The 72,089-nt window shown below is 41.0% G+C and overlaps 1 pseudogene; it reads left to right on the top strand.

Annotated features, from left to right (window-relative positions):
- The first annotated feature begins 27,007 nt into the window (after positions 1-27,007).
- Positions 27,008-27,803, top strand: LOC119505992 (annotated as a pseudogene).
- The last annotated feature ends 44,286 nt before the right edge of the window (positions 27,804-72,089 follow it).

Below are 72,089 nucleotides of genomic sequence, written 5' to 3' on the forward strand. Positions count from 1 at the left end.
AATATTCCTCATATTATCACAACAAACAAAGTTCCTGCCAGAAGCAAGTCATAAATGTCATCAAGAATGATGATCTGAAATCAGTTTCCACACGAATAATTTCTTCATTTTTCATCTTTGACCAAACAGTACTAAATTTGCCATTAAGTAAAAATGATGTGAAGTGCACCTTTACCTGCTTCCTTCCTGTCTCCTAAAATTGTTGTAAGAACAAATCAGATAGTAGCTTCATGGCATTTTAAAATAATAAAATATTAATCAAATTGCCCCCTTCTGACTCAGCAGGGTCATTGATACATGGAATTTTCACTACATGACAGCAATGGGTGATGTGCAGTTCAGCCCTGAACAACCAGTCAATTTAGAAAAGGAAAACAGAATTTCAAAGCCTGTATTTGAGTGGAACCATTGTTTGAGTGAGTTAAATGGTCAATTGGTAGCATGATGTAGATAGAGCCATTGATAATTTTGACATGACCATTCCTATGTGTTCAGTTTAACAATATTAACTATTGAATAGAACTCAGAAGGTGATGGGCCCACCTTAAAATCTGTCTAGGAAGTTCAATGGCTTCATTAACAAAAGGTGGCACAAGGAGAGTCTCCTTGGCATGAAGGGCTGCAAGAGGTGGCTGGCTAGCTACCTCTAACTGATGACAGAGTAGGGCCATAAATAAAGGAAGAGAAGCAGAGGGAGTGCACAAGTCTGGGGACTGGCATTCAGCATTGTAGTTGACTGAATCCAGAAACCAAAATTCTGGAAGTCACTCTTGGATTGTCCTCTCGATCCCAGCAGAGTGCCTAATTATTCTCATGCTCCTAGTTTAGAAGTGGTGAATGGTCATACTCAGGAAAAATCCAAGAATGACCCAAAGTTTACACTACATGCCCTGTGGAATACAGCACTCGTTTCTGATCACATTTCACCATCTGTGGAGTGAGTTGCTCTATGGAACTGTGTTGTGGGAAGACTGGCTACTTTTCCAGGTACAGTAGAAACTTTGAGCACTCAATTATGTTGGATTTTTTCTGTTACACAGGACAAATGTTGCAAAAAATAGATCGAGGTGATGAATGATCAACTATATTGTGGTCCTGTGTTCCATGGAGTATCCATACTGTTCAGGTCAGGTTCATTGTATGGTGGTGCTCTGCATCACTCACTTCACATAAGAGAAATTATGTAGGACATATTTGTGTTGCCAAGAATGGGAAGTTTAAGATTCGTTTCTGAAGTATATCTGAGCCATAGGTGTTTATATAAGCACCAAGTTGGCCCAAAAAGTTAGCCACTGAAAATGGTTTTCAAAAATGTTCTTTCTCCAGTCTTCCCCCATATGCATTGTGTGAGTGTGAACTCGTTCCCTTGTTTCTGGGTTTCAGGTCTCTCTATCTGCTTTGACTTTTGTGACACCCCCATCCCCACCTGGGCTGCAGGATGGCGACCCCTTCGGACACCTAGGCGGCAGCTGGGTAGGTGAGGGCTGTGCCATGTCTTGCTATGCTGACCGTCTATGGCTTCTGGATGGGCTGTTCACCTTTCAGCCTCTGGACCAGGCCATTACCTCTCAGACAGCTCCTGAGTCCGGCCATTTCCACCTCACACGCAACCCGCAGCAACTTGTCCACCGGTTGCTGTCACCAGTAACTGGGCTCCCAATGGGCCTCAAACGTTGGTAGTACAAGTTTAGGATGCTCCAGAGCTTTGCTTCATCTTTGGTGGGCACGTTCTGCCTGTGCATACCTTTCCCTGTCCAACTGTGTTTTTTGTGGTCCCAGGGGTTTCCTGAAGTCATGGTTGCATCCTTACTCCCTTTGCCCCCTGGTAGATAGCTGAAGAGGCCCAACCTGAAATCTGTTGATACACTTTGCAGCCAGTGGGTTTGCTGTTGGATATTAGTCCCCTCCTGGGCCACCTTCCCTACTAGGTTTTAAGCCCCGTGATAGCAGAGAGGTCGTTGGCTCTGCTCACCCCTGGATTCCTCCTCATTGCCCGGACTAGGACTTGACGTCTAAGGCAATTGTCAGAGTCAATTTTGGCTAGCGTGACTGAATGAATGATCTGCCTGATGGCCATGCAGTAAAAGCTCATACTGTGAACTGAGCAACCTCAGCCAAGGTGCTCAACAGATTGGGATTCATTTGTTCATTGGTGCTTACTTCCAGCCAGGGCAATAATCTTCTTGCTGATAGAAGTGCTTCTAGGAAATTTATTTTACCACCCAAAATGATTGTCTGAAGTCTCTTTTTTCTTGAGATTATAAATTGTACTGCTGCTTCAGGGATCATTTGCCATTTTTATTACATTGGGTGTTGTTGACCAAAAGAGTTCCTTGTGTCAGTGACTTGTCCAGGGGAGTGGTGATGTTGTGCATGTTTGTGAATCATATATTTCTTGTCATGTGGCTTTAAAAATGGAAGGACATTCTTTAGATTTTAGTTCATGCCTGAGAGTCATGTGGAATGAGCTCCTTGTAATGTGTCAGATGCCAGGCTTGGAACCAAGGGGCAAATGGTAAGGCAGAGTCAGATGGCATATCCAGCTGTTGGTCATTTTCTATGCCAGAATTTTCCACTGTGATGTTTGAGCAACATAGTCCAAAAGCTGGACCTTTGAAGGTGTTAAATTCTTCCAGAGTCATATAGCCTCTGGGTCACATGTGCCGACAACTAGACTGGGAGAGCAGTAACTATTCCGTCATGCTAGGAGGGAACCACGTAAAAGGCTTTGGGAGATCTTCTTCTCAGCCTATTTGCAGTAACTTATCTTTTCCCTCTATGGCCATTCTGTTACTGCTCCTTGCCCTGAGCTACTGTGTTGACCCCTTTTCCATAGAAAATGCTCTTGAGTGCCTTGCTCATATTTTCCAGCCCAGTGTCATTCCTAGAGTCCTGATTAATGGGTCGTTATGAGGACTCCTTGAGTTTCTCTGGTATTCAATACGGGGAAGAGTTAGTAAGGGGTGCAGGGGTCTTCCAGGTGACCAGTGGGATGGTGTCACCCGTTAATCTGCAGTATTCATGTTTAGCCATAACCTTGCAGTTCGGGTTTTTAGTATACTTGGTCATCCCCTTATAGTGTTTTATACACTACTATGCTCAGTTTCATCAAAAGTGGCACTCATCTTTTCCTGGTGGCCTAACCTCCCACCATCCTAGGGTTTGTGGTGGAGGTTTTTATTATTTCAGCACACAAGGGTAGGCAAAGTGTGATGGTTTCCTGGGTCTTGCTTGAAAGCGTCCCAAGTGTTGTATAAGAGCTTGAAAAGTCCACTGCTTCCAGGGCCATACTCCTCATAGATGATAGTTTTTTGGGTTGTCATGCTAGAATGCCTGGTTTTTTTCCCTCTCCTTGTCCCCTGTTTGGGCTAGTCCAAGTCAATATCTGAAGGTTGTGTTTCCCTTCTGGGAAGCTGCTGAGTTCAGCAATTTCAGAGGGCTGAGGTAAAGAACAAATAGCTCCATTCAGTAAGAACAGAGTTGTCAGGCTAGTGTAGACATGGAGGGGAGCGTCCTTCAGGGGATCAGGGATTAAGAGGTTCCCACAATGTCAGAGTGCCTGATGGATAGTGGGTGCCATAGAGGTCATAGTGACCTTTTTACTCCGTGAATCTGGTCTTGTCAGCTTGAGTATGATTTTTTGCAGTTTTATTGTCAAGTCCTTGCTCATAGATGTCATGTGGGAACATGTACGGATAGCAAATTCACTTTTCCATTTTACCCCTTTTATACCTGTGTCAATTCAGTGGTATTAATTGGATAGTCAAGGCCATAGGTTGTACTACGATCACCACCCATCTGGCATTACCAAGGCTTTTTACACACCTTGGGACAGTGGGAAACTGTAGCTAACAATGTAGTCCACTTGCCCATTGAGCGGCCCCCTCCAGTCCGTGATTCCCTCTGGGAATCTACTTTCTCCTTTTGTGTCTGGCTTATTTCACTCAGCGTACTGTCTTTTAGTTTGGCATCTCTCATGTTGGTAGCATATGTCAGAATTTGATGCCTTTTTACAGTTGAATAATATTCTCATTGTATTCCTATGCCACATGATTTGGTTGTCCATTCATCTGTGGCCTAGAATTTCCAAGTGAAGACTGTGTTTCGGTAGGTGAGAGAAGTCAGCGGTATCAAATGACTAAGGTCAAGTTCAGGGAAGTATTGAGACAGGATCACTGGACTTGGCACCAAGGGTAATTTCATTGTCCTTAACCTCTTGGTAGGAGTCATCTTTGGTGACCTCTCATCCCAGGAGGTAATCTCCTGCCTGAGTTGGATGTGTAAAGCAGCTGGGTGCGAACTTTTTGAGCTGGAGGTCATTCACAATGCTGTTCATCGTGATACGGGCCTTTGCTATGCACAGGTCAAGAGAGAAATAGGACAAAAGCTAGACGGTGCCTTTCCACACTGGGGCCAAGAGAATGTTTTTTCCTAATTTCCTTTCCCCTCAGTGTGGAGCCTTTGGAGCATTCTTCAGTCGTGCTGCTGGTTCTGAGCCAGTAGATTAGAGCAAATTTCTGCTTCATTAGTGAAGGCTTTAAATTGGCACTGGAGCAATGTCCATGAGCCACACCAGTGAATGGGGCCTTCTCCCAGCCCTCAGCCAGTTGGTCTCACCTTCTTTTCTAAGGTGTATAATCTATGATTTCATGGGCTCTGTTTGAGGTAGTTTGTAAGGTGTGGTGGATGTTAGGTCTTATGGAAGCTCTCGTCTGATTAGCCCTTCAACCTTTTCAGGGAAGTAGGACTCAAGGTCATCAGCTGAGATGTTGGATATGTGAGAAGAAAGTAGAAAGGATGAAACTGCTCTGTGGGAGGGCCCCCTCCTCCTGGAGTGGGTAGAAGCATCTCGCTGGAAATGTAGCACGACATTGCTTCTCATCTCCGACATAGAATGAGGCCTACTTGTTGAGCTGCCATTTACTGAGCCTGACTTTGGCAGTAATTGGGGTCCCATGAATTTAGAGTGAGCCAAATGATGGTTTTTTTTTCCCACTATGTTCTGGACGCTATGTGGTGTTTTAGTTACCCAGAGATGGTCAAGGGATTTGAAGATATAGGCAAGGGAGTGATTTCTGATGAGTGGTCGTTCTGACACGAAGGAAGTGAGTTTCTGTCAAATGCTCGTAAGACCTTTGAGTGTTGCCAGTGATGCACCATGTTGGAACACATTGTGTGTCAGGGTACTTGAGTCTGAGTGTTCCGGTAGTAAGGTAGGAGGTGTGAGAGCTGCAGAGCTTTTGGCACTCTGAATTCCAAGGTGGCAGAGACAGGTTGAGGTGGGGACGGATATGATCTTTCTGAGTCTAGGGAAAGTCAAGTGGCTGACTGCCCAATGGGTGTTGAGATGGCTTCTGACTTAAGCTTGGAGTCCATCAGTGAAGCAAGAGTGGGCCAGCGTCTAAAGGGAAAGGGGTGATGGTTGAGATGGGCAAGAGTCCCTGAGATTACTGACCAAAATGGACAATGGTTGGGTAGAGTTCCGCTGCTAGCCTCTGCAATACGAGTTAGGGTCCTGATAGGGGTCTGGAGTCAGGCGCAGTGACAGGATTCAGCTACACAGTGGGCTTGTTGTCTCTGGGTATGAAGTTGGCCTCTTGGGTAGAACCAACGTAGAATGCATCAGAGCTTTATTTTTATACTTCTTTGCAGCATAAGCATTACTGCATTGAGAGCAGGCTGACTCCTGTAACATTTTGGCTGCAAAATCTACACTGTGAGGTTGCTTCTATTTAGTTCACAAACACGTAGAGAGATCCATGGAGCTAGCATGGACAACTGGCTCATTCGCTACGGATGGGGTAGCGAGACACCGTGTTTCGGCACAGGCATCACAGTGATGCTTTTCGCATCCGGATCTTTACATGCTTGACAATGATTGGAGGGAGGTGTTATTTGAATTATTTTCATGTGATTCATTTTTTAAAACCTCATGCATTTGTTAGTCACTTAGCCTTTTTGTTTTTTCTAGACCTCTCTTTCAGTGTAAGCCTTGCCTGGATATGCTCGTTCCAGGATTCGTATCTAGTTTGCTTCTCTCTGCAGATATGGAAAATACCCGAGATGGATTGGCTTTTATCCTAACACAGCGGGGTTTCCCAATTTGAATGGTACACTGTTACCAGCATTCTATTCAAGGCCATGAAGTGTCCAATTTAATTCCACATGACCTCAGATAATCGGGTATTTTACACTGGAGGCATTTTAAGAGGTAATGAGTAGTCCGGACATACTTCTGTATAGAATCATCCATTATGCTCTCTTCAAGGTCTTTGAATATGTTTTTGCTTCTGCGTGGAGCATCATCCCTTCAGAGACCTGCTTGGTTCTTTCCTTGCTTCATCCTGGATCTCTGCTCAAATTCTGTGTCATTAGAGAGGCCTTTCCAATTACTAAAATGGCATTCTTCGCACAATGCCTCTTCCACTTAAATCATTTCATTACCAATATTTTATTTTTTCCATGATCCCTTCTCATTACAATTATAGGCATGTGTCTCCTTTGATCACTAATGCATACCTTTTCCTTTAGCTTTGGATCTGTGGACTTAGCAGGCACTCAGTTATTGAATGAACATTCCAATGTATGAATGAGGGACATTCATAGGATAAGACATTCACATTGCCATGGGGAAGAACGTTTTTGGAAATCAGGTTTAAGAGTTCTAATACGGTTCCTAAAACCTGCAAAGGGTTAAACTCCATTAGCTTTCTAAGTTTGAGGGTGATTAACAGAACGACGTTTCGGTATCGGTTGGTGGTGATGATAGCACAATATTGTGAGTGTAACCTTAATACCACTGAATAGTGCACTTTGTGGCAGTGCTTTCCTCTGGGAAACACTGTGAGTGAGTTGTCCATATATGTACCACAACAAAACATTTTTTGGAGACTACACTTTTTGCAAGCTTCACCCTCCTCAAAATATCGTAGTGTAGCTCAAGAGACTGTAACAAGAAGTTCTGTTGGAAAGGGAAGTCTCTTAAAGAAAAAGCGAGGAAGACATGCTCAACCCCTTCAGAATAGTTTTATTTGGCAGGTAGGTTCTCAAAACCCAATTCTTATCCTGGGAATGTTCTCATCACGCTCTTTGTGTGCTCGGGTGGCAAAGTACTCTTCCTTAGTATCGAGGTGGAATGCCCACCCTTGACCTACTGGTTGCAAACTCACCCTTTCTATGCATGTCGTGCTGCTCTACTCTCTTAGCCCGATACCTGCTGACTCCAGAATATCCTCAGACCTCCTTGGCTCTGTCTAGTTTGGAGAGATTTTTCCTTTAATTTTGACTTCCTTGTCTGTCTCCTCACATTGGTCTTTATGGGCAATTGCTGTGTTTTTACATGAGGTATTCTTTGCTAAAGGATCAATTTACTGTTCTGGCTTAAGGTGCATGAATCGTCTGACATAATTTGGTCCTTATAGCCATTCAGGCAATATGAGATGGCATTTTCAGAAATTCTTGTCTGGATAATTCCAATCTAGTATTCACAAAGTCATTGGTTTGGTTAGTGGAATAAGGAAGGCAGCTGGGTTGGGTGTTGGGATGGTGTACACAGAGTCCAAATCAAACGTGTTGGGTTATTGCTTCTGCTTGTTGTGTAGCCCCTGGAAGCTCATAATTTTCCAAGCTATCAGCTTCTGGTTTCAGAATTTGCATTACCTCCAAGAGTTCTGTTCTAAGTTTATTTCTCTCCATTCGCATTTTACTATAGAGACTCTGCTAGGCTTAGCCTGGTTATCATTCTGTATATGTAGTCTGGTGATCTCCTCTGCTAAGTATTCCAGGTTGTCACTTTTAAATTCTTCCTTCCATCTGACACCAGGACTCAATTTTGTCTAATTCTCTGCCACTTTATTCCAGAAGATTGCCTTAGTCTTCCAGTTATGCAGAGATCTACACATTCATCATTTCTGCTCAATTCTTTTCTCTAGTTTGGGTATCTTTAGATGTCCATATTTCCATAAACAGTCTGTTTAAAGACAGTTTTGTGCCATTTCTATCCTAATCTCTTGCCAAGCCAGTTACCTTCCAGTTAATCCATTTGCTCTTCTCTATTTCTGAAAAGGCTTTTCCAACTTGTTTTCAAGGTTTTAATCCATTTGCTGACTCAGAGACATGAGGCAAACCCCAAAGCTAATCCCAGTTCTCTGGAGGGGTTTCATACATAATTTTAATCTGTTAGAACTTGAAGTTCGCATTTTGGTGTCAGAATGCAAAGTCCTCAATTTTCTGAGTCTATGGACTGGCTTAGATTATAAAGAAGGTGACTAGGGTTTCCAGCATTTGGATCATCTAGTACATTTATCTAGTCTTAAGGCCTTAAAGTGTCCAAGTTAACTTACATTCATTAATCGGTTACCTTCACTGGAGGATGGCCATTGGCATTCGGACCACTTCTGTTTGAAGGCTTTTTGAAGAATAAGGCTTTTTCTGGGGGACATAATATATTCAAACTGGCACAAGGATGTAGAGGCTTAATAGAACCACTTTCAAGCTACACTCTATAATAATACCAGTGCCATATTAAGTTCTTACAGTCCCAGACAGAGAAAGGTCTATGTAAAGTTCAGCTTAACTCTCTTTCTTGGAAGTAGGCTAATAGTCTTCTCACCTCAACATTGTCTAATTCCATTTTTGTTTCTGGCTGTCTAGGATCTTCATAAATGCATTTCCACCCCCAACATGCTTTTACCCAACCCCGCTGATAGTCTTTCTCTTGTCTTGACTTTCCAGGAAGGGGGATTTCCGCCTTAGTTGACAGGTGGCCAGTGGGAGTGAGCAGAAAGGGTGACCTATTGTCTTTTAAGAAAGGAGCAGGCATTGTCACTTTCACTGAAGCTAACGCAGGGTAAGCCATTGGCTCATTAATGTAGCTAGGTGTGGGAGCATTCCACCACCACAGAGCCCAAAAGACGCCAGATGAGAAAAAGAAACAGTATGAATATAAGAAACAGCAGCAAGAAACAAACTCCTTTTAGGCAGGAGTCATAGGTGCCACTTGATGCTCCGCCTTGCGGAACAGTCACCACGACATGTACTGAAGGCCCAAGGACTGTGCCACTAGGCCGACTGCCGGGTGCTGAATTGGCTGCCCGCAGAAGAGTCCTCATCTGGCATTGCAACAGGATCATTATTGAGAGGGTCCTCCACCACCTGCTCATGCAAGTGTGCCACTCCCTAGGGGCCTGGGTTAACATGATCCTGAATGTACCACTTCCATTTGATGATGTTCTGTTGCAGGGCACTGCCTGGATAAGTGTTTGATAACCTAGTATCCAGGAGATGATGGGGATTTCTGGCTTCTGGAGGATCTGAGAGCCCTCGATAATCCTTTCCAAGGCCCAATAGCACACAAGAAATTGATGGGGGAATAGTGCTGGACTGCATCTGGGAACTTCTTGGTCCAAAAACCCAGGGGCTTGTGAACTCCTGCTGCTCCCTCCCTCTGCCAGAGAGACCAGTTGGCATGGGTCCAGGTGGCAGAACCTGTCTCTTGAGTGGAGATGCAGATTCTAAGGGCCCTAAAGGCATGGTGGCTGAAATGGCCAATCTGACCTCCTGCAGTGCTGGCTTCTCCTCTGTTCCCCAGTGGACAGTACCCACTTTCCATGGCATCCAATATATGGGGTGCCAGGAGGATATAAGATGAGGAATATGCTGGCACCAATATACAAAATCATGATGTCTGGGACCGCAGGCACCAGAGCGGCACTTCTGCATTCAAGCCCTAATAGTCTGTAGTTGGATACCACGCTCCACCACCTTTTCCACTGGCCACACTGGGCTATTATAGGCAAAGAAAGTGGAGCAGGGGACACTCACAATAGGATGTCTTTATGAGCTCAGTAATGTCCTTTTCCCCACCAGGGGAGGCGTATTGCCTCTGTTAGACAATGCAGCAAGGAGATGGGAGCACTGGGGGTGCATGATCCATCATTAGCCCAAACTTCACTAAAATTCACTGGGGGGTGTAGCATACCTCACAGGCCCTGCTGGGAGGTACAGTGGGGCAGGATATCAATTCCTATAATGTGTCCCCCAGAAGGAAACACGGCCACAGGACCAGCCAGAGGGCCATAGAGACCAAAAACGGGGTAGCAGAAATCTCTCATACCCATGTGAAAGGCCCCAAATCTCCCAATGATATTTGCCACCCCCCCCTTCTATGTCTCCCCAAATGATAGTGACTTGGGTGCTTGTATCTTAAAGCTCCATAAAGGTTTCTCAACTGCTCTCAAATTGTATCTGCACTGGGGCACATAGCCTTCAATCCCCCGGGGGTAGTCAGGCCTCGTAGCCATTTTAATTTAGTGAAGTAATGTACGGAGATCCCTCCTAGGGGCCAGACTCCAAAAGGAGAGGCAGGAGATCTTCAGGATATTCCTCCTCCTCTACTGCCCATATTGGGGATTGTGGGGAGGGACTAGGCAGGGGCAGACAGTACCTGCTGAGCCCATGGTCTTCCTTCTAGTTTATATTTTTCCCAGTGTTCTCTGTTGGAGATCCCTTCTACAGTGTCCTTTGGGACCCCTTGCTCCAGTGCCACAAGAACGTGGCTTGGCGAGTGGGGTCCCTGAGAGGAAGGGATGGCTGCTGACCCACCTCATGGGTCTTAGGACCCATAGGATTAAGCATCAGATGAGTACTGCCCACCGGCCTGGCTTCTTTGTCAGTACTGGAGCCCTTGCCCCAAGCAGGGAGGGTACAATAAATCTACTCAATCGCATCTGCCAGGGAATCCCTGGGATAAGGAACAGAACTAGCTTGTCACCCCACCCAGGGGTACCCTTTCAAATAAACTCATCATGTGCTGCCTCCAAATGGGAATCTGGTGAGGGGCTAAATCCTCCAGTGGAGGAGAATATCCACGTGCCAGCACCCAGATGTCACAGTGTGACATGAGTCTCATGATAAAAGTTATCCCTCCTTGTTACTTAAAGGCTTAGTTAATTCAGGGGGGGTCACCTAGAGTAGGATAGCTCACCTGACTCCCTGAAAGATCCAGTCCAGCAGAGGAGTGACCATGGGGTGCCTGCTGCTATACCATCAGCTGCTCCCTTCACAGCCCCTGCCTCCTCCCCAGCCCCTGCTGCCCCCTCCCTTAACTCCAGCTAACCAAGAGTTTGCTGGAGGGTGGATGTGTGGCAGCCAAGCTCCTCCAATCAGCCTAGTTGATGGGGTGGTAGCGGCACCCTCATAGTAAAGTCAGGACAGCTGTGAAAGGAGGTTCTCTCCAGGCTTCTGATCATACCTGTCTTTCATATCCTTTATCTCTTTCTCTGTAAAAGCTCATACTTTCATTTTCACTTCTGGGTTCCCATCTTCAGTTCTAATGGTCTCCTGAATGATGACTGGCCTCATGCTAACCTTGAGATCAGTCTGGGTGGCCTGAGTGCAGGTATGCCTGGTTCCAGAATGAGAACAGATATAAGAAGCCATGAGCCAGGGAGTGTATGCCAGGTGGTAGAAGCCCCAGTCTCATCAGTGTCAGCATGGAACCACTATCCAACTCTGTGGCATTTCTGAGGGGATCTTCAAAGCCCCATTTATCTCCACTCTTGCCCCAGAGGACAGGGACTGCACACCCTAGTTCCCCCAGTCAAGGGTCAGAACCTTTACCCAGGCTTATAGGGTGGGGGGTGACCCTCCATTCAGCCCACAAAGCCATGAGTCTGTGTTGCCCAAGACACACCTTTACAAAAGGAAATTTAGAGCAATGAAAAGAATGGCCGGAGAATCAACCCACTCCACACTTCCTTGATGGGACAAAATCTGGGGGGAGCAAGTTGCTGTATGGTGTGTCATGGGAACACAGGCTAAGGCACAACAGAAACTTTCAGCAAATGACCTCTTTACTTACACAGTGTGAAGTGTCCAAGAGAGCAGGGGAAGAAATCCCATCATGGTTGATTTACTGGGGCGGCCAACTGCTCAGATCCGAGCCAGTGGATGGCAGCTCCACAAGCCCCACTTTGCATGGAAGAGGGGAGACAACTCTGTGCTGCCAAGGATGGGGTATTTAAATGACCCAGGGGGAGGGAGCCCTGCTACTATTTCCTGCCCTGATAAGCAGCTGGGGCTGTTTGTTCATGGTTTCCGGGTTTTAGGCCTTTTCATTAGACCTAACATCTCTCCTGGGCTGTGGAATGGCACACAACAGAAAAGGAGCTAGAAGGGGTTAGGTGACGGCTGGGGCACAGTTGCTAAGTGTGTCTGTGACTTCCCCAGTGCTGTCCCCTATCTGGATTACGTCAACCGTCTAGTAACTGGTCACCTTGAATCTAGTTTTGTTTCCTTTCATTCTGTTATTCATATTATTTTAAGAAGAATCTTAGAGTAAAAGAAAATATACTTAAAACCTCTCAGTGACTTCCAATCGGCCTTCAAATATAGCATAGACTCCTTACGATGGCTTGCAAAACTTCTTCGAATGGAGCATCATTTCATAATTCTTTCCCCATCTTGCAATCTCTGCTTCAGCATTACCAAGTTTAGTCCATTATGTCAAATGTACCATTCTCTCCCTCAATTCCAAAACCTACCCTTGCTCTTTCCTCTGATGATGTAGACTCTCTCCCCAGTCCCTCCAGGTCAACTAATTCCTACCCACCCTTTAGATACCATCTTAAACATCGAGGAGCCTTCCTTGATCCCAGGTCTTGGTTTCAACCCCCATTTCTTAGCATCTCTCTTTTTTTAAATGCAATTTTATCAAGATACATTCACACACAAACAATCCATCCAAAGTACACCATCAATGGCTCCCAGTATCATCACATAGTTGTGCAATCATCATCACAATCAATTTTAGAACATATTCATTACTATAATAATAATAATAAAAGATAAAATAAAAATATAAAAGAAAGCCCAAAGTATCCCATACCCTTTATTCCCCCCTATTGTTGACCCCTAGTATAGATGTGGTATATTTGTTACTATTGATGAGAGAATATTAAGACATTACTGTTAATTATAGTCCATAGTTTGCAGTAGTACATTTTCTCCCAAATACCCCTCTATTATGAACTCTTTGTAATATGTCATACATCTGTTCTAGTTCATAGGAGAACTTTTTTATATTTGTACTATTAATCACAGTCATTGCCTACCAGAAAATTCACTGTGTTATACATTCCCATTTTCCCCTCTAGCTTTCCTTCTGTGACATACGTGACTCTAAAGTATCCCTTTCAACCACATTTACCCACAATTCAGCACTATGAATTATACTCACAATAATGTGCTACCATCACCTCTACCCATTTCCAAACATTTAAGTTCAACCTAGTTAAATATTCTACACATATTAAGCAACCATTCCCCATTCTCTAGCCTCCTTCTATCCCCTGGTAACCTGTAGTCTAGATTTTATGTCTATTAGTTTACATATTATAATTAGTTCATATTGGTGACATCATATAATATTTGTCCTTTTAATGTCCTCAAGTTTCATCCATGTTGTCACATGCTTCAGAACTTCATTCCTTCTTACTGTTGAACAATATTCCATTGTATGTATGTACCACATTTTTTTAATCCATTCATCTGTTGATAGGCACTTCGGTTGTTTCCATCTCTTGGGAATTGTGAATAATGCCACTATGAACATTGGTGTGCAAGTGTCTGTTCGCATCCCTGCTTTCAGATCTTCTGGGTATATACCAAGTAGTACAATTGTCGGATCTCCCCTTAGCACCTCTTTCCCCTTGTTACTCCTGTGATGGATAGTAATCATACTAACTACAGCAATCATTCTAAATTTTGTCTTTCCTGTTAAACTCCAAGTTCAGAGAGGCAAGAAGAGTCACTATCTCGTCCATCTGTGTCCCTATGGAGAACAAAAGCTCCATGAGTTTAGGAATTTCTTGTATTTCACTACAGTGTCCCCAGCACCTGCAGCAGTTCTGATAATTGCAGACACTAAATAAAATCTTGTTGAATAAATAAATGAACAGGAGGCAATGAACAACTATTTGTTAAAAAGAATCCATGAAGGAATCTCAAGTCCACACAGAGCTTTTAAAAAATGAAAATCTCAAAATAATCACTCATAGGAAACAGATTCAAAAATCAGAACAGTGATGATTTAGTATTTTATATCAGGAGAATGATCCACATTTGTCCTTTGCTCAGGAAAGGCTGCTCAGAGATCAAGAGGTTATTTGATCAATGATAGAATGAAATTAAACAGGATTTTAGATGTTCTAAAGTGATACCTTGACCAAACCAGAGTCAATGGATGCCTTGAACTCTTCCTTTCTACAGATATTTCTAACTGATGGAAGTCATGGGGATGTGGTGGCAGGAGATTGATTCAATCCAGACACATCCAAAGATGTAAATGTTGTTGTTCAATGTGAGTCTGAAAGAAGTTTGAGGAAGGGTATTGATTTATGGAGTATGGGCAATGCATAAGTTTTAGTTTCCTCTTCTGCAAAGCAAGAGGGTTGAGAGATTGGCTCTCCAAGATCTCTTTTAGCTTTAACATCCTTTCAAAAGTTAATAGAAAATAAAACTCAAAAATCACGTGCTTTGCCATTAAAGAATCCTTTGATGTATTTCTGTACATAACCAGAACTAAAAGCCCTATAACTTGGAATCTCATGATAAAACTTCTTTCAGTGCTTTCCTGATTCTACTCCGGGAAGGTCAAAGTAAGTACTTTATCCCTAATTACAAGTCAGAGAGTCAATCCCAGGAGGCAAAATATGTAACTCTTACTTCTAGGTTTGAGCATCGATTGTAACATACAATTTTTCTAGAAAATTAAAAAAAAAAAAACTTGCCCCGACATGCTTAAAATGACAGTCTTTTCCTTCCCTCTGAATGCCCAAAGCTGACATATGACCCAGTATACAAAAAGAAATGGCCTCACTTGCTTTGGGAAAGTGAAAAGCAATTTTTTACTTTAAAATAAATCAGGTAGCTAGAATGATAAAGCAAAATGCTCCCCTTTACTATGTTGGGAGATAAATTTTGTAATAAATGGTGTTTTCTACTGCGCCAAACTCCTATAATATATTTTTGACCTTTTTTCCTCCTCCTTCTGCCCTGTCAACACGAAGGATTATCTGGGAATGGGGCCAGACAAAGGAAACCCACATGAATACTGAATAGGAAGATACTAACTTAAATTGAAGCTAGGGAGATTTTAGCCAGAAATAAGAGAAAAACTCTTGATCTCTGCTATGATAAAATACTGAAATAAGCTAATCAGAGACTGAGAAGTTTCTATCCTTGGGGAATTTTCTGAGGTTAAAATATTTTTTTTTTCTGCCTAGGCTCCTTCATTTGTTCATTCATTCATTCCTTTAATAGACTCACCCAAATGACTAATTACCTAAATATATACAATGGATATTTTTCAGCTCAAAGGCAAGAATTACGACTGCATGGTCTCTTTAGGTTGGCAATATTTCTCAAATGTTCTGAAGCACTCATGAATCTGCATATGGAGATACTGGCTAAGAGAAAATCATCCAAAGGCCTTTTAAGCAGAGAGAGACTAATCCTGTTGCTGACCATCAGATATTCCTCTCTGTGATAAAGAACATTCCTGAGAAAGGGGTGTAGGTCATCCTGGTTATTTACTCCAAGGAGTAAAATGACCTCAAGGAGGAGTGAACTCCCCATTAGCAGTTATCCATACCCTGGATGACCATCTGGTACATAGGTAGGACTAGAAGAACATCCCAAATTTTGTTTGATAGACTACCTCTAAAGGGTGCCTGCTAAGAAAATAAAACAGTTGGCCTTATTGTTGAGTAGTAATGTTGACTGAAGACCTCCTAAAAGATAGAAAATAAGTCAGGGCCATTGATATGTACTCACACATACACACACACACACAATCAGGAGAGAATTAAACTGGATTCTAAGGTACTAATTTGATTTCTATAAAAAAGAAACTGTGGAAAGTCACTGCCAAAATCATATTTGAGCCTCTTAAAGGGAAAGAGATACAGAAGACCAAGCAGGGGTGGTATTCAAGACATTGAACAAACAATCGAACAGAATGGGTTGGAGCAGGGTCCCAGTTGGCCATGCAATGCTGCGTGTTGACCCTTATTTGCTGGGTTTGGGGACATCCAGGAATTCCTGAGAGGAGAGCCAAGCACACTGGGGCAGGGCAACTTAGAGGGAGCCTTTGGAGCAGTGGCTATTTATCAACTGGTTCCAAAATATTTTCATACTTTAACAATGAGTACCATCCTACTAGGGGCCTATAGGTTGGCTCTCAGCCCCAGGAACAACTACCACTGGGAATCCATACAAGCCACTCCCACCACACCAACCCTCTTCCTTAACAGTGGGCTCAAAGAAAAGAAAAGGAGAGAAGCAACCCATCTTGAGTTATCTACACCTTTCCTTGTCTTTGGTGTGAGATGGCCATTAATAAATGTGGGCACCATGGGCGGGCCCCTCAAATAGGTGAGAGAGATCTGGCTGGGGGTCACGTACAAAGAGTGGCTTCAATAACTCCAGCTCAGCTGGAAGAAAGTAGGAAACAATGCTCCTAGTTTGTTTTGAGACAGTGCTGTTCTCCCATTGTGGGAGTTTTATCCACTTTGTACACTAATGCCTACAATAATTGGCAGATTGATGGGGACTGGAAAAATAAAGGGTTCTGATGCTCACAAAGGATAAAGAAAGTATGAATTGGGAGCTGGGGAAGAACCAACTTTTTGAAAGGTAAATACAATTCTAAGTATCATGGGCCACTTGGAAAATGGCAAGATAGAATTTCTACACAACAGAGTGACTAGGTTGGGTGGGAACAAAAGTACACATGTGTGAGTTGGTGATAACAATGTTTAGGTAGCTGATCTATTAATGCCTGCCATACCCATCACTCCAGCTTCATCTTGTCATTCATCTATTTATAACATATTGAACTCCTACGATTTAAATCTTTAAATATACTCGTTGAGGAGCACTGTAAGCTGAAAAGCACTGCATTAATGCCTGCTTTATTACTATTACCCTTCGATTCTCCTTGAAAGCAGGAATTCCATCATCACTTTTTATAAAATTAATTTTAATTACACAAGCAACAATAAATCCATTCCTCTTGTAAAAAGGAAAATTAAAGAAAAAATCAGTTGACTGTATCATTTATTTTCCAAACTAGGACACTGTTGTGGGTGAATAGAAATTAATTACCCTGGGAAAGCAGGTGTAAACTGAGACCATCCAGACAAACTGGGACATTTGGTCACTAAACAGATAAGACCACAAAACCCCTTGAGAACACCAGGCCTTCCTTTCGCAAAGGTAATCACCCTTATTATTTGGGGAGGGTGACAAAAGGAAAGCATTTAAAATGCCTAGAATGTTTGATAGAAAGTCACAGAATGTCTTGTAGAGTCAAGGAAGGTAATGCTAGAGAAAGGAAACAGAAGCAAAAGCCTCTCCTAGAAGTGACAGAGCTTCAGAAGTTTTACCTGCGTATTACTTCTCTAACATCCACTTCACGCTTCTCTCATTGAAGTATTCCCCTGCAGAAAATTTTAGCTCTACTTAAAAATGTCTTAGCTCTCATCAATTGGCCTGAAGAGATTTTGGCAAAAGAGGGCAACCTCACTATTGGCGTCCCCTCAGAAACCTCTGATTAATTCTTTTCAGTATGCACCCAATTCTCCAGAAGGGAAAATTATTGGGGAAACTGCCCGCCCCCTTCACTCATTGCTCCCCTGAGGAGGAAAGACCTATCTGATGGGGGAGGTCTGGAGACAGCTGAGCAATGGCAGGTTCAGGTGCTTCTGGGAGATGACAGCCTTCTGCAGATCAGCCTTGGAGATCAGTGAAGGAAAGGGGTGCCCCTGTGGCTATAAAGCCAGGCCAGGGATAGTTGGGGGTAAGTTTTTGGGATTCAGGGGAGTATTACTAAAGCCTACTTAGCCTGCATTGAAATCCCTAATTTCCCATCAGCTTAATCAATAATAAAATTACTTTCTTTCTTTCCCTGCCTCATCTCTCTACTGGCTCCAAACTCTGCAGAGAAAGGGTAAGTGTCGTTTGTGCAAAATCCCATAAACGGGTCTGATGGATAAGGTTTCATAACAACTACTCTTTATTGGTGACCACCACGGAGAGTTGAGGTGTCTGCCATTGCCCCTCATTCTTCCACGACTAATAGCACACTTTTGCCCACAGTTCCCCAAAGTCAGATGTGAGGTCTACAGTTACCAGATAGAAGTTCTTCCATTTAAAGCTAATAGCTGTGGAGACAGCAAGCTTGTAATCCTGATTTTATTAGCACCATCCGTTCGTTACCCCAGCGGATCTTAACCTTTTTAGGATCATAGACAATTTGAAATTATTAAGTAAATATGAATCTTATTCCAGAAAAATGTACCTGTGCATATATTAAAAAATTGAAATCCAGTTTTATCAGCCTCCTGAAGTCCTTGAAATAAATGGTTACAGATCCTGCAGCCTGTTCAGACAAATGCATCACCCACACCTCTCTCCTCCAGCTGCTGGCAGAGAAGACCAGACTCCTAGAATCTGAGGTAGAAAGGGATCTTAAATCTCATCAGAGCCAACATCCTCATTTGAGATGTGAGGAAACAGATCTAGAACAGCGGTTAAGGTTGTGACGTGCAAAACTCTTTAAGTCCCTTGGGGTTGTTAATATTCCCAATTGTCCCATATGCAGAATCCCTGAAAGCCCTGGTTGTCCCAAAGCTGTGTCCCCTCAGTGCTACTTCACTCTATATATGGAAAAGCAAGGAACTCGAAAGAAGTTCTTTCTGCTTCTGGAACAATTAACTGGTCTTCAAGAGGCTAGCTGATGGTAGGTAGCAGTTTTGAAACAAAAGAAACCAAATGTGAATAGCTTAAAAAAATATATTGAACACAGATCCCAGGCTTATTGGGTGCTCAATAAATGATAATTAACTGGCAATAGAAGAGATACATTGAAAAAAAATCCACCTACTGGTTGTATGTATTTACTAGAACTACATGTTTTACGTAAACATACCATTATATGCAAATCAGTTAAAACCCTGAGGCTACGGACAAGTAGCCAAAGTGATTCTAAGCCATTGAGTCCATTTGTATCTGGGATGTAACTACATCCTCTTGACAAGATCATTCAATCATCTTGTCAAGCCATTGCCTCTCCTTGCTGGTTTCTTTTCCTTCTTATTAAAACAGTTTAATCAGCAGAATTTAAGTTCTTTCTAATTTCCTATTAGTTCACCTACAACCATAAAATTGGCCCTTTCTCCCAGGGCTTGTCAACCTTGTCACTCTTGACATCTTCAGTTGGATAATTCATTACTGTGGGGGCGTGTCCTGTGCATTGCAGATCATTCTGCCCACAGGTGCCAGTAGCACCCATCCCCAGTGGTGAAAAACAAAAAACTGTATTCTGAATTTGCCAGATGTCCCCTGGAGGCAAAATCACCAGGCCCTGGTTTGAGAACCATTGCTTTTGAAGGAACCTGCCTGAAATCAAGAAGCCACATTAAATTTAAATTCAAGAAAGCACCTGAGATGGAGAAGTCAAAACCACCTAGAATTGATGGCTGCTTGTTTTCTTCCTGGATTTCCTTGCCCCTGGAGGCCTCTCCAAATGCAATTCCCTGGAAGTTCCTCTTTATGAGCCTCCAACCTCTGCTGCTTTACTTCAAGACCATTTCTTTTTGTGCTGTAGCGTGCCATCCCCTATGGTTTTCATCTGTTTTGTGATAGAAGCACTCACTGTTCGTGGGAGAACACCAAATTTCTTTCATTCATACAAATAATCAATCAATGGCTATGTTTCTTTAAATGGGGAAGTAGCTTAGGCAAAATGTGCCTGGTCAATGCAAACATATTGGAATAGCATAGTTGTTGGCCCAGTGATTTGACAAAGTTCTTTGTGGAGTCAGGTAACTTGAGATAGCCCTCAAGATGCCAACTGCTCATCCAGGGAAACAAAATGTAGCCAAATGGAATATGGGAAAGAGGCTTCCAGCATGCCTGCTGGAATGAGAGCAACTTCATTCAAATTTCCTCCAACTAATTTATGGCAGCGCTCCATCCAACCCCAGCGCCAAGATGCAATAATGCAGCTCATTAAGAGCCACTAGGGAGTGTTTAGGAAACATACCAAAAGGAACACTTCCTTTATTTTCTTTTGCTAGAGTCTTATTTCTACTCTAAGGATTTCTCCATTTCTTCTAGTTTGAACAACTAAAAATTGGCTTGAAAAATATCTTGCCAATATAATTCCATTTCCGAGCTAGCTTTTTTTTTTTTTAACTTGTATGTTCCCTATAATGCATAAAGCTTCAGGTCTAATTCAGAAATCCAAATGAGCAAAATGAACTCATATTTTTCATCTCCAATTAAATAATTCATTTCTCTAACTCTAAAGCACCCGATTCAAATAATGAAGTTGACAAGAACTCATCCACTGTATTCATTAAGAATTTGTCTTTTTCTCTTCCACGTCCTGTATGATGTTGCCCTCCACAATTTCGGTAGTTGTTTCAGAGCATGCTGAACAACCACAATCAATACCTCATTAAGCTACTTCAAATTGGTGAACTACAGCAGTTTCAGAGCTGGAGCATGAAATATGGTTTCATCAATAGAAACCCAGGCACTGTTGACACAAAGACAAAACAATTGGGTAATTCAGTCAACTCTGTTAAAAAAAAAAAAAAAATCAAATAGGGTGTTTGGTATTGGGTTGGCCAATCAGTAATTTGCCTGAATCTTAAAAATCATTTATTTTTGTCATGTACACAGGCTTGTAGACCTGATAGAGAGTGCCATAGTTTTCCTTGACTCTAAGAATGAGAATGTCTATTTTATCCTTAAATGCTGCCAAGAAACTTCCCTATGAATTGCCCATGAGAATGCTTTTTCCTTTTCTGACCTAAGCATTAGAGTAACCAGCAATTAATTAGTCAGCATTTACTATGAGTAAGGCCCAAGGTTAGAGAAATGTTAAAACATTATAAAACCTGGATCCTGCCTTCATATAGCTGGATGGGGAGTCAAGACTAGCACACATTTAAAAAAAAAAATTATTTTAAACTGTCATCAACTCAAGGCAAAAAATAAGTCACTGGTAAACAGTGTGGACTAGAGGCTAATGTGGAGGAATTCCAAAGAGAGGCAAATTATCGAGACCTGACAACATTTGAAAAAATTACATTAGCTTGTAAGTCTTTATCTAAATTCCAAATTGGTTACATGTGCTGTATCTAAATCAGTATTCTTCTGTAATAGTAAAAAAAAGTGCTGAGTTTGTTAGCAAATTAAGTCTAAGTATTACAGATAAAATTTGTGCACTTAAGACAGTGTGCTTTCTTGAGATAGAAATGAACCCATAACTATGCAATCATCCAAAGACCTAGAATAGATCACTGCTCTATATCTGACAGAATAGCTCCAAATGGTGAATTCTAATTTTTTTAGAGCAAATTAAGTTAGTTTTTACCCTAAACAATGGCAAGAGACAGCCAAAATCCAGATAGAAGATTCTGGAAGCATTTAATCTACAAAAGGCCTCCGAAAGCACCAAGTGGTACAGCAGAGCCTGCACACAGCATTGCTTCAGATAGCAGGCAGCACTACCTTTCTGTACTGTTTCTCTTACACTCTTCTATTTTCTGTTCCTTTTCAATGCTAATAGACCTTCTTACCTTATTTTTCTTCTCTTTCAAATAATCTCTTTATTCAATAAAGGAAACACACATTCAGAAATAGTGTATAGATCTCAACATGGAATTCAATTAATTTTCATGCATGCAACATGTAATCAAAACCCCGATCAAGAAAGAGAACTTTGCCAGCATCACAGGGAGCCCCTTTTGTTCCCCCTTCTGTTCACTAACCTGAATTCTAAGAACAGAAATTACTTTTGCTTCTTTTTAAACTTTATTTCAATAGAATTATACAGTTTATCTGGCTTTCTTTGCCCAAAATTAGGTTTGTGAAATTTATCCATATTGCTGTGTGTAGTTGTAATTTGTACATACACATTGCTGTTTAGTATCCCATTGTAAGAATATATCACAATGTGTGTATCCATTCCACTGCTCATGAACAACTGAGCTGTTTCCAATTTGGGGTTATTACAAATAGTGCAGCTGTAAATATTCCTGGTAGACACATGTCCACATTTCTGTTGGGTGATACCCAAGAGTGGAATTGCTTGTTCAACAGGCATGCATAAGTCCAGTTTTAGGAGACGCTGTCAAAGAGTTTTCCAGAGTGACTGCACTTATTTACCCTTCCAACAGCAGACTATGAGAGTTCTAGTACCTCCACATCTTCACCTTGGCCTCTTCTATCTTTTTAATCGTACCCATTCTGGTGGGTATATACAGTGGTTATACATCATTGTGGTTTTAATTTGCATATTTCTGAAGAACAGTGATGTTGAGCACTTTTTCATATATTTATAGGCAGTTTGCATATCTTATTTTGCACAATGCCTACTCAAGTTTTGTACCTACTTTTTGTCACTTTTTTCTTATTGATTTTTAAGAGTTCTCTGTATTCTTTCATTGGAAATATCTTGTCTCATATTGTGCCCTACCTTTTTACTTCCTTAATAGTGTCATGCTCAAGAGAAATTAATGTTAATGTCATCCCATTTATCCATTTTTTCCTTTATGACTATTGTTTTTTGTGTCCTGTTTAGTAAATCTTTGCCTACACCAAAGTCATGAAGATATTCTGTTTTTCTTCTAAAACTTCATAATTTTATCTTTTCTGTTTATATCTACACTTCATCTGGAATTGATTTTCAAATATGGCATGAGGTAGGGGTCAAGATTCAATTTTCTCTATGTGGCTGCCCAATTGCCCCAGCACCATTTATTTCAATAGTTTCTAAAGTTTTATTTAATTGTGAACAAATCTTTTTAAAACCATGTTTTAGTAATTAAACCCACAGCCAGAGTCACTATGCCTGCTATTACTCTCTGTTGAAAATGATACTGCTTCTCCTATTCAGGCTTAAGAATACATAATAATCCATGCATAAAAGTTGTTCCTAATATTAATGCCCATTTCTTTCACCAATGAATATTTCAACTTTGAAAAAGGAAAGAAGTTGTTAGAAGTGAATAACTACTCATTACATCAGTGGTGGCAAAAAAAAGGATTCTGTTCCTGAATTATGGTTTGGGATTCCAAAATAATAGCCAGCTTACAAGGTGGATTTACAAGGAATTGGAAGTATACTTTTGACAGGAACCTAACTAACCTGACCATATCTAATAGTATGTTTTGAGATGCAAGTAAAGATTTCTGTAAAAAATGGGGACTTATTCTTAGTATTCCTGTTAATACAGTCCTAATATTCTGGCTACTATTAATCCTGTTAAATAACAGGGGCTTATTTTCTCAAATAAGAATTCAAGAGAAAACAGTTCCAGGGTTGGCTGACTCAGGAGCTTACCTATGCCAGCTGCTCTGTAGGTCCCTGACTTTTCCTCTGTGGTTTCAAGATGGCTGCCACAGTGTCAAGCAACTCATCCTATCACAACAATACTGAAAAGCAGGAAAGAAGAAGACATTTCTTACATGTCTGTTTCTTTGTATCAGGGAAGAATACTTTTCCTTCCACTCCCCCCAAAATAGGCTGCTCATGTCACATGGCCAGATGTGGGTCACATGCCTACCCCTAACCAATTGCCCGCAAGGAGGAACTGAGTTGCTGAGATTGGCTTAGAGCAATCATGATTTGTCCCCTGGGGCTGAGGAAGGAGCCAATAAATCATCAGTGTCAGATTTCTAGACAAAATTGATATTCTGTTAACAAGGAAGATGAAAGAAGGGAAAGGACCATTGGCTAGGCAACCAACCTGGTCTGTCACAATCACCAAGTGAAATTTGAGAGTGAAAAGAAATCAAAATAGACATTTAACACTGAAAATTGTGGTTTAAAAAAGCTTAATCTGATATTGAAAACATAATACGATATACAAGGTATTTATTTATACTTAAATAAAAATAAGGATTTTGGTCTAGAAATAAACCTATAGACCAAGATATCTCTGATTCAGTATACAGGGTGTGGATTTAAAATGATCTTGGATATATTAATACAAAGAAGCAAATAATAACCATAGAGGTAGTGGCAGGTATGATTTCATGGTAGATATGGAATGAACTACCTGACTATTTGTAAATTATTAGATTATAAATTATTGGGATTTAATAATTATGCCTGCACTAATAATATTACGTACAATTATGAACTTGACTGTTCACACAGAGGCTCACCTATATTATCTCATTTTAACCTCTGAATAACTCTGTTGGGTCGACAAGGCAAATTCTATTATCTCCATATTTATAGATGGAGAAATTAAGAAAGAAGAATTAGTAGGGAGATTTTAATTAATTAACATTAATTAAGAAATTGAGAGTGTATTCTTTATTCACACAATTGACTAGACCTCAATTCTCCTGCTTCCTAGATCATTTATCTATCCACCACATCCATTTATCTACTGATTCATCCATTGACATATGTAATAACTAAAGCTTCTTAATGACGAGCAAATTGGTGAAATGTACTTCTGTTACTATTTCCCAGCTAAAGATTTTCTTATTTTACTAATGGATACTTTCCCTGGGGGAGAAGAGAGAGAGAACTTTTACTTGTTCATTTACTTGATTGTTTACTTAATCTGGCATCCTAAAAAAGGCATCACCACCTGAACCCTCGGACATAGTATTTTTGGTCAGTTCATAGTATTTTCTTTCTAGCAAACAGTTTTTGAGGGACACGAATGGTTATGATGCATTGGATAAGTGCTTTAGCAGAGATGAGACCTCATCCATTCATTCACAGAGGAGGAACTGGTGGCCATTGCCTTGGAGAGTCAGGGGGGCATTTCTTGGCTGCATAATCACTGAGATGAATCTTCTATGGCGGGGAGGTGGGGAGGAGATAGATAAAGTGAGCTCTGGATATTAGTAAGTGGGAAAGAAGAACTGAAAGATCACAGAAGATTAAGTTGTCAGTAGACAATGAAACCTCTGTAACTCTTCTCCCCAACTGTTTTAAGGAGATCATTTGGATAAAAAAAATCACGGAATTTTTTAGGGGCTTCTTTTCTAAACCCTTTACAAGTCTCACTGTTATGTAACTTATGCAGTTGGGGGAAGGGGGGTTAAGCCCTTTCTGTAGACTGTATTCTTGTATAAGTCCTTTTAGAAACAGAGGAGCTGAAGCAAGGAGTGGAGGGTGCCCTTTTACTACTTTTTTTTTCCCTTTAACTAAACCTTCTTTCGGTGATCCGTGTCTACATCCTCCAAAAGCGCAGCTACAATTTCTACTTTGAAAAATGGGCTCAGGCCATTTTGTCAACACACGCTCTTCTCAGCTAGATGTTTAATTTGTTCTGGCCTTTCTGGAAGGCAATCAACAGCCTGGCTTCTGCCAGCAGCCTGAATGGAGAAATGCCCCTTTTGCTTGCCCTCGGGTTTGCCAACGGGCACAGCAGGCAGTGTGGAAATTGCAAGAACTCCTGGCTTTCAGACAATGAGCAGACCTGCTCCGGAGTTCTCCACCTTGTGCTTCTTCCCCAGGTCGAAGGCAGCACTGGGAAACTCATTTCTTCGCCAGCTGGGAACTGGGAGCAGCTGGTGGAAAAGAGAAGCTGGCCAGAAACAGAACGGAAAGCCTCTTCTGGCCATGAGATTTATAAGCCGGGATCTGAAACTGTATCAAGTGAGAATCTGCGAGATAATCGCGGTGATTCCTGTGGGAAGATCCAGGGCTCTGCTCTGTTCTCCATCCCGAGACCGTTGTTTGATGACATACACAGCAGGCTCCAGAATGGATTACTTTCTTTAATGGATTTTATCATATTTTGATTCATCCCCTGTTTTCTCTCCCCACTCTCACTGACCTCCACCCCATCATTTTCTGGGAAGACTGTGGCCAGCCCAGTCAGCCACTCCTCTGCACAGGTGGAAAGTAAATTCTATCACAAAAGACCTTAGACTTGTCTTTTGCCACAGGATTGATTTATTTTGAGAAATTGCTTCAGATTATTGTCGCCCCTTACCTGAAAAGTCAAGTAAATCTCTACCAAGTTGAAAGCCCTCCCACTGCTAGGCATAGCAAAATGGGATCAAACCTAATCTTTTTCTTTCCCTCTACATTCAGATCAAGGAGTCAAACATTTTTGTTTCTTGAATCTCTTTGGCATTCTGGTGATGTCAAAGGATTCAGAATAATGTGGCTTTTTTTTTTTTTTACTTATAATACGCAATAAATAGTTTATAAAAGAAGCCAATAATACTGAAATGGCTTTGTAAAAATAACTGAAAAATAATTTCATGATGTAATTGTGTATGTGTCTCTTTATTAACCTGTCAATGACAGGCGAAATAGCAACCAAAATTTCATGTAGAAATGAATGTGAATGAGTGGTATTTTAATATATTTGCAACAAATGTAGTATGTTATGAATTCATCCATGATCTCTATTGGTGATAAAATTATAGGTAACCCTAATATTACTGAGGTTTGTTGCCTACATTTATAGTCAAAAGAAATGTTACCTTTCAGTTAAAGGTTAATGAAAATAAAGATGTGATTTATTTACTTCTTTAGATGAATTCTTTCTTCATCTAAATTCATGGAGTCCCTCAATTGTCTCATGAACCTCTGGGGGAGGGGTGTTCTGTGGACCCTTCATTTAGACAGACCATTCAAAATGGGTTTTATTATAATTATATAACTGCAGGAGGTAGCTGCCCACTTGTGCCCCTTCACCTTCTTCCTCGGCACATTTTCCCTCACCCCCCCCATCCCTCCCCTGCCCTGTCACCCTTCCCACCCCCTAGACCCTTCTGGGGGGAGTTCCCAGGACTGATCCTCCCCCCCATCCCCATCCCCAAGGACCTTAGTGCCCCAGCCACAAGGGCTGTACCTCCAGGAGTCACAATGTGTGTCCTCTCGAGTCTGTGGGTCTCCTTGCCCTCACTGCCCTCCCTCTCCTCAGCTCAGCCCCTCACCTCCTTCAGAATGATGCTAGACATTGGGCCAGAAGATAAGCTGCCCCACTGGGCTGCAGCCAAGGAATTTTACCAGAAGTACGACATCATTGTCAGAGGAGTGAGCTCTGTGGTCTGCCGCTGCGTTCATCAAGTGACCAGAGATGAGTTTGTGATGAAGATCATGGAGGTGACCGCTGAGGGGGTGAGTTCTGAGCAGCTGGAGGAGGTGCAGGAAGCCAGGTGGCGAAATTCACACATCCTGCACCATGTCGCCGGCCACCCCCACATCATCACTCTCATTGATTCCTACGAGTCTTCTAGCTTCATGTTCCTGGCGTTTGACCTAGGGGTCTCCCTCTAGCAGCCTCTTCCAGGGTACTTTCTGTGGGCACTGGCTTATTCTTGGGCCCCACCATGGCATGCACCCACCTCCCATGCCCCTCCTGTGCCTTAGGATGCAGAAGGGAGAGCTCTTTGACTATCTCTCAGAGAAAGTGGCCCTCTCAGAAAAGGAAACCAGGTCCATCATGAGGTATCTGCTGGAACTGGGTGAACTTTCTCCATGCCAACAACATGCACCAAGATTTGAAGCCCAAGAATATTCTCCTAGACGAGGCAATATGCAAATCCAACTTTCTGATTTTGGGTTCTCCTGCCACTTGGAACCTGGTGAGAAGCTACGAGAGTTGTGTGGGACCCCAGGGTATCCAGCACCAGAGATCCTTAAATGCTCCATGGATGAAACCCATCCGGGCTACGGCAAAGAAGTTGCCCTCTGGGCCTGTGGGGTGATCTTGTTCACACTCCTGGCTGGCGAGCAGTAGAACCAGGCGGTGTTCTTCCAGCATTGGCCCCCTGGGCATTTTCCCATCATGGGCTCTGAAGAGGAGGGAGACCCTGCTGCTATCACTGAGGACAAGGCCATGCTGGTGGCGGGTTAGGTCCCCAGCCCTGGGGAGCCTCAGGACTCTCCAGGAGGAGGACTTTTCATCAGGCTAGTCCCTCTGGGCTAGCCTCAGGCCCACCACTGATCATGCTATTATCACAAAGACCAGCTCTGTACACACACACCCTGGCCAACTAGCTATGGCTGTGAGAGCAGAGCCGGGGTGGAAGGGAGCCACTTGTAATGTCATGCCTGGCCTGGTTGGTGCTGCTTGTGCTGCATATGAAATAAACTCTGTTCTGTGCCATGAAAAAAAACTGCAGGAGGTAGGAAGGGGACTCTGGAACCAGATCTGAGAACAAGCTGCAGTCATGGAATGCGACTGATAATCTCATTACCAACTAATCTCTATTGCTGAAGAAATATTGACTATTCATGTTGTCTTTGGCAAATTTTGGTTTCTCTGGCATCTCTTAAGTTTAGGTTATTAGATGACCTCTTCTCAGCAGTTCTTATTCTTTCTTCACTGTCAGCTCCTTCCTTGTCTCACCCCTTCATCCACTTGCAAGTTCAGCCCAACTCAGGCCCCAATTCAAAAGGAACCAGGCTTAGTGATATCCTATGCATTTTTCTCCCAATCTGCCTTGCTGGCCTTGTGCTCAGGCTCTTAGTTTCTAATCTCCGCTCCTATTTTCTACTGGTAATGGATTCTAGGTTCTAGCTTGAGCACCAATCCATTCAGCGAGGAAGTCCTAATCCTTCCCTCAGGGTCAGATTGGGCCTCTGGTAACCTTTGTGCTATCTCACATGGAGCCCCTCGTTTGACCCTATCTAGAAAACTTGCAGCCTTATCTTACTCACCCCCTTAGATCAGATACACTGGATACTGGTGCTGGCCCAAGTCAGACTAGAGACCCCTAACCTATCTTGGATCCAGGGATGTAATCTATTGACAGCCCCTTACTAGAGGGAGCCAGCCATCTCTGTGTCTGTCAGCTTGCACCCCAAGAGTGTTAGTAATTTAGGACTTTGCACTACAGAATAGAGCTGTGTCATTTATAGCGTACTCTACTGGTGTAACCTTGGACATATCATTTCCTCTAGTGTTCTGTAATGAAAGGAGGTTAAAATTCACTAGAGAATCTCTCAGGCTCTTTCTAGCTCTAAATTTATATGAAAATATGATTTAAAATTCTCCAACTGCCAGGATAGGATCACGGAATAGAGATCAGAAATCATATCACCATATGCTCAAGCATTTAATATATGAAATCAATATGTAATGTGAAGTATGCAAAGTACTACTCAACTGTAAAAAATGATGTCAAAGAGACAACTTTCTCAAGGCAAAACAAGTCATGACAGTAATTGCCTACCTACCCACAAGGCACATGTTTATAAGTTTTGAACTTAGCCCCTGTCTTAGTTTTCTAAGATTCTATGAAAATACCATATAGTGGGTTGGCTTAAACAACAGACATTTATTGGCTCACAGTTTCGGAGGTCAGAAGTCCAAATGAAGGCATTGGCTAGAAGGCTTGCTTCTTCCCAGGGTCAGAAAAATTCTAGCTAGCCAGAAATCCTTGGGTACCTTCACTTTCACATTACATGGCAATGTTCTCTCTTTTCTCTTCTGGGTTCTGTTGACTTCAGCTTCTCCATGGCTCTTTCCCCATGGCTTTCTCTCCTGTGTCTGAATTTCTTCTGCTTTGAAAGGACTCTAGTAATCCAGTTTGGTCACACCATAACTAAAATGACATCGTCAAGTCATCCTACTTAAAGTGGGTTCACACTCACAGGAATGTGGATTGAGACCAAGAATATATCTAAATTGAAGTACATAATCCAAACCACCACAGCCACTATGCAGCAAAGGGTTAACTCAGCAGGCCTGGATTTCCCAAATCCTATACATTGCAAGGGCCTTAGGAGTGGCTCTTGCCTGGCCCCTGGTAGATGACCTCTAAGCCCTTGGAAAGTCCTTCCTGATAAGACTTTTTATATTGTGGGTGTATATGCAAGATTTTTATATTGTGGGTGTATATGCAAGATAGTTTATGCTAACAAGGTGATTTATGGCAAGCATCTGTTTTTGTTTGCCTGTGGCCCTGGATCACACTATCAGTTTGACTTCTGGAACTCTAGAGACTGAGTAGCTAGGTTCAGTCACACAAGTACTCCATGCCTATGTGAATGACCCCCTGGACACAGAGGCTTGAGTGAGCTTCTCTGGTTGGCAATACTTTGCATGTGTTGTCACATATAATTGTTGGGAGAAATAAATGTGGCTTTTTCCTTTGCTGATTTTGATCTGTACCCTTTCACTGTTATAAACCATATCCATGAGTATAACAGTTTTTTTTTTTTAATTTAGTGAGTCCTTCTAGCAAATCTTGAACCTAAAAGTATCTTGGGGAACCCTACAGGGACTCATAAATGTCTTGGCATATCTGATTAACTGGAGGGGCTAACACCCCACCAGAAATATGGTAGGGAGCTGAGATGCATATGCAAGATGGGAAGAGAAAACCAGGAAAAACAGGTTTGGTTCCCTCCAGAGAATTAGTAATCAAAGAGTAGCCCTTCTGAGAAAAACCAGTGTTGATCACTCAGATTTGTCTCCTCACCCAGGTCCCATTTCACTTATGCCTGAATTTCATAGTATGATAAGATTAGTTAGAACAGAAGAGTTATGTGATCATTACGTTATTGTTCCCAACTCATTATGCCATTCCTGTACTAGAGTTATACATCCATGCCTTTTGCCCAGTGACTTTGCATGTTTTCTGCTAGAAAATGTACAGAATACCTTCTTGCCCCAATGATGGTGGGCAAGGCATTGAGACATTCTTTGACCCATAGAATACTGGAGAAAGCAACTATATGTCAGTTCCAAGATGAGGCAGTAAGAGTCATGGCAGGTTTCCAAAGTTTCTGTGAACCTATACTATGCATCATGGAAAGAACATGCCCAGGTACCCAGTATTCCTTCAGTGTAGATAGGAGATTAAGGACACCTGGAGCACACCTGAGTTCAACCTGAAGCCTGGAGCTCAGTTGAGTCCAGTCAGTTGGAGCCAAGATCAGCCAAACCACAACTGACCTGCAGACCCATGACCATGACATAAATGTGTGTTGTAAGCCACCAAGATTTTGCAGCAATATGGTGGCAAAACCTGGCTAATATGGGCTATTTACTTCTAAATCTGCAGGACATTGGTGCTCCCCCAATTCAGTGTAACATGAAATTAGAAAAGACATTTCTTTCTGCTTTGCAACAGAGCCCAGTACAGCTTTGACATGTAGAGATCTAGAGTTTCAGTAGCCACCAGTGGTATGTATGGAAATGGTGATCGACATTGTGTTGCTTGGCTGGGTGACAAGGCCAGGCAGATGTGACTGTTTTCAGAAGGGATGATGGTAGTACCCAGGAGGGACCCAAGTACAGCAGCAGTAGCACAATGTGCAGCTGACATGGATGTGTCTCCTGTAGCAATGAGGGGACTGGAGCAACAAAGGAAAAGCACCTCATGGTTGACCAGGAACTGACATGACTTTCTCCTAAGCACAAGTGAGATGCTATCCAGAACACTTTGGGAGGACTTGGAGGGAACTGGGGTTCTACACAGTAGCATGAAGGCCAAGAGCCAATAAAACAGAAGTTACATTTAATAATAACAAAAACAGCAATAATGCATTAACACATATTTCTTGCTCTGTACCATGCACTAGTCTAAGAACTTTGTTTATGACAACTCATTTAATCCTCAGCACAACCCTTTGTGGGAAATACTATTATGATCCCTATTTAATAGATGAGAAAACAAAGGCACAAAATGTATAAGATTTGAATGTGAACTGTGATTCTTGAGTCCATCCTCCTAATTCCAACATCCAGCTATGTCTCCAGCTCACTGAAAATGGCCTAGGTGACACCTGCCCTGGATGCACCATTGATTGACATGAAGAAGTCACAATTCCCTGAAAGCCTGTCTGTCTCTTTTCCTGAAATATCTCAAAATGGTGACTCCCATATTTTTTACCAAGAGTGAAGCTTCACATACATCCTCATTCGGTGTTTAAATCATCTGGAACTTCTCACTTTTCCTAACATGAGTTTCTAATAAATTAAAATAAATGGTTTCATTTGCTTGAGCTACCTCCAGGAAAATACCTCATCTTCATTTACTCATCCATTCAATAAATATTATTGGAGTGCCCACAGTATGTCAGACACTGCTGTAGGCACAGAGATTACAGAATCAATAAACTAGAGTCCCTGCCTTCATGGACTTACATTCTATTTGGGAGGCAGGGGTGAGAATGAAAATAAATGAATAAGTATATAATACTTCAGGAGAAGGTAAACACCAAGAAGAGACATAAAGGAAAGGGTATTTATCACCAGAGATACAGGCAAGTGCAAGACAAGCTTTCATTGTTTGACATTTTCCAAAGTTAGACCTGAAAAGCTAAGTAATAAAATCCCTTATTTATTATATAATTAGCCTTGGTCATACAGTACATGTATTCAGATATTCCTCAGATAAAATCACGGCCTCTACAAAAGCCAATGTACAAATACCTGAAACTACCAAACTCCAACCCAGCAGTCTGGACTCCTGAAGACAATTATATAATAATGTAGATTACAAGGGGTGACAGTGTGATTGTGAAGACCTTGTGGATCACACCCCCTTTATCTAATGTATGGATGAGTGGAGGAATGGGGATAAAAACTAAAGGACAAATGGGGTGGGATGGGGGGATGATTTGGGTGTTCTTTTTTCACTTTTATTTTTTATTCTTGTTGTGGTTCTTTCTGATGTAAGGAAAATGTTCAGAGATAGATTGTGGTGATGAACGCATAACTATGTGATCATACTGTGGACAGTGGATTGTATATCACGGATGATTGTATGGTGTGTGAATGTATTTCAATAAAACTGAATTTAATTTAAAAAATATAAAAAAAAAAAGCCAATGTACAAGAAAAATATTGTACGGCATGATACTTTACAAGGAGATAGAAGTTATCCCCAAACAAAAACAGTATGAAGACACTCTCACTAAAATATTTACTGCACATAGATGGATCACATGCAGGTTTTTATTATAAACAAAATTCATATTTATTAAAAACCTAGCCACTTCTTTTTTGAGCCCAAGGTCATCCTGACATTAAAAATATTGTTCAAAAACCCAGTGGTTAGCATGAACATCAAAAGAAAAGATAGATAAAATGGACCTCATCACAATTTAAAACTTTTGTACATCAAAGGATATTATCAACAAAGTTAAAGGACAACCTACAAAATGGGAGAAAATAATTGCTAGCTACATATCTTATAAAGGTTTAATATCCAGAATATATGAAGAACTGCTACAACTTGACAACAAAAAGACAACCCAATTAAAAAATTTTTAAAAATAACCCAATTAAAAAATGGGCAAAGGATTTGAATAGACATTTCTCCAACCAAGATATTCAAATGGCCAATAAGCACATGAAAAGATGCTCAACATCATTGGTCACCAGGGAAATGCAAATCAAAACCATGACATACAACTTCACACCTGGTAGGTTGGCTATTATTTAAAAAAAAAAAAAAAAAAAAAAAAAAAAAAACAGAAAAAAGTGTTGGCAGGGATGTGGAGAAATTGGAACACTTATACATTGTTGTTGAGATTGTAATGCGGAGCAGCCACTGTGGAAATCAGTTTGGTGTTTCCTCAGAAAGTTGAACATAAAATTACCATATGACATCGCAATCCCACTTCAACAAGATATCCAGAAGAACGGAAAGCAGGGACTTGGACAGATGTTTGTACATCAGTATTCACAGCAACATTATTCACAATTGCCAAAAGATGGAGGCAACCCAAGTGTCCATCAACAGATGAATACATAAAAACAATCAGGTATATAAATTCCTCAATGGAATATTATTTAGTCTCAAAAAGGAATGAAGTTCTGGTACATGCTACAACATAGATGAACCTTGAAGACATCATGTTGAGTGAAATAAGCCAGATGCAAAAAAGACAATATTGTGTGGTCTTGCTTGTATGAAGTACCTGGAATAAGCTATTTCACAGGGACAGATAGTAGATGTCAGGCTACCAGGGGCTGAGGGATGAGGGGAAGGGAGAGCTATTGCTTAATGGGTAAGAGTTTGTTTGAGGTGATGAAAAAGTTTGGGTAGTAGATTTTGATGATGGTAGCACAATATTGTAAACATAATTAATACCACTGAATTGTACACTTCCTAGTGGTTAAAATGGGAACTTGGGAGTCAAAGATATGTTGCTACAATAAAAAGTTTAAAAAACAAAACAGCCAGTAGCTAATTATTCCAAGAGGAATAAGAACAAACTCAAAATGCTAAAGTAATTGTAGAAATTTGAAGTGAAGTTATTTTACAATCAGAATTACTCTTTAAAAGGAAGGTCAGTGTACCAGTTTGTGTATATATATATATTAGGTCCCAAAGAAAAAGCCATATTCTTTAATGCAATCTTGTGTGGGCAGATGTATTGGTGTTAATTAGATTGCAATTCTTTGACTGAATGTTTCCATGGAGATGTGACCTACCCAGCTGTAGGTGATAACTCTGATTGGATAATTTCCATAGACATGTGGCCCTGCCCATTCAGCATGGGCCTTGATTAGTTTATTAGAGCACTATATAAGCTCAGACAGGAGACAGTTAGCTGGAGCTGAGACAGACATTTTGAAGACGGCCATTGGAAGCTGATGGAGACGTTTTGGAGAATGCCATTTTGGAACGCAACCTGGGAGCAAGCAGACGCCAGCCACATGACTTCTCAGCTAGCAGAGGTTTTCCAGATGCCATTGGCCATCCTCCAGTGAAGGCACCTGATTGTTGACCTTGGACACTTTATAGCCTTAAGACTGTAACTGTGTAGCCAAATAAACCCCCTTTTATAAAAGCCAATCCATTTCTGGTGTTTTGCATTCCAGCAGCATTAGCAAATTGGACCAGTCAACAACAAAATATCTCCACAAATGTGTTTTCATAGGAGTTTCCTGTGTTCATAGGCTAGACATTTTTGTGTGCTTGCAGTAACCCATTGCAGTGGGCAGAATTTCTAGGAATGGTCCCCAAGATTCTGCACTCTAGTCCCCAGAACATGTGGATGTGATGACATAAAATAACTGTGACTGTATCCTGTTACACAGCATCCCTAACCTTAAAAAGAAGAGATTATCATGTGGGCGAAATCTAATCCCATATACCCTTAGAAGCAGAGAATTTTCTCCTGCTGGGGTCACAAGAGGAAGGCAGAAGAGGAAGACAGAAGGGGAAGTCAGAGAGATTTGAAGGGTAGCAAGGACTCAAGGCACCATTCTGGCTGAAGATGGAGGGAACCATGTGAGAAGGGAAGTGGGAGGTCTTGGGGAGCTTAGAGATAGGTCCCCGGTTGGCAACCAGTGAGGATATGGGGACCTCAGTCCTAACAACTGCAAAGAACTGAGTTCTGCCAACGACCTGCATGAGCTTGGAAGTGAGTTCTTCCCCAGAGCCTCCAGATAAGAACATAGTTCTGCCGACACATTGACACTTTGATTTTAGCCTAGGAAGACCCTGACATGGTCCCCAGTCAAGCCCACCAAGACTTCTGACCTATGGAACTGTGAGTCAATAAATGGGTGTCATTTCAAGCCACTAAGTATGTAGTAATTTGTTACAGCAGCATAGCAAACTAATCACACCCACTGATTCTATGTCAGGGCAAATGTCCCTGTACATTGTTTTCGGTTTATATTGTTAGGATTATTTCAGTTGGGTTCACCCTACCAAACTGCTGATCACAGTATTTAAAACACAGTATTTAAAACCCAGTGTTGGGTCTTCTTATTACATTGACCTTGTCCTTCTGTGACAGTGTTGTGGTTTTTTTCCCTTGTGCTGGTGCAGCATCTATTAATTAGTGACAGAGATTTACTCAGGGTCACTTCATGCTCTGTGTTATCTGTTGCATTGTTAGTTGGGTTATTTCAGTATAATTGAAATTTTTTTTAGCTTGGTTTCCAACATTCTTTCTGCAGTCTTTGGCTGTATCTATAATTCTGCCATTTTAACCAAAGTGACATAAATCAGCTGATCTACAGTGGAATTAGTTTTATTCTACACCTCATTTATTATTTTATTATCACTTAATAATTATTGTTTGTTCATCATTGTAATTATTTTAATTGTAAAATTAGCTGTTTTGATATTCAGTAGGTTGCAGCATTAGAAAGTTGAAGGAAAATAGTGATTTCATGCATCATTGGATTCTGGTAGTCATTGTTGCTACAACAGATAGCTTGCTTCTCAAACATGATAAAATATGAACAGCATCAGAGCCTCTTAAAAAGCTTCCGTGATGACTTGCAACCTGCACACAGTGAAAATTGACCCTCCTTTCCAAACGGAGTGACAGGGCTACTGGGGGCTACAAAAACTCTATTTAAGATTCTTTTCTGACAGTGTGAGGTGTCCAGCTGCAAGGAAGGACATTGTTGGCGGGGACGGGAAGCTATTCCTGTACAGTAGATAAGAATGCCAGGGAGGTAGAACTAGCAGAGGGAAACCAGGAGGGAGAAAAGTGAAGATTTGCAAGTGAAAGAAAACGGTGAAGACAGAGTCTCAACAAAGCAATTTGAAGACAGCGAATGCAGTCTCTGAGTCTAGAGGAAGTGGGAGACAAAGTTTATAAGAAGCCAAATTGAGGAATCCATGGTCACATTAGAAGGAAATGAGGAGCAGTTTTGAAAGCAGAGCAGGCAAATATCAGGATAAAAAGATTACTTAAAGTCTTAAGTATTCAAAAAGCTGAGCAGTGTTCTTCTAGATATTTTTCTTAAAAATGACCAGTATGTCAAAATGTGTGCATAAGGATTTCTGTCCCAGCTTTGATATAACATTAACAAAAAGGGACACAATCTAATTTTTGGATAAGAGGAATATCCTTTGCCCCTATTGGCATGTTAGGCACTCTCAAATGTAATATTGCAGATATATATTTACTGTGATGGAAAAATGCTTGTGACCATTGCCAAGAGAGAAACCAGAATAATGGTGGCTTAAAAAAAAGTCATGACGATGTACCATGTGCTAGTTACTGTGTTTATCTCATTTGAACCCCTGTAACAGACTGATGGATGTACATGTTATTCCTACCTAATTTCACATCAGGAAACTGACCCTAGAAGAGGGTAAGTACTTTGTTTAAAGTCACGAAACTGGTTAAGTAGCCACACTGTGGTTACAGCAGAAGACTGTCTGGCTCTAAAACCTGTTCCATAAACTGCTATTCAGAAAAGTATGCAGAACATGATCTCCTTTTTTTCTAAGAAAAAAAAAATTCATATATTTATGTATATTCAGAGTAAACTATTTCATCTATTCTAAAATGTACCTTTTTTTTAAAAAAAATCAGGATATGTCTTACAATTGATTGTCTTACAAGTGCTGACAGTCTAGAATAAAGAAGTTGAATTCTTCCAGAGAGGATTTAGAATTGCTTCTACTAGTTTTTAATTAAATTAAATTCTCTCCTTTCGGACTTTTTTGGACCACACAGGAGCTGTGAATTCAGACCACAAACCTGCATAGGTAGCAGCTTGCAGTTTAAATCCTCAACGGAGAATTTTTTTTCCTTCCTCCACTCAGCGCTAGGTTAAGAATAAATTTCCTTTCTGCATGGCAAGTGGGGGCCTCATGTGACCCATATTTATTGGGGTGGGGTTGGGGGAGCTCCTATAAGTCTCCCCAACTTGTTCTTTTTTAATCTTTCTTAATGGTATATCTTATACTCAATGACTATTTAGAGTAGATAAAATATGGTGCATACACCAGAATGTTAACAGTGATTATCTATTATGAACAGCTTTGTTCTTTTGTTTATTTTATTTCCACAGCTTTCTGCAACAAACATTTAAAAAAATTACACAACAAATATTTAAAAATTGAATTAGCCAGTATTGTAATTCTGAAACAATCAACTGATGTAGCTGGATGCTGGGCTAATACCTGCTCTCTCTCTCCATGCTTATATATATATACACACAATAAATATGCACTTATATAAACACATACAAACATACATATATAAAGAAATAAAATTTGTGTACAAAATAAGACAAATTATATAAAATATAGATATAAATGATAAAATATATTAATATATTTTAAAGGTTATATGATCTATATGATTAACATTTACATACATTATATACTGGAATATATATATATATAGTCTGCTGATATTTTCCATATTTCTTGGATGGCATTACATTAAATAAGAGATAGTGGGTATGAAACATAAGAGAAAGCCCCAGGCTCTGAGAGGTGATGGTATATCTGGGAATATCTCAGGTAAAACTAACAGCACTGGAAAGGGCATGGACACACAGAAGTCCACAAGCTGAGTTCTACATAAATTCAGTGTGCCTGGAATATAATGTGCAAGAAAAGGGAGTGCTGGGAGGTAGGCTGGAGACAGAACATGAAGTTAGAAGGCTAATAACATGGGCCAGGCCAGGACTGAACTAAGGCAGCAACGAGCATGAAAATGAAGGGCAGGTGCAAAGACACTGATAACAAATAGGTAGGATTTGGTGAGTGTTTGGTGGTTAGATCTGGAGGATGGGGAAAAAGGGAGGAGCCAAAGACATCTCAGAAACTTCCAGCTTGGGATACTACACCCTAAAGTGGTACACCAAGAAGAGCTTTAGGACATAGATTCATTCATACGTTTTTATTTTGTTTCATTTTAAATCTATTCTTTTGGTGGAGTTGAAACATTAGTGAGTTCAATTTTTGATTGGTCGGTATAAGATGCCGGAGAGGCATCCAGGAATAAATGTTGAATATCTTTAGTTGGAAATATAAGTCTGGGGTAGAAGACTTTAGGGTTGTAAATATAGATTTGGAAATCATCAGTATATAGGCAGTAGCTGAAAATATGAAAGAAAATAAAATCACCCAGTTAGAAGACTGGAACAAGAAAAGGAGGGTGTACCATTTGATGGGACCTGTGGGAACTTTTTTGGTTTAAGGAGTAGGTAGAGGAACAGAAGTTTCAAGGGATGCCAAGCAGGAGCATTCACAGATTGGGATGCAAAACCTAGAGTGAAGTCCTGTCCTGGATGATATGCGGGGCAGGGTTTGAGGGAGATGATCAACAGTCTCTACTGACGTGTGGAATGAAGCCCAAAACAGATCATTTGGCATCAATTGGATAACTAGGAGGTCCTCCATGGCCTTGGAAAGAACAGTTTTGGGAGGGCAGGCATAGAGGACACATGACAGTGAGTTGAGGAATGAATGGGAGTGTAGAAAATGGGTTAGGAGTGGAGTAATATTTCCTGAAGGCTGGCAGCCAAAGTCGGAGAGAACCAGGATAGTTACTTGAAAGCAAGGGAGAATAAAGAAACAGGTAATTTAAGTGGCAACAGTTTTGTAATTTCATAGGCAGAATGGAAGATACATGGGGAAGGTAGTGAAGTTGGAGGAAAGAGACACTATGGCACAAGGATTGGCAGGGTGGAATACGGCACCCAAATGGAGGAGCTGGCATTCAAAAGGACCCAGGACATTACAGGTTGAATTGTTATCCCCCAAAAACATATGTTGAAGTCCTAATCCCAGTACTTCAGAATGTGACCTTATTTGGAAATAGGGTTGTTGCAGATGGCACTGGTTAAATTAAGATAAAGTCATACTGGAGTAGGGTGGGCCCGTAATCCAAATGACTGGTGTCCTTAAAAGAAGAGAAGAAGAGACCATCAAGAGAGGAGAAGGCCACATGACAATGAAAGGAGAGATTGAAGTGTAGCATCTGTGAGCCAAGGAACACCAAGGATTGCCAGCAAACCACCAAAACTAGGAAGGATTCTCCCCTACAGCTTTCAAAGGGAGTATGGTCCTACCAGTACCTTCAGTTCAGACTTCTAGCTTCCATAACTGCGAGAGAAGAAATTTCTGTTGTTTTATGCCATCAGGTTTGTGGTACTTTGTCACAACAGCCCTAGTAAACTAATATTCTTTCCTGAAATCTGCTCGCAAAAGTAGGAGAGAAACAGGAGAGTAACTTGAAAGCAAGGGACCCTGAACTTCTCTGTTGCTCTGAAACAGGGGCCACTTTTATCTCTAAGGTGGAAAGAACGGAAGCTCTCAAAAATTTTGTCTAGTAGACCATCTTCTCTTTGGTAAGAGGTGCCATCAACAGCTGCGAAGTGGGTGAAGGTGTAGTGGAGGGTTGAGGGATGGATGGTAAGGTTTGGGGATCATACCAAAGGAAGTTGGCCAGAGGCACCAAAAGGATTGCAAGGCAATATTTTTTATTTCTCAGTATTATTTATTGAGAAATATTCATATACCATACAATCATCCAAAGTGTACAATCGGTCGTTCACAGTATCATCATATAGTTGTGTATTTATCACTACAATCAATTTTTTTCTTTTTTTTCTTCTTTTTCTTTAATTCAATTTTATTGAGATATATTCTCACACCATGCAGTCATACAAAGCGTACTTTCAGTTGTTCACAGTACCATTATCTGGTTGTGCATTCATCACCAAAATTAATTTTTGAACATTTCCATTACCACACACACAAAAATAATAAGAATAAAAATTAAAGTGAAAAAGAACAATTAAAGTAAAAAAGAACACTGGGTGCTTTTTTTTTTTAATGCCCCCATTTTTCTACTCATTCATCCATACTCTGGACAAAAGGGAGTGTGGTCCACATGGCTTTCCCAGTCACATTGTCACCCCTCATAAGCTACATTGTTATACAATTGTCTTCCAGATTCAAGGGTTCTGGGTTGTAGTTAGATAGTTTCAGGTATTTACTGCTGGCTATTCCAATTCATTAGAACCTAAAAAGGGTTGTCTCTATTGTGCATAAGAGTACCTACCAGAGTGACCTGTCAGCTCCTTTTGGAATCTCTCTGCCACTGAAGCTTATTTCATTTCCTTTCACATCCCCCTTCTGGTCAAGATGTTCTCCATCCCACGCTGCCGGGTCTAGATTCCTCCCCAGGAATCATATTCCACGTTGCCAGGGAGATTTACTCCCCTGGGTGTCAGATCCCACATAGGGGGAGGGCAGTGATTTCACCTGCCAAGTTGGCTTAGCTAGAGAGAGAAGGCTACATCTGAGCAACAAAGAGGCATTCAGGAGGAGGCTCTTAGGCGCAATTATTGACAGGTCTAGACTCTCCTTTGCAGCAACAGTATTGCAAAGGGCTAGTCCCATGGTAGAGGGCTCAGCCTATCAAACCACCAGTCCCCTATGTCTGTGAGCACATCAGCAACCATCGAGGTGGGGAAGCCCAACACCCCTGCATTCTCCACCAGCTCCTCTGGGGGGCTCTGCATATTTTTTTCATTTGTTTTGTTTTGTTTTGTTTTTAACATTAACTCTTTTTTTTAATTAACTATATTAAAAAAATTCTTTTAAAAACATAGAATAAAAAAAATTTCAAACAAACCATAACAAGGGAGTAAGAAAAAGACAACTAACCTAAAATAGCTACTTTACTTCCAAAATGTTCCTACTCTATCCCAAGAAAATAATCTAATATAGCAACATTTCTGTGAACTTGTTCCTACCATGCACACCAGAAATTAACAACCCATAGTCATTCCTGGGCATATAGCGTAACTGTTCTTATTGGGTTATAGTTCCCCTTTCATTAATTGCTCTCTATCACTAGTTCCCCTACATTCTACATTATAAACCATTTATTTTACATTTTTCAATGTTCACATTGGTGGTAGCATATAATATTTCTCTTTTTGTGCCTGGATTATTTCACTCAGCATTATGTCTTCAAGGTTCATCCATGTTGTCATATGTTTCATGACATCATTCCTTCTAACTGCCATGTAGTATTCCATCATGTGTATATGCCACATTTTATTTATCCACTCATCTGCTGAAGGACATTTGGGTTGTTTCGATCTCCTGGCAATTGTGAATAATGCTGCTATGAACATTGGTGTGACGATATCTGTTTGTGTCACTGCTTTCCGACCTTCCGGGTATATACCGAGAAGTGCAATTGCTGGTTCAAAGGGTAACTCTATATCTAGTTTTCTAAGGAATTGCCAGACTGACTTCCAGAGTAGCTGAACCATTACATGGTCCCACCAACAATGAATAAGAGTTCCAATTTCTCCACATCCCCTCCAGCATTTGTAGTTTCCTGTTTGTTTAATGGCAGCCATTCTAATCGGTGTTAGATGGTATCTCATTGTGGTCTTAATTTGCATCTCTCTAACAGCTAGTGAAGCTGAACATTTTTTCATGTGTTTCTTGGCCATTTGTATTTCCTCTTCAGAGAACTGTCTTTTCATATCTTTTGCCCATTTTATAATTGGGCTGTCTGTACTATTGTCATTGAGTTGTAGGATTTCTTTATATATGCAAAATATCAGTTTTTTGTCATATACATGGCTCCCAAAAACTTTTTCCCATTGAGTTGGCTGCCCCTTCACCTTTTTGACAAATTCCTTTGAGGTACAGAAACTTCTAAGCTTGAGGAGTTCCCATTTATCTATTTTTTCTTTCATTGCTTGTGCTTTGGTTGTAAGGTCTAGGAAGTGGCCCCCTAATACAAGGTCTTGAAGATGTTTCCCTACATTATCTTCTAAGAGTTTTATGGTACTGTCTTCATTTTGAGATCTTTGATCCACTTTGAGTTAAATTTTTGTGTAAGGTGTGAGGTAGGGATCCTCTTTCATTCTTTTGGATATGGATATCCAACTCTCTCAGCCCCATTTGTTGAAAAGACCGTTATGACCCAATTCAGTGGCTTTGGGGGCCTTATCAAAGATCAGTCGGTCATAGATCTGAGGGTCTGTCTCAAAATTCTCAATTCAAACCACAGTCAATTTTTGAACATTTTCATTACTTCAAAAATAAATAAATAAATAAATAAAAACCAAAATAAAAGTAAAAAAGAACACCCAAAACATTTCCTACCCCCATCTCCCCACTATTATTCATTTACTTTTTTTTTTCCCCATTTTTCTACTCATCTTCCATATACTGGATACAAGGAGTGTGAGCCATAAGGTTTTCACAATCACACAGTCACACAATGTAAGCTATATATTACACAATTGTCTTCAAGAATCAAGGCTACTGGGTTGCAGTTCAACAGTTTCAGGTATTTCCTTCTAGCTATTTTAATACACTAAAAACTAAGAACTAAAAAGGAATATCTATATAGTACATAGGAATAATCTGCAGAATGACCTCTTGACTCCATTTGAAATCTCACAGCCACTGAAACTTTATTTTCTTTAATTTCTCTTCCCCCTTTTGGTCAGGAAGGCTTTCTCAATTCCATGATGCCACGTCCAAACTCATCCCCAGAAGTCATGTCCCACATTGCCAGGGAGATTTATACCCCTGAGAGTCGTGTCCCACAAAGGTAGGGAAGGGCCATGACTTTACCTACAGAGTTGGCTTAGAGAAAGAGGCCACATCTGAGCAACAAAAGAGGTTCTCTGGGGTTGACTCTTAGTCATAATTATAAGTAGACTTAGCTTCTCCTTTGCAGTAACAAGCTTCATAAGGCAAGCCCCAAAACTGGGGGCTCAGCCTTCTAAATTGACAGTCCTCAATGCTTGTGAGAGAATTAGGAATTCATGGGGCAATATTGAGTGTTCTTCCAAATTACCCTTTCTTAATTCAGTACTCAATTTCCACTCCTAAAAGACTAAAAGCAAAGTGAGGCCAGTTTTTCTTGGTGCAACCAGGGAGCAGGAGCTGAGAAATGACCTGAGGGACTTCCTCCAGTGGTGGAGGTTGGAAGTTTAGGTGTGGAGAAGGGACAAGGGGGAAAGTCCTGGTGAGGCTGTTAAGTAAACATGGAGCCCTCACTAAATGGGGGAGACACAATAATCCTTAGTTCATGCAATCCTTACAGACTTCATTGAAACTTTATTAAGCATCACAGCTGTGCTTCTTTCATGGATGTTGCAGGAAATAAAATATTTTTCTCCTGCTTTTGCTCTTCTTTTGTCATTTGTTTTTGGTAAGTGATATTCAAGCCACCTTGTAGCATGGGGGTATAACCTGCCTTTTATCCACAGCAGGATAGTAGTAGCTATCAAGAGAGATTTTTATTTAAAAATATGTGACTTTTTTAAAGCATCTTTAAAAAATGGAGTCTTACCAAAAAAATCATTGCACACCCTTGTAGCAATCCACAACCTGGTAAAAATCAAGCAAGTGTTTCTTTTCCTAGAAGATTCCTACTTTCTCCAGTCTTGTCCAGCTCTAACCTCTTGCTGCTCTTGGGTACTGTCAAAGAGGCTTGTGATTTGTCCTGAATTATAACAATGAACCAAAGGATGAGCTGTGGAACTTCAAGAGCCATTCCTCTGTGCAGTAGGATGAAGGATAATTACATAGGCATCTTGCCGGCTAGTCAATTGCTTTACTTTCTTACTTCTCCTTCACCCTACAGAATGTTTTCCCCTGGCCCTGCCCTCCATCTAACTCAGTCTTTGTCTCATTCCAAGCCAGTGAAACTCTCAAAATGGCCAAAGTGTATTTATGGGGCTATAATGGGAGGAAACCAGTTATAACTGTGATATGCTGTGAGTCCTGCATTTAGGCTTAATAGAAACTCTTCCTCAAAGACACTACCCAGAAAAATCAATTTTGTTGAAGTTTTATATTTGGAATGTGTTAGTTTACCTCTCGATCCCAGCAGAGTTAACTACTCTCATGCCACTAGTTTAGAAGTGGTGAATGGTCATATCAGGAAAAATACAAGAATGACCCAAAGTTTAAAATAAATGAACAGTGGAATACAGCAGTTTTCACACATTTCACATGTCCTTGCTTGGAACTGGAAGCAGGAAGACTGGCTACTTTTCCAACTACAGTAAAAATTAGAGCACTCAATTATGTGGGACTTTTTCTGCTACCAGGAAAATGTTGAAAAAAATAGATCGAGGTGATGAATGAACAACTATATTATGGTACTGTGATCAATGGAGTATATACTTTGGATTATTGTATGGTATGTGAATAAATCTTAATAAAAAAAATTATGTAGGAAATATTTATCTTACAAGAACAGGAAGTTTAAGATTCGTTTCTGAAGTATATCTGAGCCATAGATGTTTATATAAGCACCAAGTTCACCCAAAAAGTTAGAAAAGGAAAATGATTTTCAAAAATATTCTTTCTCCAGTCTTCCCCCAAATACATTGTGTGAGTGTGAACAAGTTCCCTTATTTCTCCTTCAAGGTCTCTCTATCTGCTTTGACTTTTGTGACACCCCCATCCCCACCCCCACCCCAGGAGGGAGACCCCTTCCCACACCTAGACCGCAGCTGCCGTGGGGCTGTCCCATCTCTTCCTTGCACACCCTCTACTTCTGGATGGGCTGTTCTTACAGCTCGGCCACCCTCCTCTCAGACAGCTCCTGAGTCCGGCCATTTCCACCTAGCAACCCCCAGCACTTTCCACCGGTTCTGTCACCCTGGGCTCCCATGGGCCTCAAACCAGACAGGACTTGGGATGCTCAGGCTTTCCTTCATCTCTGGTGGGCACGTTCTGCCTGGGCTCCTGTCCCTGTCCCTGTGTTTTCTCTGGTCCCAGGGGTTTCCTGAACCCTGGCTCTCTCTCCCTTTACTTCATTGTCATTGACTTAAAAGCACTTTATTCAGTCTGGAGTTAACGCAGTGGTAAATGTGTTTCCTTGTTTATTGTCTGCGCTCTCCCCTCTCCCCAACTAGATTGTAAGACCCGTGACAGCAGAGACCTCATTGGCTCTGCTCACCCCTGGATTCCCAGTGCCCGGAACAGGACTTGACATCTAGGAAGTGCAGAGTTGTTGACTGCGTGAATGAATGAATGATCTGCCCCATGGCCATGCAGTCTAAAGCGCTGAGAAATGAAACCTATGAAACAAATATACATTAATTCAAAGCAACTTACTTAAAGAGAATAATATTCTTGCATACGTTTTAGGAAATTTATTTTAAAACACAAAATGATTGTCTGAAGTCTCTTTTTTCCTACATTTAAATTCTACTCCTCCTTCAGGGATCACTTCATAATGATTACTTGGGTTTGGGACCAAAAGAGTTCCTTGTGTCAGTGACTACTCAAGAACAGTGATCATATTGTGCATGTTTGTGAATCATATATTTCTTGACATGTGGCTTTAAAAATGGAAAAACATTCTTTACATTTCATTCATGCAACAATAATATAATGAGCACTTGTAATGTGTCAGATGCCAGGCTAAGAACCAAGGAGAAAATGGTAAGGCAGAGTAGATGGAATATAAACTGTGGTATTTTCTATGCCAGAATTTTCCAATGGATGTTTGAGCAACATAGTCCAAAAGATACACCTTTAAAAGTGTTAAAATCTTCCAGAGTCATATAAACTTGGGAAACATTGCACACTAGACTCCCACACATAAAGATTCCGTCATGCAGGAGGGCACGTAAAAGGCATTGCGAAATCTTAATCCAGAATTTTCCAAACATATATTTGACAATGGAAATTCTGTTACTATCCTTCAGAACTACTGTGTGGAAAAATATTCCATAGAAAATGCTCTTCTGCCTAGCTCATTTGTAAACAAGTGTATTCTAGAGTCCAGAGTAATGGGTCATTTGAGAAACTTGAGTTTCTCTGGTTGCAATACGGGGAAGAGTAGTAAGGGGTCCAGGGATCTTCCAGGTGACCAGTGGGATGATCTTTTGCAGCATTCATGTTTACCCATAATTGCAGTTGGGTTTTTAGTATACTTGGTAATCCACTTATAATATTTTATCACCTATGCTAGTTTATCAAAAGTGGCACTCATCATTTCATTAACTCCAATAAAGGGTTTGTGCTGCAAGTTTTTATTATTTCAGCACACAAGAGTAGGCAAAGTGTGTGGTTTACTGGGTCTTACTTGAAGCTCCAATGGTATAAGAGCTTGAAAAGTCCACTGCTTGGCCATACTCATCATAGATAATGTTTTTTGAGTTCTCACTACAATGCTAATTTTTTTACCTAAATTATCTGTTTTAATCCAAGTAAATATCTGAAGGAAGAGTGACTACAAGGAAGTGGGACCAGCAAGTGCAAAGGCCCTGAGGCAAAAGAACAAATAGCTCCTTAGAAGAACAGAGTGGAGGCTAGTGTAGCTGGAGGGGAGCGAACTAGGGGATCAGGGACTAAGAGGTTAAGTCAGAGAGTGATGGAGTGATGCCATAGAGGTCATAGTGAACTTTTTACTCTGAATGATATGGGAAGCTTCAGTATGATTTTTTGAAGTTTTATTGTGTTTATATACATATATGTGTGTAATAAAATTAATTTACCATTTTTACAACTTTTAAATGTACAATTCAGTGGTATTAATTGCATTCACAATGTTGTACTACCATCACCACCCATCCATTACCAAAACTTTTTACCACCCAAAGGAGAAACTCTACCTAACAAGCAATAATTCCCCATTCACCAGCCCCCTCCAGTCCCTGATAACCTCTAATCTACTTTATCCTTTTGTGTCTGGCTTATTTCACTCAGCATAATGTCTTTAAGGTTCATCCATGTTGTAGCATATATCAGAACTTCATGCCTTTTTACAGTTGAATAATATTTCATTGGATGCATATACCACATTTTGGTTGTCCATTCATCTGTGGCCTAGAAACCAAGTGAAGAAAGTGTTTCAATAGGAGAGAGAAGTCAACGGTATCAAATGACTAAGGTCAAGTCAGGGAAGTACTGAGACAGGATCACTGGACTTAGCAACAAGGATGTCATTGATGATCTTGGTAAGAGTCACTTTGGTGACCTTCATGGAGGTAAACCCCTGACTGAAGTGGATCCAACTGGAGGAGAAAAATTAGAGATGGAAGACATACACAATGCTTTCAAGAAATTTTGCTACAAAGGGAAAGAGAGAAATAGGACAAAAGCTAGAAGGCAAAATGGGGCCAAGAGAATGTTTTTTCCTTTTCTTCCCCCTAAGAATGGAGAAATAGGAGCATGCTTGTGTGCTGATGGTTATGAGCCAGTAGATTAGAGAAAATTTCTGCTTCATTAGAGAAGGCTTTAAATTGCTGGAGCAATGTCCATGAGCCACACCAGTGAATGGGACCTTCCCAGAGAGTTGGATCATCCAAATATAAGGAGGAAAAACTAAGATTACATGGGCACAGATTGAGGTAGGTTGTAAGGTGTGGTGGTGGGAGCTTATGGAAGCTCTCCTCTGATTAATTCAACCTTTTCAGGGAAGTAGGAATCAAGGTCATCAGCTGAGATTTGGAGATGTGAGAAGAAAGGAGAAAGGATGAAACTGCCATATAGGAGAGCAGGAGGGTAGAAGATCTCAGGAAATGTAGCAAGATGGCCACACAGCATAGATGGGCCTACTTATTGAATTTAGAGTGAATTTGGAGTAATAGGGGAAACATGAATTTAGAGTGAGACAAATCATGGTTTTTTTTTCCAACTATGTTCGGGAAGCCAGTGGAATATTACTAACCCAGAGAAGGTCAAGGGAGTTGAAGATATAGGCAAGGGAGTGATTTTAATGAGTGACGTTAGGACACGAAGGAAGTGAGAAGCAGTCAAAAGATCGTAAGACCTTTGAGGGTTGAGGGATTGTTGGATTGTGTGTCAGGGAACGAGAGGGAGAGAGGTAGAAAGGTAGGAGGTGGGAGAGATGCAGAGATTGTGGCAATTGAAAGACAAGGAGGCAGAGACAGGCTGAGGTGGGGACGGATATGAGCATTAGCAAGAGAAAGTCAAGAGGTGACATGGGTGTTGAAATTCTGAATTAAGATTGGAGTAAATTGAAGAAAGAGTGGGCCAGAGCTAAAGAGAAAGGAGTGATGGTTGAGATGGGAAAGAAGACATAGATTACTGACCAAAAAGGACAATGGTTGGATAGGTTCAGCTGCTGCATATGCAATAAGAGTTAGAATCCATGGGATCTGACAAACCCAGTGACACAATTCAGCTACACAGTGGGCCAGTTGTCCCTCGGTATGAACTTGGCCTCGTGGGTAGAAACAACGTGAATCCATCAAGCATTCCTCCCCAGAGCATTACTGCATAGAGAGCAGCCTGAAGCCTGTAAAATTCTGGCTGCAAAATATACACTGTGAGGTTGCTTCTATTTAGCTCACAAACACGTAGAGAGATCCATGGAGCTACATGAACAACTAGCTCATTCGATACAGATGGGGGAACAGCACCGTCTCTCCCCAAAATCCAGTGAAGCTTTTCGCAGCCGGATCTTTAAATGCTTGACAATGATTGGAGGGAGGTGTTATTTGAATTATTTTCATGTGAAACATTTTTTAAAACCTCATGCAATCGTAGTCACACAGCCTTTAATTATTCAACCTCTATTTCAGTGTAAGCCTTGCCTGGATATGCTCGTTCCAACATTCATATCCACTGCTTCTCTCTCCAAATATGGAATACCCATTTCTCATATCCTAACACAGCCAAGTTTCCCAAAATGAATGGTCACTGAAACCAGCATTCTATTCAAAACCAAGAAGCAATTGAATTCCACATGACCTCAGATAGCTATTTTAAAAAGAAGGCATTTTTAAGAGGTAAAGAGTAGACCACACATACTTTGTATAGAAGCATCCATTATGCTCTCTTCAAGGTCTTTGAATATGTTTTTGCTTCTGCCTCCAGCATCTCCCTTCAGAGACCTGCTTGGTTCTTTCCTTGCTTCATCCTGATCTCTGCTCAAATTCTGTGTCATTAGAGAGGCCTCTCCTGACTAAAATGGCACTCTTAGCCAATGCCTCTTCCACTTATTTAATTACCATATTTTATTTTTTTCCATAACCCCTTCTCATTACAATTATCATGTGTCTCCTTTGATCACTAATGAATACCTGCGCCTACAAAAGGGTCTGGGACAAAGCAGGCACTCAATTATTGAATGAACAAACAAATGTATGAATGAACAAATGAATGTAAGAAATGCCATCCTGGGGAAGAACATTTTTGGAAATGGTTTAGACTTCTAATAAGAAAGCAAAGGGTTAAAATATGCTTTCTGTTTAGGGTGATGAAAAAGTTTCGGTAGCGGATGGTGGTGATGATAGCACAATATTGTGAATGTAATTAATACCACTGAATAGTACACTTGAAAGTGATTTAAATGGGAAATGTGGAGTTGTATATATGTACCACAACAAAACATTTTTTAAAAAATACACTTTTTGCAAGCTTCAATCATCAAAATATCGTAATGTAACACAAGAGAATGTAACAAGAAGTTCTGTTGGAAAGGGAAGTCTCTTAAAGAAAAAGCAAGGAAGAAATGTCAACCCAGAGAATAATTTTATTTGAAAGGTAAGTACTCAAAAACAAAGTCTTATAATGGAAATGTTTCATCAAGCGCGTTGTATGCTTGACAAAGTACTTTCATTAGTATAATTTACATAATGGTTGTTTCTAGCATGTCGTGATATATACTTATTAAACATAACAGCTACACAAAAATATCCACAGAACTCCTTCTTGTCTAGTTTGGAGAAATAAGTAAGTCTGACTTCTGGCTGATAATCACATTGGTATTTATGGGAATTGCTGTGTTGTTACATGAGGTATTCTTTGCTAAAGGATCAATTTAATGTTCTGCCCTAAGGGGCATCAATCGTCTGAATAATTTCCTCCTTATAGATTCAGGCAATATGAGATGGCATTTTCAGAAATTCTTGGCTGAATTCCAATCTAGTATTCACAAAGTCATTGATTTGGTTAGGGGAATAAGGAAGGAAGATGGGTGGGGTGGTGGGACGGGTGAACACAGAGGCCAAAGCAAACGAGTTGAATTACTGCTTCTGCTTGTTGTGTAGACCTACAAATAAAAAATAACTATAGCTTGGTTTCAGAAATTGCATTACCTCCTCTGTTGCTTATTTTCCAATTCAGTTTCTAAAGAGACTCTGCTGGCTTAGTGATATCATTATGTATAGGTATCTGTCAACTCATCTCTAAATATAGGCTATACATAATTCACTCAGCCCCAAGATTTTGGTCTATTCTTTTATTCCAGAACCTTAGACATCCACTTAAGCAGAGATCTACAAATGCTTTTCTGTAATTCTTTTCTCTAGTTTGGGTATCCTAAAATGTCAATTTCATAAAAGTCAGAAAGAAAGAATAGTCCCATCTATCCTAATATCGTGCCAAGCCAGCTACCTCCCAGTTAAACCATTTGCACACCTCTATTTCTGAAAAGGCTTATAACTTGTTTTCAAGGTTTTAATCCATTTCCTGACACAGAGACATGAGGCAAACCCCAAAGCTAATCCAAGCAATGGAGGGGTTTCATACATAATTTTAATCTGGTAGAACTTGAAGTTCACATTTTTAGTGTCAAATACAAAGTCCTCAATTTTCTAAGTCTAAGGACCTTAGAACAGAAAGAAGGTGACTAGGGTGTCCAGCATTTTGGATCATCTAGGAAATTTATCTACTGAACCCTGAAAGTGGCCGTTAACTTACATTCATTTGTTCATTCATCCATTCATTCACCCTTTGTTTGTGAAGGCTTTTTGAAGCACTTTCTAATGCTATGGAAGCATACTAGACGTCAAAACTCAGCGTGAACCATTGGTAATGACCTCCTATCTTTTTAAAATAATAATTCCATTTATTGTCCTTACTCTTGCTTATGGGCCTTGGTCCATAATTCCATCTTGAGTTCTTTATTTATGTTTTCAATTCCATACATTTTGGGGAAAATGCTTTGTGAAATATTTGCATTTACTACTGACTTAGATTTCTAAACATCTCATCTTTAATATGAGGGTTTTTTCCCACTGATTTCTTTCGTGAAGTCAGCTCTTAAGCCATGTCATTTTCATTTTATATCCAAATCTATGATAAAAATAAAGAGCAATTGCAAATATTTTACTTTGTCAAGATAAAAAAATTTAAGATTTAGTTTCCCAGGCTTTAGTTAAAATAACTCTAAATAAAATTTACCCATTTTCTCTGATGTTCTTTAAGTAATACATGGGTTCCAGAAGAAAAAATACAGCCCCACATATAATTCTTTGACCCAAGTAAAAGAAGCTCATTTACTTTGGGAATCAGAACATTATATTAATTCTTACTGTTGCTATGAATTTGGGTTATTTGACAATGACCAGATTACCTTCACTCAATCTTATGTTTCCCTCCTAAGACAGTAGGTTAAACCTGTTTTTAAAGTATGTTATTTGGTGTAGATAACACAGTACTGTTCAGAGCTCCACAGTCTATTTTTTTTTAGCTTTTTCTTTTGAAATACTTTCAAACTTACAGGATATCACAAAAATAATACAAACTCCATACAAAGAACTCCAACATACCCCTAACCCACCAAATTCTCAGATGAACCAATTTTAACCTGTTGCTACACTTGCATATCATTCTATCCAACTATCTGCCTGTGTGTCTACCTATCTAATTTATCTATTTTTCAGTCCTTTTTCTGAGCACTTGGGTTTAAGTTGTTTACATCATGCTCCTTGAACACTTAATACTGCCCTATACATTTCCTAAGAACATGAATATTCACATATGTAACACCTAAAATGCAGATATCAAGTTCAAGCAATTTAACATTATGTATAGCTTATAGTCTATATTCCATTTTTTCATATGTCCCAATAATTTCCCTTTGAGCCTTTTCTTTTCCCTTGCTAAATCCCATCAAGAACATGTACTGCATTTAATTGTCATTGTCTCTTTAGTTCTTATTTCTTTTTTTTTGTTTAATCGTGGGAACATACATACACCATAAACTTTCCCATCTCAACCACTCCCAAGCATACCATTCAATGGGATTAAACACATTCACCATATTGTGGTGCCCTCACCAGCCTCCATTACTAAAACTCTCCCACATTCCCAAACAGAAACTGTACACCTACTATGCATTCACTGCCCATTCCCCTGCCCCCTGCTCCTGGCAACCTGCACTCTAATTTCTGCCTCTATGAGCTTGCATGTTCTCCAATATTTTCTTTGTAGTTACCATGGTGCTTAAATTTAACATTCTAAATCTATAATAATCTCCTTTGCTTTAATACCTACTTAACTTCAACAGTACACACAAACTGTTCCTATAACCTCTGTCCCCCTACCTTTATGTAGCTCTTGTCACAAATTATCTGTTTATACATTGAGTCCAAAACACTGATTTCTCATTACATTTTATGTATTTGCCTTTTAGATCCTGTAGGAAGTAAAGAGTGGAGCTACAAACCAAAAATACAGTAGTCTTGGCATTTATATTTACACATGTCATTACCCTCACCAGAGATCTTTTTTTCTTCAGGTGACAGTATTGTCCACTGTCCTTTCTTTTCAACCTGCAAAACTCTCTTTAATCTCTTAGACAGCCAGTCTAGTGGTGATAAACTCCCCCAGCTTTTGTTTATGTGGGAATTTCTTAATCTCTCCTTCAATTTTGAAGGACCGTGTTGCCAGGTATAAGATTCTTGGTTGGCAGTTTTTGCTTTCAGCACTTTAAATATGTTACCCCACTGCCTTCTTGCCTCTATGGTTAGTGTTGAGAAATGGGCACTTACTCTTATTGAGGCTCCCTTGTAGATGACATGTTGCTTCTCTTTTGTGGCCTTCAGAATTTTCTATCTTTGGCATTTGATGGTCTGATTATGATATGCCACAGTATGGGTTCATTTGGATTTATACTTTTTGGAATTCATTGAGCATGTTAGATGTGTATATTCATATCATTAAATCTGAGAAGTTTTCAGCCATTATTTCTCTGAATATTTCTTTGAATATAGAAAGAATATTCTCTTTTTCTTCTCCTTCTGGGATACCCAGAATGAGCATGTGGTATGTTTGATGGTGTCCCTTAGCTTCCTTAGGCTCTGTTCATTTTTCTTCATTCTCTCTTCTTTCTGCTCCTCAGAATGAATGATTTCCACTGTCTTATCTTCAAGTTCTCTGATTCTTTCTTTTGCCAGCTCCAATCTGCTGTTGAAACACACTAAGGTACTTTTAATTTCTGTTACTGTGGTCTTCAGCTCTATGTGGTTCTTTTTCATAATTTCTGTCTCTCTATCGATGTTGTTCACCTAACATTTTCCAGATTTCCCTTAGTTCTTTGTCCAGGTTTTCCTTTAGCTCTTTGAGAATATTTAGGACCTTTTTTTTTAGTCTTTGTCTGATATGTCCCAGGTCTAGTCCCCTTCATTGATGGTTTCTCCTTTGCTTGGGCTATCACTTCCTATTTCTTTGTATGTTTTGTAACCTTTTTCTGAAACCTGGACATTTTGACATTTTAATGTGTTATTGTTGGAATTTAGGCCCAGAGGCATCTGTTCGTTAAACTTGCATCCAGCTGATATCATGATAGAGCTTTCTTTAAATGCCAAAGGCTAACAAAAAGAAGAAGAAGAAGAAGAAGAAAGAAGAAGAAGAAGAAGGAGGAGGAGGAGGAGGAGGAGGAGGAGGAGAAGGAGAGGAAGAAGAAGAAGGAGGAGGAGGAGAAGGAGAAAAAGAAAACACCTTTCTAGTCTTCGCAGATTAACCTGTGCAAGTGCTCTCCTTCAGGGCTTATCAATACAATGAATTTAGAGAATAGCTCCTGACCAAACATTGGGGCTCCCTGATCCTTTCTGCACATGCATCTTGTCTTAGGCATGCACTGTGGCCCTAGGAATTTCCCTGTTACATGTGCACAAATGTCCTTTTTCCCTAGGAAACAGCTTCCTCACTGTCCAGCACAGTCCTGGGCACTGCACTGTAGGTCTTACAGCCAGCAATACCTTGCTTGGGCAGCATGTCTTCACTGCTTTCATACAAAGTTCTGTAAGAGCTTGGTGAACTGCCTTCTATATGCAAGGAAAGTTCTGGGACAGTGAGACCCTCAGGCCAACATCAGACAGATTAAGCCAGGCATTAATACTCCCAGTATGCACACGAGCATTACTCTGCTCTCTCCAGAAGGAATCCACACTGGAAGCATGGGCTGGCCATGTGCCAAGCCTATGAGGTATGGGAGAGGGGCCAGCTAGGACACCACAAGATCCTATTGCTTTTAAGTAGCCTTTTTCTTCATCTGATGTTCGCCTGGCTACTGCAGTTATTTAACTGGAGTTATCTGGAGCATTGAAAAAGATGTTTCTGCCAGTTCTCACTGGTAGTTCAAAGCTTCTTTGGGGGGATAGAACCCTGAAGTATCTCACTCCACCATCTTGGTTGGGGTGGAGCCCTCTTCTCTTTGACCTCCAATCTTATTTTCACTAATGTCCTCCTCACCCTGGAAGGCACAGTCTCTTGCCTTTGTGATTTGCAGAACCCCAGCTTTTCATATTCACCTACCAGACCTCTGAGAGAAAGGTCATCATCGAACTTCAAAAAGCATACATCTCTTCAGGCTTATTTTAAGCCCCTTAAGGTGGGGTGGATACTGTCTTTATTTTCTATGCTATTTCTGATTGTCTATGGAAGATGTTCACTGAAGACAATATATGCAAAGACCCCTGACGGACTTCCTCCTTCCAGTTGTTAATTTCATTGCACAACCCTAGACCCAGGACATGGTTCTACTCAAAAGAGTCAGATCAAATGTACTATGGCATCTGATGTTTCTTTACCTTATTCCACCATGAATAATTTATCAAAAAGCATTCTTGAATTCTGAACAACACAAATACAGAATGAATTATTAACATGAGCTTCCCCAACCCAATCATTTTCTGTTCCTCTTTGATTTTTATCCTCCTTGTTCCTCTTCTTATCATGACTCAGTAGAAACTTCTCTATTCTGAGAGTTTCTGTCAAACAGCTGCATACTCCCAATGTTTGTGTCTTGTTTCTTTACCTGTAAAGCAAAGGGTTGGACTAAATGATTTTATGGGCTTTCAGCTCTGAAAGTTTATCATTTTTATATCAAGATTTAGGAGTTGGAATGATCCCCACCCCCATGCAATCCAGCTGCATCTCTGAATGGGGATTGGAGAAATCTCCATCCAGCATTAGGTGGAGATATATGCTTAGAATAGAAGGATAAATTTCCACTTGTTAATAGCATAATAATCTATCCAAGTCACTGGTAGCATGAGTTCAAAATGGAAGAAGATAAGGATAAAATTAAGTGGAATATGTAAATACGGACTGGCTTCTCATCAGTGAATTCTCTGAAAGACATTTGTTCCAGTTACTTCCCTATCCTTCTATAGCACCTCCTTGCAGACTTCAGGCCTTTGTCTTATGTCAAAATGTTTTAACCTACTCTATATATTTTGCCTTTATTTCCTTCTTGCTGTTTTCCATCATCACCATCCCCTCCCTCTCCCAACCTTACTTTCCCCTTTCTTTGTGAGCTATCAACCAGTTGCTTTTTTTTCTCCTTTCAAAAGGGAGCTAAAAGACAAGAGAGAGACAGAGACAGAGAGAGACAGAGAGAGACAGAGACAGAGAGAGAGAAAGATTGAGAAGCAGGGGTGGGGAATTGTCTGGTGAAAACAGAGAAATACATTTAAGTGCAGGAAGTAATTGTCATGCCTTTACTTCCTCTACTTCCTCTTATTCCTGGTCCAAGAAATTTTCATTGAGATGATGTGCACCGTGGGTCTCCTGGGCATAAAATAAAACTTTATGTCGATGGAGGATGTCTAGCCTCAGCACCTCCTGTAATGAGTGTGCAGTCGAGCAAGATGTGGTGTCCTCAGGGAGCCAGGAGACTGGGGCTCTGTAGTGGCTGCTGTGAAATCAGCAATCTGTCAAAGCAACCAGAGGGGGAGGGGCGGGAAAGGGAGAGGTGAGATAGAGAGACCAAGACAGAGAGGTAAAGGGGCAGAGAGAGGGGTGGGCCTTTGACTCTGATCTAAATCAGTACATCTAAATCATCTAAATATGCACTTTAATCAGTACATCTCACCCAGGAAAACTAGGTTCAGTCTGTGGGTAGATGACATCAGACTTCAAAGATTTTTTTTCTTCAATGTATATTTAAAAAGATAACTAAATCCACAAAAAAAAAATTTGTTGATGGTCTTATTAATTTATCCAGAATGATAAGATGGCATATTATTAAATGCAAGACATGTCACACATCTTTGGAAAACACTGTATCTGACATCTACAAATTCTTTAAAAAAAAATGGTTTCATAGTGGGTTATGAAGTTTGCTAATTTAAACATTTAAACATTTATTGTGAATTTTTCATGTACCAGGCCCCAGGGCAGTAAAGGATGAAGAAGACACAGTTCCTACCATTGAGAAGCTGATAATTCTTGTAGGGTAGGCAACCATCAGTCTTCTCGATTGCCAGCAACAGAAATAACTCTATCATCAAAAGAAAAGGTGTTTCTCAAGAAGTTTACTGAGTAGTTTAAAGAACCACAAGGGTAGCTGTACTAACAGAGGCTAACATTACCCAGTTGTGTTGAGAAGCAGCCTGACTGGGCCACCATCAGTGGTACCACTGATGCCACTAGACTCTGCTATTGGTCTCCACTGGATGCCACAACCACCATCACCACTGGACAGCAAATGAAGTCTAAATTCTTCGCTCTATCTTTTCATCAGTCTCCCCAGATTAAAAGTCCAAAGTCCAACATAGTGAGGATCTGCCACTGGGACTTCATCAGACTCAGAGTTGGGGATTCTTCCTAAGTGGAAAGAGGGATTGGCTGCTGCCAGCCAAAATAAAACTAAAAGAATAAATACACACTACATGGATACAGACACATATATAGATTCATACAATTCAAGGTGGAAAATGCTATGATGGCAGAGGAGAGGCTCCAGTTGAGGGGATCGGGGAAAGCTTCCTAGGAGAAGCAGAGTTTAAATGAACAGGTGAAGGTTAGCCACATCAAAAAGGGAGGAAGAGTATTGAAGTCATAGGAAAGAGCATGAGCCAAAGACACAAAAACATGGAACAAGATGGTTAATTTGGGAATCTATAGGTGTCTAATATTGTTAGAACAGAGGTTTTCAACCATGGCTTCTCATTAGATTCACCTAGGGAACTTAAAAAATTCCAGATGTTCAGGCCAATTCCCAGATCAATTACATCAGAATCTCTGGTGGTGCAACCCAGGCACCAAGGGATTCCAATGGGCAACACTGAGAGCCACAGGGGCAGGATAGAAACTGCTTATATTACTTTCCTAGGGTGGCTGTAATAAAATACCACAAACTGGATGACTTAAAACAACAGAAATTTATTCTCTCACAGTTCTGGAGGCCAGAAGTCCAAAATCAATGTTTCCCCTGAAGGCTCTGGGGAAAAATCTTTCCTTGTCTTTGTCTATTTTCTGGTGTCTTCCAGCAACCCTTGGCACTCCTTGGCTTGTAGCTGTGTCACTCCAATCATTGCCTTTGTTGTCACATGGCTTCTCTGTGTGACTCTGTGCCCTCTCCTCTTCTTATAAGGACACCAGTCATTGGATATAGAGCCCACCCTAATCCAATGTGACCTCATCTTATCGAATTTTCAGATAAGTTCACATTCTGAGGTTCTGGGTTTGGGGAGAACACCATACAAACCACTACTGTGCTTCTCTTGCGAATTTGGGGATGGACTTCTCTCTACCTCACACTCAAGTGCTCCTGTCCCTCAGCACCACCATTGAGCTCCAGGATATTTTTTCTTGGAGTTTTCCATTGGGAAAATCAAGACAGAATACACCAAAAGTCTAACTTTGAAAGTAAGTAAAAGAAAGAAAAAAATAACTAATGTTAAAGTGCATTTTAGTTTTGGAATCGAAAAGGATTCTTAAGAACAAAAAGAGAGTTTTAGGAGGACTTTTTAATTGATATTTATGAAGAACTAGTAAATAAACCTCTAACAATACCAACCAGTAAAAAGAATTCTACATAATAATAGGTTAAAAGTTGTGTTGCCTATCCATGTGTTGTATCAATCTTTTTAAAGAATATTTTGTTAAATCCTTCATAGAAGTATAAATTATACTTTCTGGTCTTAGAGCTCTCCAAATCCAGGATTAAAAGGTCTAATTTCAAATTTTTCACTAGAAAATATAGATCTCAATTCTACTGCATTGTGAAAATATACTAAGAAAGAGTAGATGGACCATCTGTCAATAAATCTTGTTCTGGTTTGCTAGAGCTTCCATTACGCAAAATACCAGAAATGGGTTGGCTTTCAAAAAGGGGATTTATTAGGTTACAAATTTGCAGTCCTAAGGCCACAAAAGTGTCCAAACGAAAGCATCACTTAGAGAATACCTTCACTGAAGAAAGGCCAATGGCATACGGAACACCTCTGTCAGCTGGGAAGGCACATGGCTGGCATCTGCTTGCCCTTTGCTCTCAGGTTGCATTTCAAATAGCTTTCTCCAAAATATGTCTGGGCTTCTGTCTCTCTTAGCTTCTCTCAGCTCTCTTGTTCTTCTTTGGTTCTTCTGGGGTGTTTCTCTCTAAGTGTCTGGGAGTCCTCTCTTAGCTTCTCTGGGGCAAACCCTGGGCTTCATCCCTTAACTTAGCATCTCCAAATGTTTTTTTGTCCACATCTCCAAGTGTCTGGGTCTGTGTTGGCTCTTAGCTTCTCTCCAAACTGTCTCTCACAGCTACTTCTGTCTGTGAACTCTCTTAAAGGACTCCAGTGATCTGATTAAGACTCACCATGAATGGGTGGGATCCACACCTCCATGGAAATGATCTAATTGACAGATCTCACCCACAGCTGGGTGAGTCACATCTCCATGGTAACATTCAATCTAAAGGTTCCACCCTAATCAAAAGATTAATAACTCTGCTTCCACAAGATTGCATTAAAGACCATGGCTTTTGTGGGAGACATAATAGATTCAAACCAGCACACATCCCCATAGAGAAAACAAATTGACATTTAAATTTTTATGTATTAAGAGCAATTAATAAATAGTCTTCCAGCTAATGTCATGTCTCCAGAGTAACCTGGTGTATCTGATATTGAGGAGATTCCCATGAAGTAGAAATTTCAGTGTTAAAACCAGGAAAGTCCTGGACAAACTAAATGAGTTGGTCATCGTGCTACTTTGGATCTATTATGTCCCCCACAAAAGCCATGTTCTTTTAGTCCAATGTTGTGGGTGCAGACTTATTGTGGATGGTATCTTTTGATTAGTGGTTTCCATGGAGATGTGACCCACCCAACTGTGGGTGAGACCTTTTGATTAGATTATTTCCACACAGTTGTGAGCCCCACCCATTCAGGGTGGGTCTTGATTAGTTTACTGGAGTGCTTAAAAGAGCTCAGGGGCTGACACACATCCAGACACTTGGAGATGCAGACAAAAAGATGTTTGGAGATGCTAAGCTAAGAGATGAAACCCAGAGTTTGCCCAGGAGAAGCTAAAAGAGGATTCCCAGACACTTATAGAGAAACACCTTGGAGAACAAGCAAAAATGCACAGGAGCTGAGAAAGAGAAGCGAAGAGAGACAGAAGCCCAGAGACATTTTGAAGAAAGCCATTTTGAACCCAGAAGCTGAGAGCAAAAGACCAGCAGATGCCAGCCATGTGCTTTCCCAGCTGACAGAGGTGTTCCAGATGCCATTGACCTTTCTTCAGTGATACCTCTAGGTGATGCCTTAGTTTGGACACTTTTACGGCCTTAGAACTGTAAATTTGTAACCTAATAAATCCCCTATATAAAAGCCAATCTATTTCCAGTAATTTGCATAACAGCAGCTCTAGCAAACCACAACAGTTTTCTATTTCATGGGTTCTCCTGCCTGCTGTTAGAAGAGGAGAAAAAGAAAAGTGGAGTCTTACCCACAGTTTGTTCAATGGCTTGATCCCAAGCCTATGTTGGAAGCAACTGACTTCTACAATTGCTGGCAACTGCTGATTTGATGATACACGGCACTCCCCAACACATCTGGAATGTTTGTGAGGTGAAGCCCTGGCAACAAGAACCATATGTTGGCAGTTCTTCAACATTAACTTGAAGATCTCCATAAAAAGCCTCCAAAATATCATTTCAAGTGGACTCTCTGAGGGGCTGGTGTTTGCATTTCACTCTCTCAAGTCTCTGCAGACAAGAAAGCTGAAGAGCAGCTGGTTTTGATCATTTACAAGCCAGCACTGGGGCCATGTGCTTACTCTCCAAGCAGTCTCTCCCCTGCTCTTATTTCAGGTGCATGTTTCCTAGGCTTTTAGGAATGTACCACTCTTCAGTGAAAGATCCGGAAGATCCACTGGTTTCCCAATCACCCATCACCAAGGGTTCTCTTTGACTTGTCCCACCCTCCTTTACACATTGTTTGCCAAATCGTGAAGTTTTTGCTACCGTGGTCTCTCCAATCCTTTCCCCATCTTCCAACTCCACTGTTTCCCAGTGAACTCAGACCTTTGTTTCTTCTACCAGTAGTGCACAGCAGATGTTAAGCTCAAGGCCTCTAGAGTGAAGCTGCCTCCACCGGTAATCCCAGCTCCACCCTTTGCCTGTGGTATTCCCTTAAGCCACTGACTTATACTCATTGGCAAACTAGGAGTTGAGATGATTCAATCAAATAATTCAGGTAGGGCACCTTTAGCACAGAGAAGGTGCCCTGTAAGTATTAGTTATTATTCTCATTCATGATAGCAGTCTTCATACAGCTCTCCCTGCCTTTTGTCCCTCCTTACCCTAGTCCATACAAGACTTTATTCCTGCTCCATCATTTTTTTTTTCCAGAATGGAGCTGCATTCATCTAACTTCCTCTTCTTAAAACATTGTCATGGGTTTCCGGTGACCACTAGATTAATTCAAACTCCTCTCCAGGCTCCAAGGCTTCCACCCAAGTGGGACCTCCCAGAATCGCCTTGCTTCATCTCAACCAGCCCTCTGGACCATTGTGGTCCCCTATGTAGTCCACACTTTCCCTTGGTGTCCACTAGTCCCTGTGCCAGGAATTTGCTCCTTTCTATTCCTGTCTGTTTAAATCCTACTCCCATCCTTGGAGTCCAGAGGCAAATGGCACTTCCTCCCTGAAGCCTATCCTGATCATATGAGCATACAGTCATGTGACCTTCCCTCTTCCTTCCACCATAGCCCTCTGTCTGCACTTCCCTTTTGTCATTTAGCCTACCCCACTTGTAGTTGTATTCATGTGGGAACACCTTGATTCTTCCCCCAAAATTGGATATCAATCTAATCGCATGTCAATCCCAGGACATCTTTGTAGTCCCTGCAGTGCCTGCCCCACAGGGGAGCTCAGCTAGTGGGAAATAATATTTTATTGATGTGAATTGCTCTTCGTAGGCAATGAAAACCTGGATAATGACAATAGCCTGTATTTACTTTAAAATACAAGGAGCAAAACATGGGAAATACTGGCTTCCATTTTATTGAGCATCTTTGGTGTGCCATTCTTTAACTGAGTGTCCCCAAATCTAAACCACCTGTACATCCAGTGGAGGTCACATTCTACATTAATACCAGATTCTTCTGAGTTCCTAAATCTCACGTGTTTGCACAGGCACCTGAATGCCTTGCAAAGTCTACTCTCTGCACCCAAGGATTTCTGGGAGTCTCCAGTGGGACTGGATCAGTCTGGTCTGATCAGGCTGCCTCTGGTGGCCTACAGGGCTCAAAGCCACATGGACACCACCACAGATGCTGACTTCTGACTAATTCTTGCTAGAACCCATAAATCCCTCCCAGAGCAGCTGAGCAAAGGGCACCCCAAACAAGGGTTCAAGGAGATAGCTCACAATGACAATCACACACTCATAATCTCCCTGAATCATAGTTTACATATCTATAAAATTGGGGCTCCTGATTCCTTTTTGTCCAAGGTGACTTTTTACCGCTCAGTGGCCTTGCCCTCCTTCCAAGCAACCTGGCTCCCTCTGGACCTTCCTCAATCTATTGAACATACCTATCTATTCCTGAATCCCAACTGGGGACATGATTTGTGTTTGTTGTTTACCATAGAAGGACTCCCAGCTGCTGTCTATATACATTGTGTTGCCAGTATCCCTCTCCAGTCATAGTCAAATCCAGATGAGATCTTTTTTACAGTCAGCAATCTTGCAAGGAAATATTATTATCTTCATTTAATTTAAAAGCTTCCAGTCTGAAATTTGGGAAAATTAAAATATTTATTTACTATTTTGACAGAATCATAAGTATTTTTTTCTTTCCTTTTTCCCATTATCATTGTTAAATTATTATTTGGTCACAGAAAAAGAATAGACTGAGAAAACTCAAGGACTTATCCCATCTATCACAGATGTGCAGACTCCTTAAACATAAGGAGGAGAATTTTTAAAATTATGCCCCCAGGTCTCCAAATTTAAAACCCCATGATTATTGTCAACAGTAGCCTCCAGGTTGTCACCTTTGCCAAGAAAGCCATCAGTGTATTGAGGTCAGGGCATCTTTCCTTATGTTCTCCTTTGCAGTGACTTCTAAGGCCCAACATTTCCTTCATTTTCACACTCTCTTGTTTGCTCACTTGGCTCCTGCCACATTGGTCTCTTGCTGGTTTTTCTAAGATACCTGACTCTCTCTGACCAAGAACCTTTGTACTTGCAGCTTCCTCTCCCTGGTAGGCTCTTTCTCCAGTCTCTGCGCAAATGTCCCCTTCTCAGTGAGACCTTCCCTAGTAGTCCTACACAAAACTTAAAGCCATCCTTCCCACTCTCTGCCCCTTCCCAGTCTCATTTTCTTCTAGAGCATGTACCACGATCTAACGTTGACACAATAATAGCAAACCCTTCTAGAGGAATCTATTCTAAGAGCTTTATACACATCACCTTGTTTAACCTTCACAGCAGCAATGCAAGGCAGTTCCTCTAGTTCCCCCTTTGCACAGATGAGAAAACTAAGGCACAGAGAAGTTAAGTAGCTTGCCCCAGGTCACACAGTTACTAAGTAGTGAAGCCAGGATTTGAACACCAGATAGTCTGTTTCAAGGGTCTTACTTACCATGCTTTCATTGCTTAACTAATTTATTTTTCTTAGTTTGAGTCTCCCTCCCCAACTCCAGTATATTGTAAGCACCATGAGGGCAGAATTTTATGTTTTTAAAAAATGTTTTATTGCTGCATCCATGAGTTTTAGTTTCCTAGGCTGCTTAAGCACATACCATGAAATGAGTCAGGTAAAACAATCGGAATTTATTTGCTCATGGTTTTGAGGCCAGGACAATATCCAAATCAAGACATCATCAAGGCGATGCTATCTTTCTGAAGACTGTGGCTTTCTGGGGCTGGCTGCTGGTGATCCTTGGCTCCTCTGTCTCATGGTAAGGAGCATGGTGGTGTCTTCTTTCTCTTCCAGGTTCCCTTTATGTCCATCTGAGACTTTCTCTCTCTTGTGTCTGAATTCATTCCACTTATAAAGGACTCCAGTAATAGGATTAAGACCCATCCTGATTGAGGTGGGCCACACTTTAACGGAAGTAACCTCACACCCACAGGAACGGATTAAATTTAAGAACATGTTTTTCTGGGGTACATGCAGCTTCAAGCCACCACACCATGTAATAGTTTCCTAAGTCTGCCATAAAATAAGTACCACAAACTGAGTGACTTAAAACAACAGAAATGTATTGTCTCACAGTTCTGGAGGCTGGAAGTCCAAAATCAAAGCATCAATAAAGCCATGCTCTCTCCACAGGCTCTCAGGAAGAAACCTTCCATGCCTCGTCCAGCTTCTGGCAGTTACTTGGTTTGTGACAGCATAACTCCAACCACTGCCTCTGCCTTTAATAGAAGTTTCACTCTGTGTTTGTACGTCTATCTCTTCCCTCCTCTTATAAGGACACCAGGCATATTTGATTGAGACCCACCTTAATTCACCATGACCTCATCTTAACTTGATTACATCAACCAAGACCCTATTTCCAAATAAAGTCACAGTCACAGGTATTGAGGGATAGGACTTCAACATGCCATTTGAGGGGACACAATTTAACCCATAATATTCCCTAGTGCTCAGAACAGTGCCTGGCCCACATCATGAGTCTAATGGATGTGTGTCAAATGAATGAATGAATATCTCTAATACTCACTTCCCCAGCTGGTATGCTGGTATAGTCCTGCACACGTTAAGAGCTGTTTTAGTTTCCTGGCTGATAAATCAAATACCATGCAATTAGTTGACTTAAACAATTGGAATTTATTGGCTCACAATTTTGAGGCTAGTTGTCCAAAATCAGGGACTTTCTCCCAGAAGACTGTGGTGCACTGGGGCTGGCTTTTTCTGCCACAAGGCAACACACACGGCAGCCTCTCCGGGCTTCTCCATTCTCTTCCAGGTTCCATTGACTTTCAGCTTTTGGCTGCTCCCTCTGGCTTTCTCTCCCTCTGTCCCCTTCCCTGTAAGTCAGTAATAAGACTGACTCATCCTGATTCAGCTGGGCCACACTTTAACAGAAGTAACCTCATCAAAAGTTCCTATTACAATGGGCTCACACCCAAAGGAGTGGATTAAGTTTAAGAACATGTTTTTCTGGGACACAGAGCTCCAAGCCACCACAAGTACCCAGTTAATATTTTTAATCTGAAATAAATTCCTAAGGCACACATCCCTAACCATATCCCACCATAGCCCTGCTCTGGAAGGAAGTGTATAAGTGAATGTTAGAATAGAACTCTTTCTATCCCACTTTTGGCCAAAGTCCCAAAGGCCAAGAACAAAACATTAAGTGGCAAGTGCCCCCACAGTTCAAAACAAAGCACTTGGTCAAAGGTGCAGAGCAACCAATAAAGATTTGAGAGGCTTTTCCAAAGCTGAACAAACAAGGGAAGGCCACCGAGGAAAGCTAGGTTCTATTCTGAAGTTTGGTACAACCCGTTCCAGCTCTAGGAACCAAACCTGCCAGCAGCAGCTGGTTCAGAGAGATGCATGTCAGCTTGCATCTCTTTCTCTGTGCCAGGCCTAAAATACAGATGAGAGCCACTCCGCAGCACTTAGACTCCAAGAGGCGCTCTACTCTCAGCTTGGAGGTTGGAATAACTGAATGAACAGTTACTTGTCTTCCTCCTCCCCCAACCCTCAATACACACTCACACACATGCACACACACACACACTAGCATCACACCTTACATTTCTCCAAATACCTCTTTCTTTGACCCAACTGGCCATGAAACAAGAATTATTAGGACTCCATAGTCTCCATGCAACCAGTGCTCCCCAGTCCTCCCTAGGCAAGTGCCTGCCATAAACTGATCCTGCTGTTTCCTCTTAGATCTACCAAGATATACAACGTGATCTCAAATATGCTTGAACTTTCATTCACCCTAGTCACCCTCACCCAGTATCACAGGCCCCCCAGGCCAGAACTCCTGCCTCTGGTGAAGACAAGAATCATGACGAAGATCAGGATCCTTCTACTGCAAAGCCTGCCACCCCTTGGAATTCAGAAAGGTCAAAACACCAAATCAGAAGGCCTGCAACCACTTTCTGAACATGTTTGATTAGCAACAATCTACTCGAGCTGCGCTTCATCCGATCTCAGCCAAGCATCTCAGGTTGAAGAACAGATTGGTCCATCTAAGCCAGCAGCCTGCCCTTCCCTGGTGTGACTCTCCAGATAGAACCTCCGACTCCAGGCAGCTGCCGCCTCACCATCTGTCAAGCTGGCCCTCTGCCCACAGGAGAAAATGGGCCTGTGGTTTACTTTACCCAGCCGAGGCGCCAAGGAAGATTGGGATTTGCTGGATCAAATAGCATTGCATTTCTGATTCCAGTCCACTTGTAGGAAGCCCTTCCTAATCACACCTGTTGACAAGTATGCTAGGGGAAGGATCTGTGCATCTCTTAGCACAAGAATGGTCAATCAGCCAACAAGAGGGGTTGGTGCAGCAATTAGTCCTAACAGCAGCTTCTCCAGTTCTTCCTGAGTCTGGTCACTTCATGAAGAATGGTTTCTGAAAGCTCAGCTCTGTTTGTGTAGTTTATCCCCACTATTAAATTATCCAAAATCACCTGGAGAAAAATTTGCCAATAGGGGAAGAATTGGACCAAGCTGACTTGATTGTCTCTTTGAGGGCTCTGGTCACATGTCTGGATAACAGAAATAACTAGAACCTGGTGTCATCTACAGGATTGTGTGGTTACTTTAATCACCAATTCCCCTCATTGAATATGTGACTGAGGGGAAATCAGAGTATGGGAATCACATTGCCCCAAACATCCAATTAACCACATTCCTATCAATCTGATTTCTACATTAAGACATGAAATTTCCTACTTGGTGGGGCAGAGTTGGTGGGGGCGGGGGGACAGGGTGGTGGTAGGAGGAGAAAATAGGTATAGAAGAGGATAATTAATTTATCAGACCAATTTTCAATCAAATAGGGATTAGGATGAATTCGTGCTTCTGCAACTGATGTCATTTCATCAAAAAGAGAGAAATGGATATTTACTAGGATATTTTGGAGATTCAGTAAAACACCCATCGATGTCACTACAGCCCTATCAAGCTAATCAGGTAGCGTTTCAAACATTGAGTAGAAACTTACCCTCAATCACAATGTGAGAAGGAATGTCATAAATGTCAATATTGTCCCTACAGACACACCTTGTGGCAACTTAGAGTGCTGGGAATGGAGCGAAGTAGTGGAGTCTCTCTTAGGTATATATTCCTTTGTGAAGACAAACTGCAGTCAACCAGCTTAAATGATTTCCAGTCCTAACCCTAGTCTCTGGGAGAAGCCTCTCTGGGCCGGTGTGGTCCATAGCACAAAGGTAGGCCCCAGGTAGTCTTTTGGTCTTTCTCTCTTCTGAGGCCACAGGAGGTAACCCAAATCCCAGCTAAGTCTAAATAAATGTCCACTTTCATCACATCAGGAATTATTGAAAAGAGTGATAGAAATAACTCAGTTATCGGCGGAACTGGCGTCGGTCTGAAGGGTGCATATTACTTTTAGGGGCACACCTGAGCAGGGGAAGGTCTGATTCGACACTTCCCTTATCCAAACCACTGCACTTTCGAGCACTCTTGTGATCCTGTGGCTATTCTCTACTTCCTTTTCCGGCTATGTGCTTTGAAGATACTAATTTATTTATTCGTGCTTCAGTGAGACTTGAGTTTATGATGGTCAATAAACCAACATTGCTGTTAAATGATGCAAGCTCTCCACTGGGGAGAATTGCCAAGCTGGGAGAGAGGGCTCCTCTCTCACTGTACTAGAATTTTCCTCCGAATCCATGGAAGAGTCCCTGGTCATAAGTTTAACAGTGTGTGACACAGACCACTGTCCTCAGTTGGCTAAGTTGAGACCACACAATTTACTTTCCTTCAGACAAGACTAGTGCCAAGACATTGGAGGCCATTAAATATATTTCCATCCACTAAATAGCCCCAAAATCATTTATTCCTTTCATTGGCTTTTTCTTCATGAATTGAAATACTCACAAAACAGGTATAAATGTATATTATGAAATAGCACTGATTTTTCCAACTGTAGTTTACCTACTTAAAATACGTTCCTACGCAAAGATAAATGATGTATTACAGGAGCGTCGTGTTGCAGTCTCTGTGTCTCCTTAAGTGATATGTGTCCTGCATCACCAGCAAAATTTCTAAATGGACCTAATATTTGTGATAAAACCATGATCCTAAAGATCTTGGATATAAAAAGGAATACCTGACAGGAAGGAATGACTACGCAGAGATAGGGAATGGCTGGTTTCTAAATCACATGCTCCCTACTGCTTTTTTTATTCATATCTGAATTCTCCAACCAAACTTGGGTGTTTCCCAGGGAAAAAACCTCTCCAAAGGAAACTACTCCATTAAGACTTCATTATTCTGACCACATTCGTTGCTCCACTTACTTGCGCATAGGTATGAAATAAACTTGCTTTCAAACATTTCACAAATAGCTTCATCCCTCTCCTATTTCTCATTAAAGCTACCAAAACACAGGACCAAATATTCCAAGAGAACATCTCCTACGAACACTTCCTAACTTCTTACTCCTACCACTCTGCCCAAACCAAGCATGCATGCATTGCGCCACTTCATTTGTCCCATCTGCAACTATCATACTTTAGATTAGTCTTGGGCCTGTGCTGTGCACATGCACGCACGTGTGTGTGTGTGTGTGTGTGTGTGTGTGTGTGTGTGTGTGTGTGTGATGTTTCTCCAGCTGGGTCTACAGATTCAGGAATTCTGTTACCTTTTATTTCTCTGCTTTCCCAGGGCCTCTGAGATGGTACATTGTCAAAGCAATGTGCTCATCAAACAAAGTGAATAATGGGCAGATGGGGGAACAAATCATGAAATCTTAAAATTCAGCTCCAGAGCCATCCCTCTCATGAAATCATCCCCAGTAGCCCCAACCCATGTCAGAATTGATTTTCAGTTGCCTGGGCTTTTAGAACACTTGGCTTATTTCTTGATTATAGTACTTACCCAACTCTATCTTACAATATACCTAGTTATGCATGTTTCTCTCCCCTCTGGGCTATGACTGCTTTGAAGTCAGGAACTCTATTTGTTAAGTGCCATTGTATAAAACAATACATTTATAATACTATATAAATATATGATCTTTAATCCAGATAATGATTGTTCTATGTAGATATTACTCTTCCCATTTTAAAGATGAGAAAACCGTAGCTGATTGAAGTTAAAGTAATAAATAGTGAGTAGAAAGTTGAGCAAAGATGTTATTTGCAAGGTAGTATTTCTGTCCCTCTCCTAGTATTTCTTTTCAAGAGAAGGAGACTGTCTTAGTTTCCAAGCTACTAAGGCAAATACTATACAATGGGTTGGCTTAAAAATGGGAATTCATTGGCTCATGGTTTCTAGCAAGCTAGAAGGCCTGCTTCATTCTGGGCTCAGTAGCGTTCTGACTAGTTGGCAATCTGTGCGTTCCTTGGCTTTCCTGTCACATGGCAAAGTCCTCTCCCTTCTCTTTTGGTTCCGTTGACTTCTGGTTTCTTCTCTTCCATGTGACTTTCTATTCATAAAGCCTCCAGTAACAGAATTAAGGCCTAATCTCATTCATTTGGGCCATATATTAAATAAAAGTAACATCTTTAAAAGGTTCTATTTACAATGGGTTCCCAACTACAGAAATGAACTAAGATTAAGAACATGTTTTTCCCCCCTGGGGTACATAATTCAACCTGCCACAGAAACCCATTTATGTCACACTCCTGGCATCTATCTGTCACCCTACTCCCTCTTCCCAAGGGGAAGTGAAGTGACTCAATGTGATGATTTGGTTTGGAAGGAGAATCTGAGAACAGCCCTTTCCTCTTTCTCTAGTGCAGAGAACACAAGTTCTCCTCTGCTCCTAAGCACCATAAGCCTTTTGGGAGTAGCCCCAGTTGCTATGACTGATGGAGGGGCCAGGTTTGTAGTTTTTGGGATATGGGATTGTTAATCTTGTGTGTCAACTTGGCTAGGTTATGGTGTCCAGTGATAGGTCAAACACCAGCCTAGTTGTCTCCTGGAGGTATTTCACAGATGGGATTAGCACCTACAATCAGTTGACTTCAAGAGTTTACTCTCCATAATGTGGATGGGTCTCATCCAATAAGTTGGAAGCCTTAAGAGGGCTGAAGTTTCCAGGAATTAGTAGGAATACTTCCTCAAGACTATACTCTCTACTCCTTCCTGAGTTTCTAGCCTTAGGAATTTGGACTCAAGTCTTCAACATCAGTCTTACCATAATTTCTACCTTCCAGCCTGCCCATAGAATCTGGACTTGCCAGCCCCCACAATTGCATAAGCTAATTCCTTATAATAAATCATATATATATATATATGTTCTGTTTCTCTGGAGAACCCTGAGTGATACAGGGTATAACCACAAGCACACCAATATCTGCCACAGTAAGCCAGTAATCTTAGGAAAGAGACAAGGAGGAAAATTTAGGAGAATAAAATATATGAAGAGTGATTGAGCCAGAGAAGTGGCTTTGCGCATTGAATGGGCAGGTGTTTTGACTTTGGAAGTTTGCAGAGGATTATGCACAATGGTTAATACAGTCGTGCAATTGGCTTTTAACTACCACAACCTGGGGAAAAGCTTTAAGCCATAAGCTACATAGTATTTTGACCTCAAAGCTTATGCTGGCTTTGTCCACAGGCCATTCACAGTATCTGGAGAGTCAGTGTCAGTTGCACAAAGCCAAAAGCTGAAAGGAGCTGGGGCAGTGCAGGGACCAGCAAAGACAAAGCAGCCCACATTGCCACCAAAAAAGCACAAGGGCTTTGATGGTGGTGGCATTGCACCTCAGCCATGAATACACTGGATGGAAAAGACAAACAACGAGTAGCAGTAGGGGTTGCCATCATTGCAAATTCCTAACCTTTGCAAAGGGGCAGCGATGGCCAAATGCTACTCTCTGAGAAAAGAGCTGTGCATTTGTGAATTATCTTGCCAGATGCGGTAAATGCCAGTGCTAGGAGAATTTTTTTTCCCAGTGAAGTTTAAGTTCACAGTTCACAGATTCCAGGCATATAGCATAGTGTGAAGGAGACAGAATGGAAATTTTCTTTATATACCTTTCTCCCATATTCCTCTGATTCTCTAGTATTTCCTGTGGCAGACTAATTTGCTGGTTTTGCTGGGAAGAATTGCAGTAGGAATTGGGAATTGGATGCTTTTCTCAATTTGGTGTGTGTGGGATCAGGTCTGTGATACTCGTGTGCATCTTACCAACTCGTCAAACTCTTTTTTAAAAGAAAAGCAACTCAGAAACTTCACTGAACTAATACCACTTCCAAGATCAAAAGGAATTCTGTCCATTCAAGGAAGACTCAATCCACAGGGATGTCTCAAAACCAGGGTCCTCAAAATATGGTCTCTGGACAATTAAAGGGCCCAAGTCCCTCTCAAGGGTTCCACGAGGTTGAAACTATCTTCATAATAATTCTAAGACAGTATTTGCCTTTTTCAACTGTTGACATTTGCATTAATCATGCATAAGCAAGTGCAGGTAAAATTGCTGGCAAATCAAAGCACAACACCAAACTCTACCAACAGGCATCATATTTGTCATTGCCACACACAACACACACAAACACACAAAAACTAGTTTTACTTAGGAGTGCCCTGATGAAACTGTAAAAATTATTAATTTTATTATGTTTCATCCCTTGAAGATGCATCTTTTTAATATTCTGTGGGACAAAATGAGCATCACCTAGCACTTTTGCTGCAATCAGTTGACGGCTGTCTCTGGGATGAACACTTGTGCAATTGTTTGAATTAGGAATTGAACTAGCAACTTTTTT

Source organism: Choloepus didactylus, chromosome 11 (assembly GCF_015220235.1).
Source record: "Choloepus didactylus isolate mChoDid1 chromosome 11, mChoDid1.pri, whole genome shotgun sequence".
Classification (NCBI taxonomy): Eukaryota; Metazoa; Chordata; class Mammalia; order Pilosa; family Megalonychidae; genus Choloepus; species Choloepus didactylus.